Below are 72,089 nucleotides of genomic sequence, written 5' to 3' on the forward strand. Positions count from 1 at the left end.
ACAAGGAAATAAAATAAAAACTAAGAAAAGTCCTAACAAGGATTGAGAATTGGAATTCCTATCCTCATTATCACCATCAATTGTGATGTTAATTGCCTTTAGCTCTCACTTAGTTATCCTCTAACAATGAAGGAAAGTCAAGGAGCAAGATCAACTTAAGTTCACAAGTCCTAATCAAAGATTAGATTTAGTGAAGTCTAAGCTATCTAGCAATTTTCAATCACCAATCAACAAAAGAATTGTGATAACTCAAGAGTCTCTAATTAAGCAATCCAAGTTAAGAATATAAAAATCTAAATTAAAATCCACCTAAGCATTTTATCAAATACTTGGAAGGCACAAAATAAAAGCATAGAAATATAATAAGAGCTATTGGCTTTTTATCTTTTTTTTCTTCTCTTTTTTTTTTGCATTTACCTCTATTTGTTTTTCTTTTATTAGTTTTTACTGCTTTTTTTTGCTTCAAGAATCAATTTTTTGATTTTTCAGATTACCAATAATACTTCACTTTTATCATCATTCTTTTAAGAGCCAACATTCTTTAACTCCAACATCAAATATGCACTATTCATTCATGCATTCAGAAATTAAAAGCAATGCCACCACATCAAATAATTGAACTATTCTTAATATATAACTCAAAATTCATGCATGTTACTTTTCTTTTTCAATTAAAATTTTTCTTTTAATCAAGGTGAGAGATGCACGGAATATTTCATAACTTTAAGACATAAATAAAGATGATCATGCACTAGAAACAGACAATAAAACAAAATACATGGAAAACAGATAAATGACATAGGCAAAGGAAAGTATGGAACGAATCCACCTCAGTAATGGTGGCTACTACTCCTTTTGGATGATCTAATGGAGTGCTTGATTTCTTCTGTGTCATGCCCCTGCCTCTGTTATTCTTCCCTCATAACTCTTTGTTCTTCCCTCATGGCTTTTTGATCTTCTCTTATGTCATGGAGGATAGTGGAATGTTCTTGATGTACCATCTTTAGTTGATCCATGGTGGAGCTTAATTCTCATAGAGAAGTATACAATTAGTCCCAATAGCCTTGGGGAGGAAAATGCATCCCATGAGGCATCTCAGGGATTTCTTGTTGAGGCAGCTCCACATGCTCTTGCTGTGGTCCATATGATGACTCTCTAGTTTGCTCCATCCTTCTTTTAGTGATGGGCTTATCCTCTTCAATGGAAATGTCTCCTTCTATGGCAATTCCAGCTGAATTGTACAGATGACAGATAAGGTGGGGGAATGCCAACCTTTCTAAGGTGAAAGGCTTTTCAGCTTTCTTGTACAACTCTTGAGGTATTACCTCATGTACCTCCACTTCACTCCCAATCATGATGCAATAAATCATGATGGCCCTGTCAATGGTCACTTCTAACCGATTGCTAGTAGGGATGATAGAGCGTTGGATGAATTCCAACGATCCTCTAGCTACGGGCTTGAGGTCAAACCTTCTCAATTGGATAGGCTTGCCTTGAGCATCCTTTTTCCACTGGGCTCCTTCCACACAAATGTTTGAAAGGACTTGGTCCAGCTTTTGATCAAAATTAACTCTTCTAGTGTAAGGATGTGGGTCTCCTTGCATCAGTGGCAAATGGAGTGCCAACCTTACACTTTCTGAGCTGAAATCCAATAGTCGTCCTCGGACCATGGTGCTCCAATTTATGGGATGTGGGTTCACACTAGTGTCATGGTTCTTAGTGACCCATGCATTGGCATAGAACTCTTGCACCATCAAGATTCCAACTTCCGGAATAGGATTGGTTAGGACTTCCCAACCTCTCCTCTAGATTTCTCTTCGGATCTCCGGGTACTCATTCTTAAGGACTTCTTTGCCCCTACTTCATAGAAGTGGTATTGATGAGCTTTGGTGATGAATCTCTCTATCTCCCAAGATTTGGAGGTGGAAGCAACTACTTTTCCTTTCCTCTTTCTAGAGGATTCTCTGACTTTGGGTGCCATAAGTGTGAATGGAAAGTAAAAAGTAAGGCTTTTCCAACACGAAACTTAAAAGTTTTGCTCGTCCTCGAACAAAATAAGAAGAAAAGAGTAGAAGAAGAAGAGGATAGAGTGAAAAAATAGGGAAAAAGGGTTCAACCATGGGGGCTTAAGTGTATGAATGGTATGTGTATGAAGGGTAGAAAGAAGAGGTATTTATAGGGGTGGGATTCGATAGGGTTTGAATGAATGGGTGGAAATTTGGTGGGAAATTTTGAATTTGAAGTGGGTGGGGGTTGGTGAGAGTTATAATGGTTTTGGGAAGAGATATGGATGTGATTGGGTTAGGCTTTATAGGGAAGAGTATGTGGATAAGAGTGAGAGTAAGAGAGAGAAGAAGGTGGGGTAAGTGGAGATTCTATAGGACCCACTAATCCTGAGGGGCTAGGAAATTTGAGTTCCCTACCCACTTGTGGGTGTTGAATGCCCAGCTCCTGCTCCTGGCATTGCTGGCATTGAACGCAAGTAATGTGCCTCTCATGGGGCTTTAAACGCCCATTGGGGTGTTCCTACCTAGCGATCAATGCCAGGTTTCTGCCTCCTAGCTATCGTTCAAAGCCAGGTATGTGTTCCCTAGCTGGCATTCAACGCCAACCTCATGCTCCCTGGCTAGCATTTAATGCCAGCAATATTGCTCCTTATGGGCGTTAAACGCCCACTCTGGCCTCCCTTGCTGGCGTTCAACACTAGCAAGGTACCTGCTCCATGGTGTTCTGTTTCCTGCTCTGATTGTTTCTGTTTCTGTTCTAACTACTGCACATGATCACAAACTTAAAGAAAACATAAAAATTAAACTGTTAAAACCTAAATAAACTTAATGAAAAACAGAAATAACTTTAAATATGGTTGTGTTGCCTCCCAACAAGCGCTTTTTTAACGTGACTCGCTTGACGGTAAGCTCCTTACGGAGATGGATAGGGGTTTAGAATTTCGCCCCTTACAGTGAACTTTTTTCCTGTGCTCTCATGGATAAGTTCCACATGTTCTAGAGACAGGATCTTGTTCACAGTATATGAAATGACTGGATTGTCAGTGAAGATAACACTCATGCCAGTTGAGAGGCCTTCAGTGGGGATCTTCTTGTCCCTCCAGCCTTTAGGTACTTTCTTCTTAGTACCAGTGTTTTTAGTTCTTGATAATGGCTACCCAACACCAAACTTAGACTTAGTGTCAGGGACCTCTTTATAGCTCTGCCCTGAGAGAGAGGGTTGGAACACCATGTGTTACACAACTGTCTCTTTTTTGTCAGGGGAAGAGTTAGGGTTAGGCATCTTGAACAAGATATGGTCCTCCCATAACTGTAGAATCAGTTCTCCATTTGCTACATCAATGATGGCATTGGCAGTGGCTAAGAAGGGTCTTCCAAGGATGATGGATTCATTCTTTTCCTCCCTAGTGTCCATGATTATAAAATCTGCAGGAATGTAAAGGTTCTCAACCTTTACTAAGACATCCTCTACCAGACGATGTGCATTCTACATTAACTTGTCTGGCATTTCTAGTGAGATTCTTGCAGCTTGTACCTCAAAGATTCCCAGTCTCTCCATTACAAATAGTGGCATGAGGTTTATGCTTGACCTTAGGTCACATAGAGCCTTATCAATGGTAATGGTGCCTATGGTGCAAAGAATCAGGAAGAGTCCGGGATCCGGCAGCTTTTGAGGTAGTTTCTGCTGAACCAAGGTATTGAGTTCCTTGGTAAGCACTGGAGGTTTTTCCTCTAATGGTTCTGTGCCATACAACTTGGAATTCAGTTTCATTAGAATTCCTTGGTACCGAACAATTTGCTCCTCCCTAGTTTCCTCTTCCTTATCAGAGGAAGAAATCTCTTCAGATTCTATGATCTTCAACCAAGCATCCAAGGGAACTTTAATGGGCTCCTCATGAACCTTGGGTGTTATCAGTTCTTCAATAAGGGAGTTCCTAGTGGGTTTAGGGTTGCCAACTACCCCTATTGTAGTATTCAATACCAGGACTTGTGTTTCTTTGGGCGTTGAATGCCCAGCTTCTACAGTGATGGCTGATGACTTGCATTATCAACCTCTTTCTCTCATAAAAAAGGGGCCATAAAAAAAGTATAATCTCATTCAATTAATGCAATTTCAAGAATTAAATGGTGAATATTATGGTACATTGCTTTGAAATGAGTTTTGTTGAATTTCAGGTGAAAAGATCAACAGAAGAAAGAGGAAACAAGGAAAAAAAGCTTAGCGTGTGAGCTGGGCGTGCCACTTGGTGCAAACGCCCACGATTGGAATGGGCGTGGCACGCCAGCTAAGGGGCGTGGCACTCCAGCTAAGGGGCGTGGCACGCCAGCTAAGGGGCGTGGCACTCCAGCTAAGGGGCGTGGCACGCCAGTTAACAACTCCAAAGAAGCAAAGGGAAAGAATTACAGTGGGCGTGCCACTTGAGATCGAAGGCGTGGCACGCCAGTAATCAAATCCAGAGAAGAAGTCCATGGAGCATTCAATGGGCTTGGCACACCAATTATAAATTACAGAGAAGGGACAATGCGCTTTACTATGGGCGTGGCACACCAAGGCCAGGCATGGCACGCCACTATACTTTTGAGAGAGCACTTTTGAAGACCACAAGGGGGGCGTGGCACGCTAGGCTGGGCGAGGCATGCCAACTCCATTATGAACAATGGGCGTACAACTTGGACTCAAAGGTGTGGCACGCCAGTTTATTGGTCCAGAGAAGAAAGTTGAAGGTTCAACACTGGGCGTGCCACTTGGGTTTGAAGGCGTGGCAAGCCAGCCTTGCTCGTACCTGGGGCGTGCCACTTGAGTTCTAGGCGTGGAACGCCAGCCTTGAAGAGTTCAAATACAAACACTGTGCATGCCACTTGAGCTCGAAGGCGTCGCATGCCAGCACAAGCTCACAAGGAAGAAGAAGACTGGGCGTGCCACTTGGGATTTTAGGCGTGGTACGCCAAGACAAAATAACTATGAGCATTCCATTTGAACACTAGGCGTGGCACACAAGAGGGACTTAGTCATGCATCATCATGGGCGCGGCACGCCACCTACTAGGCATGGCATGTAACAGCCCAGACCACCCGCTAGCACGATGTTGTCCGCTTTGGCACACAAGGCCTCACGATTTTTCCTTTGACGATAGGGATGATAGCCGAAGCCCCCCACACTCACCCGTCAAAATGCATCGTGCTAGGGAGAGGTATCCACACCCTTATAAGGCATGCTTTGTTCCCCTCCCCAACAGATGTGGGACTTTACAATCCACCCCCCTAAGGGAGCCCAGCGCCCTCGCTGTCACATCGATCCGTGCACCGACTCAAATACCATCTGTTACAGCCCAGACCACCCGCTAGCATGATATTGTCCGCTTTGGCACACAAGGCCTCACGGTTTTGCCTTTGACGATAGGGATGATAGGCGCAGCCCCCCACACTCACTTGTCAAAACACGTCATGCTAAGGAGAGGTATTGATAAACCCCTATTTCATGGTTTATCTTGTGCTCAATTGAGTGGTTTTTATCAAGTCCTTGCCCACTTATTCATGTAAATTGCATGGTTTTACTTTCCCTTCCTTATTATGTGATATATGTGAAATACATGTTTCCTATGCTTTAAAAATAATTATTTTAATTACCCTTTTTTACCATTCGATGCCGTGATTTGTGTGTTGAGTAGTTGCAGAACTTCTAAGACAGGAATGACTTAAAGGATGGAAAGGAAACATACCAAAATGGAAGGAAAGCACAAAATGGAGTTTTCGAAGAAACTGGCAGCGACGCGAATGCATGGACGACGCGGTTGCATGCCCAGCGCGACAAGGGAGCGACGCGAACGCGTGACTGACGTGGCCACGCGCCTTAAGCAGAACACAGATGACGCAGATGCATGATCGAAGCAAACGCGTGACAAGCAAAACTCCAGAGGATGCGACCGCGTGACCCACGCGGACGCGTGACAAACGCCACGCACCAGAAATTACAGAAAATGCTCCCAGCGATTTCTGAAGCCCTTTTTGGCCCAGATCCAAGTCCAAGAGGCACAGATTAGAGGTTATGAAGTGGGAGAATGCATCCATTGAGGGGGATCGCCAGTTATTCACTTTTCACAATTTAGATGTAGTTTTAGAGAGAGAGAGAGAGGTTCTCTCCTCTCTCTTAGGATTTAGGATTAGGATTCCTCTTAAAGGATTTAGGATTTCTTCTTCACTTCCAGGTTTAATGTTCTTTTTATTTATTTTTCCAATTTGATTTATGAACTTTCCATGTTGGATTGATTTTCTTTTATTAATACAATTAAAGGTATTTCAGAATTATGATTACTTTTCCTTATTTATACTTTAGATTATTTACTATTGGCTTTGGTTGATTAATTGGTGACTCTTGAGTTGTCAAACTCATCGTGATTGATAATTATTATTCTTGCTGATTAATTTAGATTCCTATAACTCTAGTCTTTCCTTAAGGAGTTGACTAGGACTTTAGGCATTAAATTAATTTGTCCACTTAACTGACCTTCATAGTTAGAGGTTGACTTAGTGGGAGCAAAAGTATAATTTTCATCACCATTGATAAGGATAACTAGGATAGGACTTCCAGTTTTCATACCTTGCCAAGAGCTTTATTAGTTATTATTTTAATGACTTGTTATTTTAGATTGCTTGTTGATGAGCGGATAATTTGTACGCTTTTTGGCATTGTTTTTAGTATGTTTTTAGTATGTTTTAGTTAGTTTTTAGTATATTTTTATTAGTTTTTAGTTAAAATTCACTTTTCTGGACTTTACTACGAGTTTGTGTGTTTTTCTGTGATTTCAGGTATTTTCTGGCTGAAATTGAGGGACCTGAGCAAAAATCTGATTCAGAGACAGAAAAGGACTGCAGATGCTGTTGGATTCTGACCTCCCTGCACTCGAAGTGGATTTTCTGTAGCTACAGAAGCCCAATTGGTGCGCTCTTAGCGGCGTTGGAAAGTAGACATCCTGGGCTTTTCAGCAATGTATAATAGTCCAAACTTTTCCCGAGATTTGATGGCCCAAACCGGCGTTCTAAATCAGCTTAAGAATGCCCGGCGTTAAACGCCGGAACTGGCACAAGAATGGGAGTTAAACGCCCAAACTGGCACAAAAGCTGGCGTTTAACTCCAAGAAGAGTCTCTACACGAAAATGCTTCAATGCTCAGCCCAAGCACACACCAAGTGGGCCCGGAAGTGGATTTTTCTGTCATTTACTCATCTTTGTAAACCTTAGGCTACTAGTTCTTTATAAATAAGACCTTTTGCTATTGTATTTTCATCTTGGGATCTTAGATCATCTTTAGATCTTTGAATCTTTGGATCCTTGATCATTTGAAGTCTTTTGATCATGTATTGGGAGGCTGGCCATTCGGCCATGCCTAGACCTTGTTCTTATGTATTTTCAACGGTGGAGTTTCTACACACCATAGATTAAGGTGTGGAGCTCTGCTGTACCTCGAGTATTAATGCAATTACTATTGTTCTTCTATTCAATTCGGCTTGTTCTTATTCTAAGATATTCATTCGCACCCAAGAACATGATGAATGTGATGATTATGTGACGCTCATCACCATTCTCACTTATGAACGAGTGCCTGACAACCACTTCTGTTCTATAAGCAAACAAGGCTTGAATGTTTATCTCTTGGATTCTTTAATCAGAATCTTTGTGGTATAAGATAGAATTGATGGTGGCATTCAAGAAAATTTGGAAGGTCTAAACCTTGTCTGTGGTATTCTGAGTAGGATTCAATGATTGAATGACTGTGACGAGCTTCAAACTCCTGAAGGCTGGGCGTTAGTGACAGACGCAAAAGAATCAATGGATTTTACTCCAACCTGATTGAGAACCGACAGATGAATAGCCATGCCGTGACAGGGTGCGTTGAACATTTTCACTGAGAGTACGGGACTGTAGCCACTGACAACGGTGATGCCCAACATACAGCTTGCCATGGAAAGGAGTAAGAAGGATTAGATGAAGACAGTAGGAAAGCAGAGAGACGGAAGGAACAAAGCATCTCCGTTCACTTATCTAAAATTCTCACCAATAAATTACATAAGTATCTCTATCTTTATGTTTTATTCATAAAACATTCATAACCATTTGAATCTGCGTGACTAGGATTTACAAGATGACCATAGCTTGCTTCATACCAACAATCTCCGTGGGATCGACCCTTATTCGCGTAAGGTTTATTACTTGGACGACCCAGTGCACTTGCTGGTTAGTTGTGCGAAGTTGTGATAAAGAGTTGAGATTGCAATTGAGCGTACCATGTTGATGGCGCCATTGATGATCACAATTTCGTGCACCAAGTTTTTGGCGCCATTGCCGGGGATTGTTGAGTTTGGACAACTAACGGTTCATCTTGTTGCTTAGCTTAGGTATTTTTCTTCAGAGTTCTTAAGAATGAATTCTAGTGTTTCAAGGTGATGTTCTTATCATCACCAAAGCTGATTGATTCTCATCAATTTAGCTCTTGAATGCAATGTCCTGCTGAAGCTTAGCTAGCCATGTCTAATTTCTTTAGACTGAAGCTTTAGACTAACATTGCATGATTCCTGGAATTCTCATTAAGAATTTTGATACCTTTATTTTCTTTTACACCTAATTTTCAAAAAATCCAAAAAAATTACAAAATCATAAAAACCAAAATATTGTATGTTTCTTGTTGAGTCTAGTGTCTCATGTTAAGTTTGGTGTCAATTGCATGTTTCTGTTCTTCTTGCATTCATTCATGTGTCTTAAGTGATCTTCAAGATGTTCTTGATGATTTCCTTGCTCTGATCTTTAAATTCTCTTGTCTTGAGTATTTTTGTTGTTTCTCATATGCATTCTCATTTTGTTAGTGCCAGTAGTATACAAACTGCTAAGTTTGGTGTCTTGCATGCATTGTTATTTGATTTTAGTTGCATTTTGATTATTCCTCATCATTAAAAATCCAAAAAAAATTTAATTTGTGTCTTTTCAAGTCAATAATACAGAGAATTGAAGATTCAGAACATACAGTAGAGGAATTATACAGAAAAAGCTGGACGTTCAAAACGCCCAGTGAAGAAGGAAAACTAGCGTTTAAACGCCAGCCAGGGTGCCTAGCTGGGCGTTTAACGCCCAAAAGGGTAGTGTCTTGGGCGTTAAACGCCAGAATGTGCACTATTCTGGGCGTTTAACGCCAGGATGGCACAAGAGGGAAGATTCTGTTTTCAATTCAAATTTTTTTCAAGTTTTCAAAATTTTTTCAAAATCAAATCTTTTTCAAATCATATCTTTTCAATCAAATCTTTTTCAAAATCAATTTCTTTCCATTTTCCAAAATACTTGCTATCAATTAATGATTTGATTGAACATTTCAAGTATGTTGCCTATTCTGTTGAGAAAGGTTTAATGTTTGAATCATATCTTTTCTTGTTAGGCAAGTCATTAATTTTTAAAATCAAATCTTTTTAAATTGTTTTTCAAATCATATCTTTTTAATCACATCTTTTTCAAAAATAGTTTTCAATCATATCTTTTTGATTTCTAATTTCAAAATCTTTTTCGAAAATCACTTGATTTTTTTTCCATCTTAGTTTTCGAAAATCAATTAAAGTTTTTCACAATGTTTTTTATTTATTTTCGAAAATTTCTTCCCCTCTTCTCACATCCTTCTATTTATGGACTAACACTATTCCTCAATGCACAATTCGAACTCCATCTTTTTTAATAAGTTCGACTTCTCTACTTCTTCCTTCTATTTTTCTTTTCCTCTGACACCTCAAGGAATCTCTATACTGTGACATAGAGGATTCCATACTTTCTTGTTCTCTTCTCTTTCATATGAGCAGGAGCAAAGACAAAAGCATTCTTATTGAGGCTGACCCTGAACCTGAAAGGACCTTGAAGCGAAAGCTAAGAGAAGCTAAGGCACAACTCTCTGTAGAGGACCTAACAGAAATCTTCAAAGAAGAAGAACCCATGGCAGCCAAAAACAACAACAATGCCAACAATGCAAGGAAGGTGCTGGGTGACTTTACTGCACCTACTCCCGACTTCTATGGGAGAAGCATCTCTATCCCTGCCATTGGAGCAAACAACTTTGAGCTTAAGCCTCAATTAGTTTCTTTAATGCAACAGAATTGCAAGTTCCATGGACTTCCATTGGAAGATCCTCATCAGTTTTTAGCTGAATTCTTGCAAATCTATGACACTATCAGGACTAATGGGGTTGACCCTGAAGTCTACAGACTTATGCTATTCCCATTTGCTGTAAGAGACAGAGCTAGGATATGGTTGGACTCACAACCTAAAGAAAGCCTGAATTCTTGGGAAAAGCTAGTCAATGCCTTTTTGGCAAAGTTCTTTCCACCTCAAAAATTGAGTAAGCTTAGAGTGGAAGTCTAAACCTTCAGACAGAAGGAAGGTGAATCCCTCTATGAAGCTTGGGAAAGATACAAACAATTGATCAGAAAGTGTCCCTCTGACATGCTTTCTGAATGGAGCATCATAGGTATTTTCTATGATGGTCTGTCTGAACTGTCCAAGATGTCTTTGGATAGCTCTGCTGGAGGATCTCTTCATCTGAAGAAGACGCCTACAGAAGCTCAAGAACTAATTGAAATGGTTGCAAATAACCAATTCATGTACACTTCTGAAAAGAATCCTGTGAACAATGGGACGAATCAGAAGAAAGGAGTTCTTGAGATTGATACTCTGAATGCCATATTGGCTCAGAACAAAATATTGACTCAGCAAGTCAATTTGATTTCTCAAAGTCTGTCTGGAATGCAAGCTGCACCAGGCAGTACTAAGGATGCTTCATCTGAAGAAGAAGCTTATGATCCTGAGAACCCTTCAATGGAAGAGGTGAATTACATGGGAGAACCCTATGGAAACACCTATAATTCTTCATGGAGAAATCATCCAAATCTCTCATGGAAGGATCAACAGAGACCTCAACAAGGTTTCAACAACAATAATGGTGGAAGAAACAGGTTTAGCAATGGCAAGCCTTTTCCATCATCTTCTCAGTAACAGACAGAGAATTCTAAACAGAACAACTCTGACTTAGCAACCATGGTCTCTGATCTAATCAAAACCACTCAAAGTTTCATGACTGAAACAAGGTCCTCCATTAGAAACTTGGAGGCACAAGTGGGACAGCTGAGCAAGAAAATTACTGAACTCCCTCCTAGTACTCTTCCAAGCAATACAGAAGAAAATCCAAAAAGAGAGTACAAGGCCATCAACATGGCCAAATTTGGAGAGGAGGAAGAGGCAGTAAACGCCACTAAGGAAGACCTCAATGGACATCCATTGGCCTCCAATGAGTTCCCTAATGAGGAACCACGGGAATCTGAGGCTCACACTGAGACCATAGAGATTCCAATGGATTTACTTCTGCCATTCATGAGCTCTGATGAGTATTCTTCCTCTGAAGAGGATGAATATGTCACTGAAGAGCAAGTTGCTAAATACCTTGGAGCAATCATGAAGCTAAATGACAAGTTATTTGGTAATGAGACTTGGGAGGATGAACCCCCTTTGCTCACCGAAGAACTGGATGACTTGTCTAGGCAAAAATTACCTTAAAAGAGACAAGATCCTGGGAAGTTTTTAATACCTTGCACCATAGGCACCATGACCTTTAAGAAAGCTCTGTGTGACTTAGGGTCAAGTGTAAACCTCATGCCTCTCTCTGTAATGGAGAAGCTAGGGATCTTTGAGGTGCAAGCTGCAAGAATCTCACTAGAGATGGCAGACAATTCAAGAAAACAAGCTTATGGACTTGTAGAGGATGTTTTGGTAAAGATTGAAGACCATTACATCCCTGCTGATTTCATAGTCCTAGAGACTGGGAAGTGCATGAATGAATCCATCATCCTTGGCAGACCCTTCCTAGCCACAGCAAAGGCTATGATTGATGTAGACAGAGGAGAATTGATCATTCAAGTGAATGAAGAATCCTTTGAGTTTAAGGCTCAAAGATACCCCTCTGTCACCATGGAGAGGAAGCATGAAGAGCTTCTCTCAAAACAGAGTCAAACAGAGCCCCCACAGTCAAACTCTAAGTTTGGTGTTGGGAGGCCACAACCAAATTCTAAGGTTGGTGTTGAACCCCCACATTCAAACTCTAAGTTTGGTGTTGGGAGGTTCTAACATTGCTCTGAGTATCTGTGAGGCTCCATGAGAGCCCTCTGTCAAGCTACTGACATTAAAGAAGCGCTTGTTGGGAGGCAACCCAATGTTATATTTTATCTATTTTCCTTTGTTATTTTATGTTTTCTGTAGGTTGATGATCATGAGAAGTCACAAAATCAATTGAAAAAGCAAAAAAAGAATGAAAACTAGGAAGAAAAACAGCACACCCTAGAGGAAGAACCTGTTGGCGTTTAAACGCCAGTAAGGGCAGCGAATGGGCGTTTAACGCCCAGTCTGGCACCATTCTGGGTGTTTAACGCCAGAAAGGGGCACCAGACTGGCGTTAAACGCCAGGAAAGGGCAAGAAGTTAGCATTAAACGCCAGAAATGGGCACCAGCCCGGCGTTTAACGCCAGAATTGGCACAGAGAGCAATTTTGCTCGCCACTTGGTGCAGGGATGACTTTTCCTAGACACCTCAGGATCTATGGACCCCACAGGATCCCCACCTACCCCACCACCCTCTCTCTTCTTCTTCACCCATTCACCAATCACCTCAACCACTCTTCCCCAAAAACCCTTCACCTATCAAATCCCATCTTTCTCTTCACCACTCACATCCATCCTTCATAGAACCCCACCTATTTCACCATTCAAATTCAAACCACTTTCCCTCCCATAACCGAACCCTACCCATCTCTCCACCCCTATATAAACCCATCTTCATTCTTTCATTTTCACACACCCTAAACACTACTTCTCCCCCTTTGGCCGAACCACAAAGCCACCTCCATCTCCTCTATTTCTTCTTCTTCTACTCTCTTCTTTCTTCTTTTGCTCGAGGACGAGCAAACCTTTTAAGTTTGGTGTGGTAAAAGCATTGCTTTTTGTTTTTCCATAACCATTTATGGCATCCAAGGCCGGAGAAACCTCTAGAAAGAGGAAAGGAAAGGAAAAAGCTTTCACCTCTGAGTCATGGGAGATGGAGAGATTCATCTCAAGGGTGCATCAAAACCACTTCTATGAAGTTGTGGCCTTGAAGAAGGTGATCCCCGAGGTCCCTTTCAAACTCAAAAAAGAGTGAATACCCGGAGATCCGACATGAGATTCGAAGAAGAGGTTGGGAAGTTCTTACCAACCCTATTCAACAAGTCGGAATCTTAATGGTTCAAGAGTTCTATGCCAATGCATGGATCACCAAGAACCATGATCAAAGTGTGAACCCGAACCCAAAGAATTGGCTTACAATGGTTCGAGGGAAATACTTAGATTTTAGTCCGGAAAATGTAAGGTTGGAATTCAACTTGCCCATGATGCAAGGAGATGAACACCCTTACACTAGAAGGGTCAACTTTGATCAAAGGTTGGACCAAGTCCTCACAGTCATTTGTGAAGAGGGCGCCCAATAGAAGAGAGATTCAAGAGGGAAGCCGGTTCAACTGAGAAGGCATGACCTCAAGCCCGTGGCTAGGGGATGGTTGGAGTTTATCCAACGCTCAATCATTCCCACTAGCAACCGGTCTGAAGTTACTATAGACTGGGCCATCATGATTCATAGCATCATGATTGGAGAGGAAGTAGAAGTTCATGAGGTTATAGCCCAAGAACTTTATAAGGTGGCAGACAAGTCCTCTACCTTGGCAATGTTAGCCTTTCCTCATCTCATTTGTCACCTCTGTTATTCAGTTGGAGTTGACATAGAGGGAGACATCCCTATTGATGAGGACAAGCCCATCACTAAGAAAAGGATGGAGCAAACAAGAGATCCCACTCATCATGAAATCCATGAGATACCTCAAGGGATGCACTTTTCTCCACAAAACTATCGGGAGCGAATCAACACCTCCCTAGGAGAATTGAGTTCCAACATGGGACAACTAAGGGTGGAGCACCAAGAACATTTAATCCTCCTCCATGAAATTAGAGAAGATCAAAGAATCATGAGAGAGGAGCAACAAAGGCAAGGAAGAGACATTGAGGAGCTCAAGCACTCCATAAGATCTTCAAGAGGAAGAACAAGCCGCCATCACTAAGGTGGACCCGTTCTTTAATTTCTTTGTTCCTTATTTTTCTATTTTTCGAATTTGAATGCTTATTGATGTGTGGAAAACGATCCAATACAAAACTCACCGGCAAGTGTACCGGGTCGCATCAAGTAATAAAACTCACGGGAGTGAGGTCGATCCAACAGGGATTGAGGGATTGAGCAATTTTAGTTCGGTGGTTGATTTAGTCAAGCGAATCAAGTATTGGTTGAGTGATTTTGTATCCAACAGTAAGTAAATGACAGAAAATGTAAAGGGGGAGGGAAGAATTGCAGAAATTAAAGAGAACTGAAAGTAAAAGAGCTGAATCTTAAAGAACAAGAAATTAAATGACTGAAACTTAAAGTGCAAGAAATGTAAATTGCAGTAACTTAAAGTGCAAGAAATATAAATTGCTTGAATGGAAAAGGGATTTGAGGACTCGGATTTTAGAATTCAAGCAAGGGAAATTAAATTGCAACAATTATCAAAGCAAGAAATGATTTGAGTTCTGTTAGATCTCAAACAGAAAGGGGAATTAAATTGCAGCAGGGGTTCACAGAAGAACCAAAAGGAAAATAGGATCTCAGGACTCCAGAGACTAGATAGCAAAGTCTAGATCTCAATTGCCTTCCCAGATCCAAATTCACAAAGCAATTAACAAGAAATTAAAGAGGAAGCAGTAAAGGAAATTGGGATTCAAATCAATTATGCAGTAGAGAAATCAAAGAGATCTTAAATGGAGATTGAGACAGAAATTCCTCAATTCTTCACACCCAGGACTCAAACAAGAAAAGTAAAAATGCTCAAGCAAGAACAAGGAAGAAGAGAGATCAATTCTCCTTCCTAATTCTCTCAAATCTCAGTTCAAAGCTCTCAGAGAAGATGAAGTTTCAAAATGTCAACATTCAAAAATCAAAAGAAGGTCCTAATTACATCAAACTATCTCCTATTTATACACTTTCTATTCTTGGATTTTGGAATTTGGATGGGCTTTTGATTTGGTGAAGAAATGAATTAAATTGGATTTTTAATCCAATTTTCAGCCCATGAGAAAGTAGCTTCCAGGAGGCTGCCCTGCCCTTGTGGAGGGCAGAGCAGGAAATTGTGTGATGAAGCCTCATTGCGTACTCGTGCTGTGTGTGATGCTGCAGGATGCTGCCCTGCCCTTGTGGAGGGCAGGGCAAAGTTGCCATGGTGCGCCAAGTGCTGCCCGTGCGTGCATGCTGCTGGCCGAGTGCTCAAGTCCTGGCCGTGCCATGATGTTGCACCATGCACCAAGAAATGCTGCCCTGCCCTTGTGGAGGGCAAGGCAATGTGCCAATGGTGAAGTCCCACGTTCGAAACTCGGTGGAGGCACATGCTGCTCCTTTTTCCTTGGTTTTCTTGGCACCAAAGTAACGCTTAGTTCCTTGCTTCCTCATGGTTCCGTGTTCGATTCTTGGAGATTGAAAGCAAGCCAATTTTTGCTTGTTTTCCTTGTGTTTGAGCGCTACTCCTTTCCTCCTTGTTCTTGGGTTCGAAACCCATAGGAAACACTAGGAAGCAATTTCCTTTGATTTTTTCTTGCATGGAGCCCGATATTGCTCTTGAGGAGGGCAGGACAGAGTTTTTGCTTCCTTTGGTCCTTAGCATCAAATTGTGCTCCGCCCTTGTTGTGGGCAGGGCAGTGATGCTTTTTGATGAGCGGATAATTTATACGCTTTTTGGCATTGTTTTTAGGTAGTTTTTAGTAAGTTCAAGCTACTTTTAGGGATGTTTTCACTAGTTTTTATGTTAAATTCACATTTCTGGACTTTACTATGAGTTTGTGTGTTTTTCTGTGATTTCAGGTAATTTCTGACTGAAATTGAGGGATTTGAGCAAAACTCTAAAAAAGGCTTACAAAAGGACTGCTGATGCTATTGGATTCTGACCTCCCTGCACTCGAAATGGATTTTCTGGAGCTACAGAACTCCAAATGGTGCGCTCTCAACGGCGTTGGAAAGTAGACTTCCAGGGCTTTCCAGCAATAAATAATAGTCCATACTTCATTCGGAAATTGACGACGTAACTTGGCGTTGAACGCCAAGTTCATGCTGCTGTCTGGAGTTAAACGCCAGAAAAACGTCATGATCCGGAGTTGAACGCCCAAAACACGTCATAACTCGGAGTTCAACTCCAAGAGAAGCCTCAGCTCGTGGATTGATCAAGCTCAGCCCAATCATACACCATGTGGGCCCCGGAAGTGGATTTATGCATCAATTACTCACTCATGTAAACCCTAGGAGCTAGTTTATTATAAATAGAACTTTTTACTATCATAATCTCATCCTGGATTGTAATTTGAATCCTGTGATCACGTTTTAGGGGGCTGGCCATTCGGCCATGCCTGAACCTTTTACTTATGTATTTTCAACGGTGGAGTTTCTGCACACCATAGATTAAGGGTGTGGAGCTCTGCTGTACCTCAAGTATTAATGCAATTCTATTTTCTTTTATTCAATTCTCTTTTATTCTTATTCCAAGATATTAATTCGCACCCAAGAACATGATGAATGTGATGATTAGATAACCCTCATTATCATTCCCACTTATGAACGCACGTGATTGACAACCACTTCAGTTCTACATGCAACAGAGCTTGAATGCGTATCTCTTAGATTCTCCAACAGAATCTTCGTGGTATAAGTTAGATAGATGGCGGCATTCATGAGGATCCGGAAAGTCTAAACCTTGTCTATGGTATTCCGAGTAGGATTCTGGGATTGAATGACTGTGACGAGCTTCAAACTCCTGAAGGCTGGGCATGATGACAAGCGCAAAAGAATCAATGGATTCTATTCCAACCTGATTGAGAACCGACAGATGATTAGCCATGCGAGTGACAGCCGCAGAGGACCATTTTTACTGAGAGGATGGGATGTAGCCACTGACAACGGTGATGCCCTACATACAGCTTGCCATGGAAAGGAGTAAGAAGAGTTGAGTTGAAGCAATAGGAGAGCAGGCGTCCTTGAGCCATACAGTATCTCCATATGCTTATCTGAAATTCCCACCAATGAATCTACATAAGTGTTCTATCCCTTTTATTATTTCATCTATTTTCTTATTATTAATTTCCGAAACCATAAACAATTTTTATCTGCCTAACTGAGATTTACAAGGTGACCATAGCTTGCTTCATACCAACAATCTTTGTGGGATCGACCCTTACTCACGTAAGGTTTATTACTTGGACGACCCAGTACACTTGCTGGTTAGTTGAACGGAGTTGTGAATTCAACCAGTGCCATAATAATGATTTCTCTCAAAATAGTTAGAACATTGATCACAATTTCGTCCACCAAGTTTTTGGCGCCGTTGCCGGAGATTGTTCGAGTATGGACAACTGACGGTTCATCTTGTTGCTCAGATTAGGTAATTTTCTTTTCAAAAATCTTTTTCAAAATTTTTTCTTTTTATTTTTCGTTTTTCCAAACTATATTTTCGAAAAAAATTAATAAAAATACAAAAAAAATTAGAAAATCATAAAAATAAAAAATATTTTGTGTTTCTTGTTTGAGTCTTGTGTCATGTTTTAAGTTTAGTGTCAATTCATGCTTTAAAAATTGTTTTTGCATTTTTTCAAAAATTTCATGCATTCATAGTGTTCTTCGTGATCTTCAAGTTGTTCTTGATAAGTCTTCTTGTTTGATCTTGATGTTTTCATGTTTTGTGTTGTTTGTTGTTTTTCATATGCATTTTTCGTTTGTTAGAGTCCATGCATTAAAGATTTCTAAGTTTGGTGTCTTGCATGTTTTTTTTGCATCAAAAAGTTTTCAAAATTATGTCCTTGATGTTCATCATGATCTTCAAAGTGTTCTTGGTGTTCATCTTGACATTCATAGTGTTCTTGCATGCATCTTGTGTTTTGATCCAAAATTTTCATGTTTTGGGTCATTTTTGTGTTTTTCTCTCTCATAATTAAAAAAATTCAAAAATAAAAAAAAATTATCTTTTCCTTATTTTTCTCATAATTTTCGAAAATTTGAGTTGACTTAGTCAAAAATTTTCAAAATTAGTTGTTTCTTACAAGTCAAGTCAAATTTTCAATTTTAAAAATCTTATCTTTTCAAAATCTTTTTCAAAAATCATATTGTTCCGAGGGTTACCTGAAACTGTAGGTCGATCTCGGACGAGATCTTCTATGTTGTGTCCGACTTGATGATGGTGGCTGGGGCCGCCGTGTCTGACTTGTTGGACTTGGTGATGGTGCTGATCCTTCGTCCCCGGAGGGTGGGGGGTACCTGCAAGGGACTCCGATGCTTAAGTTAGCATGGGTATTAAACAGGTTTTATGTAGAATCAGAGTCTGAGTTATACCTGGGTGCTCCAGTGTATTTATAATGGTGAGATGTGGCCTCCTGTGGATAAGATAAGTTAGTTATCTTATATCTTTATCTTATCTTTAAGTGAGGTCATCTTATCTTCAAGGGAACCGCCTTTATCTTTCTGGGCTTTGGCAGCCTTTAGATTGGGCTTGTGTTCCTTCGTTTTGGGCCTGCTTTGGGCTCCTTTGGTGAGTTGGCCGAGCTCTTTGAGAAGAGGTCGGGCATTTGGCCGAGCTCTTTGAGAAGAGGTCGGGCATTTGGCCTGACGAGGTCGGGCATTTGGCCTGACGAGGTCGGGCATTTGGCCTGACGAGGTCGGTCAGCTTGTCACTAAACATCCCGGGTCGGACAGCTTGACCCAGGGTATGAACAGTGCCCCTGCTTGAGTTCGATCTTTCCGTGAGATCGTGCTCTCTTTTGGGGAAGTCGTACTCAAGCATCCTGACTTTGGTCGATCTTGAGTAGTTTTATCTTTGTGCGAGTTTGGCTTTTGCCTTTTTTAGTTTGTTGAGAGGTCTTTTCAGCCTTCTTCCGACTTTGTTTGTCTTCACTGTTCGGGCTTTTTAGTCATAATCCAACAACTTTTTAGGTATAGTTCCTGATGGGAAACCTTTTATAGTCTGTTTGGATGACTTTTTAGCGCCGTTTTGATTTGTGCTTTTGCTTTTTAAGTAGTGTCTTTTTTCAAGACTTCGTACCTTTTAGCATTCCTGGCATTCCTCTGGCCGTTGCGAGATGTCTTTGTTCCCTTTGTGGATCTTTGTAGAGTGTCGGTATTTTGTTGTCCGACCTCTTTTGATCACTGCCGGTTTTGTCCACTTTCTGCTTGGTTGAGGTGGTCGTTGGGGCTAACTTGTCCGACGACTTTTTAGTGTTCTTTGGTAGAACCTTTTTAGTTGGTCTGAACAATTTTGGTAGCCTTGTCATGGAGCTGTGGCTTTTTGGGCAAAGCTATGTCCCTTTTAGCGCACGCTTTTCGTTGGTCCAATTTCTCGTGTCGACGAGCTGTCGCTTTCGTTGGTCCGACTTCTTGTCGGTCCAAGCTGTGGTTTTGGGCCGACTTCTTCATGTCGGTCGCTTCTAAGTTATTTCTAGTAATCCTCTTTATTGGACCTCTGTCAGGTCTCTTTCAGGGATTACTTTTTATAACTTTTTGTTTATGGGACGACTTCTTTACGTCAGTCCCTTCTCCAAGTTATTTTTGCAATCTCTTTTTATTTGGCTTTTTTGAGCCTTTTCAGAGTTGCTTTATAACTTCTCACATTAATTTGAACCTCGTCGCTTTATCTTTGCCGACCTTGTGTGGTCTCTTGGCAAATGATTTTTTGTGTTTTGCCGAGCATAAATTAATGCGCCTTGGTATAGTAGTGAATTTTGTTTTCGCTTTGTCGAAATCGAATGATGAATTCGGTTTTCATCGTGGTCGGGCGGTGAAGTTGGTTTTCACCTTGCCGACTTGTCGCTTTGTAATCGGACGATGAGTTTGGTTTTCATCTTGCCGACTTTGTCGTGATCGGGCGATGATTTTGGTGTTTCGCCTTGCCGACTTTGTCGTGATCGGGCGATGATTTGGTGTTTCACCTTGCCGACCTTGTCGTGATCGGGCGATGATTTTGGTGTTTCACCTTGCCGACCTGCCGTAGTCGGGCGTCTTGGTAGGAAACTTTTTAGGGAATCTGCAATCTTTTAAACAATAATATAAAGATAAGAGTGTGTACATGTTAGTACTTACCTTTCTAGGTCGGGCAATCTTTTTGGATCTCGGCCTGGCGCCCTTTTTAGATTGCAGGTATGCCATGACCTTGGTAGCTCTTGCCCTTCAAGTTCGGGCAGTCTGTAGCAACCTTTCCCCAGTTCTTCTAAACAACTTGGTATGGTCCTTTCCAGTTGGGTGCTAGCTTTCCTTCTCCAGGTCGAGTTTGTTCCGATATCATTTCGGATTAGGATAAGGTTGTTGTTGGCAAAGCTTCGCTGTACTACCTTCTGATTGTATCTTGAGGCCTTTTGACGTTTTAACGCCTTTTCCTTGATCGGAGCTCTCTCTCGGACTTTTGGAAGTAGGTCGAGTTCTTTCCTTTGTATTTTGGATTTTTACTCTGTTTGTTGCCTCCAAAGGGTGCCCCTGGACTTTTGTGTGAATCCTGGGGTTTCCCTTTTACTGCCACGTCTGTCACTTGATGTTTTGCTGTTAGTGTCCGAGTTGTTTCCTTATTTGCCCGAGTTGTTTGGTAGTAACCCCATAGTTGACCTATGTCTTTGAGATATATACTAAGATCCCGGACGGCATTCCTGATTGGCTGGATGACCCTGAGTACATCCCTTATACCGCCTTCAAGATTGACTTGTTGTGGTCTTGTGATGTAGCCTGGATGAGGCTTCTGTTATTGCCCCTTGTTTGGCTAGTTTTGAAAATGCATCAGCTCGGGCATTCTGCTCTCAAGGTATGTGTCGGACCTCATATCCCCGAATTGTCCGAGTTGTTGGTGTTGGCTGCATTAGCTCGGGCATTCTATGTGTCGGACTTTCTTTTTTTTTTTTTTTTCTCCGATTTGTCCGAGCTATTTTCTGTTTTTGTCCAGAGTCCCTCGAATTGTCCGAGATGTTCTCTGGTTTTGTCCAAGGTCTCCCGAATTATCCGAGCTGTCCTCTGTAGGATTCTTCCAGCTAAGTTTGTTTTCTGCAGGATGCCCTTTATTGGCTGGTTGGTTGGAACTCTGATAGTGTGGGCTTGTGAGGTGAGTATGAGGGTGTAGGCGGACTTTTTCTATCTGTTGATAGGTTAGTTCGGCCCCTTGTAAAGCTTTGCTGATGAGGTAGACGGGTTGTTTCCCTTTTTCGTCTTCTCTGACTAGTGCTGAGGCTATTGCCTGACTTCCCACTGTGAGGTATAATGAGTTCTTCACTTTCCCGTGGTCTGGAAAGGATGGGTGGTTGCCCCAAGAATTTTGAAATCTCGGAAGGCTTGTTCGTACTCCGTTGTCCTTTTCGACTCGTCCGACCTCCTTGGTGTGAGGTGGACCTTCAACTCGCCCGACCTCTTCGGTGTGAGGTGGACCTTCAACTTGTCCGACCTCTTTGGTGTGAGGTGGACCTTCAATTCGCCCGACATCTTTGGTGTGAGGTGGACCTTCAACTTGCCCGACCTCTTTGGTGTGAGGTGGAGCTTAAACTTGCCCGACCTCTTTGGTGTGAGGTGGACCTTCAACTTGCCCGACCTCTTTGGTGTGAGGTGGAGCTTAAACTCGTCCGACCTCCTGGTTGTGAGGTGGACCTTCAACTTGTCCGACCTCTTTGGTGTGAGGTGGACCTTCAACTTGCCCGACCTCTTTGGTGTGAGGTGGAGCTTAAACTCGTCCGACCTCTTTGGTGTGAGGTGGAGCTTAAACTCGTCCGACCTCCTGGTTGTGAGGTGGACCTTCAACTTGTCCGACCTCTTTGGTGTGAGGTGGACCTTCAACTTGCCCGACCTCTTTGGTGTGAGGTGGACCTTAACTCGCCCGACCTCTTCCGTGTGAGGTGGACCTTCAATTCGCCCGACATCTTTGGTGTGAGGTGGACCTTCAACTTGCCCGACCTCTTTGGTGTGAGGTGGAGCTTTAAACTTGCCCGACCTCTTTGGTGTGAGGTGGAGCTTAAACTCGTCCGACCTCCTGGTTGTGAGGTGGACCTTCAACTTGTCCGACCTCTTTGGTGTGAGGTGGACCTTCAACTTGTCCGACCTCTTTGGTGTGAGGTGGACCTTCAACTTGTCCGACCTCTTTGTTGTGAGGTGGACCTTAACTCGCCCGACCTCTTCCGTGTGAGGTGGACCTTCAACTCGTCCGACCTTTTTGGTGTGAGGTGGACCTTCAACTCGTCCGACCTCTTTCTCCTTTTTGCTTTTGATTGGGCGAGGTGGTGGGATCTTTTCGGGTTGATCTTCTCTTTTCTTGGACTCTTTATCCTTTTCCCGTGGTGGGTTAGGAGAATTCGGTTTTTGAGGTCTCTCCTAGTCGAGAGTTTTCCTCCATGTTGATGTATTTCTCTGCCCGTTCCTGTATCTCGTTCAGAGATGTTGGGTGCTTCTTGGATATTGAGTGGCTGAAAGGTCCTTCTCTTAGGCCATTGATGAGTTCTATGATGGCCGCTTCTGTTGGAAGACTTTGTATGTCAAGGCATGCTTTGTTGAATCTTTCCATGTAGCTGCGGAGACTTTTCCGATCTCCTTGCTTGATTCCTAATAGACTTGGGGCGTGCTTGGCTTTGTCCTTCTGAATGGAGAATAACAGATTGCATCTGAGGCCTTCGTGAGATACATCCTGCTTCTGAAATTTCTAAGATGATGGCTTGGATCAGAGGTGCCGTCGTACGGAATCATGTCGAGAGTCTTTGAAGTCCTTTGGGACTTTAGCTTTCATGATCTCCTTGGTGAAGGGATCTTTGTCCTTGTGGGAGTCGTCATCGTGACTGGGTTGAATGGTTTTGGCTTTGAGATCAGCCTCAAGCTTTAGGAGCTTGTTCTCTAGCTCTCGACGTCGCCTTACCTCTCTTTGTAGATCCTCTCGGCTTCTTGTTGATGCTCCGCCTCTTTTTCGAGTTGCTTTAAGCGATCTTGAAGTGCCTTCATGGATCCCACAGTTGGTGAATCGTTGTTTTTGTTAGGTTGCGGAGTATCTTTCGGTGTAGTGTCCGCATTCTTGTGCGGCATTCTATCTTCTAGATCTGAATCGTGGTCGTTGTCATGGTTGTCCGCCATGGTGATGGGATGACTTCCAGGTTCCCCGGCAACGGCGCCAATGTTCCGAGGGTTACCTGAAACTGTAGGTCGATCTCGGACGAGATCTTCTATGTTGTGTCCGACTTGATGATGGTGGCTGGGGCCGCCGTGTCTGACTTGTTGGACTTGGTGATGGTGCTGATCCTTCGTCCCCGGAGGGTGGGGGGTACCTGCAAGGGACTCCGATGCTTAAGTTAGCATGGGTATTAAACAGGTTTTATGTAGAATCAGAGTCTGAGTTATACCTGGGTGCTCCAGTGTATTTATAATGGTGAGATGTGGCCTCCTGTGGATAAGATAAGTTAGTTATCTTATATCTTTATCTTATCTTTAAGTGAGGTCATCTTATCTTCAAGGGAACCGCCTTTATCTTTCTGGGCTTTGGCAGCCTTTAGATTGGGCTTGTGTTCCTTCGTTTTGGGCCTGCTTTGGGCTCCTTTGGTGAGTTGGCCGAGCTCTTTGAGAAGAGGTCGGGCATTTGGCCGAGCTCTTTGAGAAGAGGTCGGGCATTTGGCCTGACGAGGTCGGGCATTTGGCCTGACGAGGTCGGTCAGCTTGTCACTAAACATCCCGGGTCGGACAGCTTGACCCAGGGTATGAACACATATCTTTCTCATTTTTTTTATATATTTCTCGAAAATTTCAAAATTATTTTTCAAAATCTTTTTCTTATCTTTCTATCATTTTTTCGAAAATATGCTAACAATTAATGTGATTGATCCAAAAATTTGAAGTTTGTTACTTTCTTGTTAAGAAAGGTTCAATCTTTAATTTCTAGAATCTTATCTTGTAGTTTCTTGTTAGTTAAGTCATTTTAAAAATTAAATCTTTTTCAAAATATCTTTTTATTAAAATTTTTTATCTTATCTTTTTATCATATTTTAAAAAAAAAAAATTTATCTTTTTCAAAATTTGATTTCAAAATATCTTATCTAAACCTCTTACCTTCTTATCTTTTCAATTTTGATTTCAAATCTTTTTCAATCAACTAACTAACTTTTTGTTTGTTTCTTATCTTTTTCAAAACCACCTAACTACTTCTCCCTCTTCTATTTTCGAAAAATATTAAAAAATTCTTTTTAATTAATTAATTGTTTCAAATTTTAATTTCAATTACATTTATCTCTAATTTTCGAAAATCACTAACCCCTTTTTAAAATTATTTTCGAAATTCTCTTTCTTTTTTCTTCTTCTATTTAATTATTTGTTTACTAACACTTCTCTTCACCTCTCTTCATCTAAAAATCCGAATTCTTCTTTATTCTTCTACTCCCTTCTTTTTCTACTAACATAAAGGAATCTCTATACTGTGACATAGATGATTCCTCTTTCTTTTCTTGTTTTCTTCTCTTTCATATGAGCAGGAACAGGGATAAAGGCTTTCCACCTCTGAGTCTTGGGAGATGGAAAGACTAATATAAGCCGTCATAGCTCAGTGGTAGAACATGTGGCTGCAAATCAAGAGATCCCTGAGATACCTCAGGGGATAAGTTGTCCTCCGCACAAATATTGGAAGCAACTAAGGGGAGGAACACCAAAATTACTAGGAATCAAGCAACAAAGGCAAGGAAGGGACATAGAAGAGCTTAAGGACATTGTTGGACCTTCAAGAAGAAGACGCCACTAAAGGTGGATTCATTCCTTGTTCTTTATTTCTTTCTGTTTTTCGGTTTTTAATATTGTGTTTATTTATGTTTTGTGTCTTTATTTCATGATCATTAGTACGTAACCATGCCTTAAAGCTATGAATAAATTCCATTAATCCTTCACCTCTCTTAAAAGAAAAATGTTTTAATTCAAAAGAACAAGAAGTACATGAATTTCGAATTTATTCTTGAATTTAATTTAATTATATTGATGTGGTGACAATACTTTTTGTTTTCTGAATGAATGCTTGAACAGTGCATATGTCTTTTGATCTTGTTGTATATGAATGTTAAAATTGTTGGCTCTTGAAAGAATGATGAACAAAGAGAAATGTTATTGAGGATCTGAAAAATCATGAAATTGATTCTTGAAGCAAGAAAAGGCAGTCAATAGCAAAAGCTTGCAAAAAAAAAAGAGAAAAAAAATGGCGAAAAAAAATTAGAAAAAAAAAAAGAAGGAGCAGTAGAAAAAGCCAATAGCCCTTAAAACCAAAAGGCAAGGGTAAAAAGGATCCAAGGCTTTGAGCATCAATGGATAGGAGGGCCCAAGGAAATGAAATCCAGGCCTAAGTGGCTAAATCAAGCTGTCCCTAACCATGTGCTTGTGTCATGAAGGTCCAAGTGAAAAGCTTGAGACTGAGTGGTTAAAGTTGTGATCCAAAGCAAAAGAGTGTGCTTAAGAGCTCTGGACACCACTAACTGGGGACTCTAGCAAAGCTGAGTCACAATCTGAAAAGGTTCACCCAGTTATGTGTCTGTGGCATTTATGTATCCGGTGGTAATACTGGAAAACAAAATGCTTAGGGCCACGGCCAAGACTCATAAGTAGCTGTGTTCAAGAATCAACATGCTTAACTAGGAAAGTCAATAACATCATCCGAAATTCTAAGTTCCTAGAGAAGCCAATCATTCTAAACTTCAAAGGAAAAAGTGAGATGCCAAAACTATTCAGAAGCAAAAAGCTACAAGTCCCGCTCATCTAATTATAATTAATATTCATTGATATTCTGGAATTTATAGTATATTCTCTTCTTTTTATCCTATTTGATTTTCAGTTGCTTGGGGACAAGCAACAATTTAAGTTTGGTGTTGTGATGAGCGGATAATTTATACGCTTTTTGGCATTGTTTTTAGGTAGTTTTTAGTAAGTTCAAGCTACTTTTAGGGATGTTTTCACTAGTTTTTATGTTAAATTCACATTTCTGGACTTTACTATGAGTTTGTGTGTTTTTCTGTGATTTCAGGTAATTTCTGACTGAAATTGAGGGATTTGAGCAAAACTCTGAAAAAGGCTGACAAAAGGACTGCTGATGCTGTTGGATTCTGACCTCCCTGCACTCGAAATGGATTTTCTGGAGCTACAGAACTCCAAATGGCGCGCTCTCAACGGCGTTGGAATGTAGACTTCCAGGGCTTTCCAGCAATAAATAATAGTCCATACTTCATTCGGAAATTGACGACGTAACTTGGCGTTGAACGCCAAGTTCATGATGCTGTCTGGAGTTAAACGCCAGAAAAACGTCATGATCCGGAGTTGAACGCCCAAAACACGTCATAACTCGGAGTTCAACTCCAAGAGAAGCCTCAGCTCGTGGATTGATCAAGCTCAGCCCAATCATACACCATGTGGGCCCCGGAAGTGGATTTATGCATCAATTACTCACTCATGTAAACCCTAAGAGCTAGTTTATTATAAATAGAACTTTTTACTATCATAATCTCATCCTGGATTGTAATTTGAATCCTGTGATCACGTTTTAGGGGGCTGGCCATTCGGCCATGCCTGAACCTTTTACTTATGTATTTTCAACGGTGGAGTTTCTGCACACCATAGATTAAGGGTGTGGAGCTCTGCTGTACCTCAAGTATTAATGCAATTCTATTTTCTTTTATTCAATTCTCTTTTATTCTTATTCCAAGATATTAATTCGCACCCAAGAACATGATGAATGTGATGATTAGATAACCCTCATTATCATTCCCACTTATGAACGCACGTGATTGACAACCACTTCCGTTCTACATGCAACAGAGCTTGAATGCGTATCTCTTAGATTCCCCAACAGAATCTTCGTGGTATAAGTTAGATAGATGGCGGCATTCATGAGGATCCGGAAAGTCTAAACCTTGTCTATGGTATTCCGAGTAGGATTCTGGGATTGAATGACTGTGACGAGCTTCAAACTCCTGAAGGCTGGGCGTGATGACAAGCGCAAAAGAATCAATGGATTCTATTCCAACCTGATTGAGAACCGACAGATGATTAGCCATGCGAGTGACAGCCGCAGAGGACCATTTTCACTGAGAGGATGGGATGTAGCCACTGACAACGGTGATGCCCTACATACAGCTTGCCATGGAAAGGAGTAAGAAGAGTTGAGTTGAAGCAATAGGAGAGCAGGCGTCCTTGAGCCATACAGTATCTCCATATGCTTATCTGAAATTCCCACCAATGAATCTACATAAGTGTTCTATCCCTTTTATTATTTCATCTATTTTCTTATTATTAATTTTCGAAACCATAAACAATTTTTATCTGCCTAACTGAGATTTACAAGGTGACCATAGCTTGCTTCATACCAACAATCTCTGTGGGATCGACCCTTACTCACGTAAGGTTTATTACTTGGACGACCCAGTACACTTGCTGGTTAGTTGAACGGAGTTGTGAATTCAACCAGTGCCATAATAATGATTTCTCTCAAAATAGTTAGAACATTGATCGCAATTTCGTCCACCACTTTTCAAGGCTTGGTTCTATATGCTGCTCTCCTGGAGGGCAGTGTGCTCTTGTGGAGGGCAGTGTTTGCTTCCTCCTTCTATGTTGCACCACACTTCTCATCTCTTGGTCACACTTCTTAAGCCACGTTTTTCTTCTTTTCTTCCTTTCTTCACCTACAAGAAACCAAAACAACCAATCAAAGTATCTCTAAACTCATAAGGTTTATAATTCATTAAAAATAAATTAATTTTAGCTCAAACCTCATGATTTAGCATCAATTTAATGGTGGTTGTTTGATTTAAAGAAGTTATGCATTTTCATTCCAAATTACTTACTTAGGATACAAGAAAGTGCATAAAGACTAGTAAAACAAGTGAAATTAGCTTGAAAAATGGGTATATGATGACCTGTCATCACAACACCAAACTTAATTCTTGCTTGTCCCCTAGCAAGCGTCAACACTAAGAGAAAATGAAATGAACAAGAAGAGCAAACATATCCTTATTAGGCATATAGCAGAACTTGATTCATGGAGTTTTTATGCAGACAATGATAACTCAAATTATTGTTTGCTGTTACATAATATACATTTTTCCTCAAAGGCTTACTAAACTTTGCTGTTATAAGGTTTACTTTTTACTTGCTCCCTTGCTAACTTTTCTTTTCTCATGTTGTTTAACAAGCTTATTATTCTTTGGAGGCTTGGTGTCTAATGTTGCAGTAGTAGCCTTTGGCTTTATTTTTACTCAACATCTTTCCACCACAGACACATGGCTCACTATTTCTTCCTAGGATCATTGATGCCCAGCATCTCTTTGGATAACTAAATGTTCTGTATCTAGGTTGCTCTTTATTGTGGACTTTCAATTGGCCATCCCAAATCAGTTGATCTAAGTGACTGGGTTTTGAAATACCCCTCAGAATTTACTTATCCAAACATATCCTAGTACAAGAACACCACAGGCATGTGTCCTAGGGTCCAAGCTATTGGTGTCCAGCTTTTATTCTTTGTTTTTCTTGCCACATTGGCTTTTTCTTCTTCCTTTTCTTTCTGTTTTATTTTTTTGGTTCTCAAGGGCTTTTTCTATACTGATAAGAACCTTTATAACAGCAAGCTAGCTCACACTTCAATGAAAATGACATTATGCAGCAATTATTTCATGAGTTATGCATTTAATCAAACACATACACCACCATTAACTTCCATTCTAACTTATGCAACATTGGATATTTACTTTCCAATTCAAACAATTCTCTTTTATTCAAGCATATGGGAGACAAAACAAAATTTAGCTAAGTGATGAATGATAAGCATTATGCAGATTAGCATACTTAATCAAACAACTTCACTTGTAACTAGATAAACACTTTAGCAGGATATATAATGGTTCCCATGTTCAAAACAATTCACAGCAGCAAGGATTAAGTTTAGATACAACCTTTGAAGTTGCAACCCTTTGATTCTTCCTTTTGTTGTGTTTTCTTTGAGTTAAGATGCACAATATCTTCAATTGTTGACTTATGTCCTGCATAATTCTCAAAGTTGCTTGCTTCTCAAGCCCTTAATTGCATGGTTAGTATGCATAAATTGAGTGTGGCTCTTGGATTTATTTTGGTGTTGGAGACACCAAACTTAATTGCTTGCCACTGCCTCTGATGCAGCAAGTTAACCATATATGAAACCTTGTGTTCTTGCTAAAGGTTATGGGATTAAAGCTAGAAAGCAGTTAAATAGTTGGATAATTTGTTTGATTGCTTGGAGCTAGCATTATGCAAGAGGTGAGAAGGTGCTTTTAAATGAGATTTTTGGTGGAACACCAAACTTAGAATCTTTCATTCTTCCTTAAGTTGTTTTGGTGTGCAACACCAAACTTAGCTCCTTGCAATGCATACCAATTATTCAACATTTTTATTGAAAAAGCTATGAAAAGAAAACTTCCTCAGGTTGGGTTGCCTCCCAACAAGCGCTTCTTTATTGTCACTAGCTTGACATCCTCCATTCTGCTGATCATGAAAATTGAAAATCACAGTGCCTTAGCTTGTCTTTCTTCATTGTGAACTTCCTTCCGGTTTCCTCTTTCATGACCTCTATGAATTCCTGTGGAAGGATCTTAGTCACAATGTAGTGATCAGACAACTGTGGGGACACCTTCATGGTTTGAATGTTTATCATTACTCTATCCCCTAGTGAAAATTTTCCAGTGGGGATTTTCTGCTTTTCTTTAATTCTATCCTCTGTCTCTCCTTGTAAGAATTCCTTGTTGTGTTTTTCTTGGCTGGTACTTTCTTTGTCCAAGGTTTTCTAACTTTCCTCTATGATCCTTTTCCATCCTTCCTTCTTTGTAGCATCTTCGTTGTTAGTTGGTTTGTCTTCAGTGGCTCTGGGGAAAGTATTTGCCTTCTTCTCACCCATTTCTGCAAAGTGCTTCGCCAGTTGAGCTATCTGCCCCTCAATTCTTCTGATTGACATCTCTTGGTTCTTTGTTATCTCCTCTTGGTGTTTCATCATTCTCTCTATTAAGATCTCCAAGTTAGTGATCCTCTGAGAGTCTTGTGAGATTGGTCGGTTGTGAGATGTTAAAGGTTGGAAGGGTGGGTGTTGTGGTGGCATGTAGTGGTTGTTGTTACCATAATGGTGTTTTTGCTGGTTTGTGAAGTTGGGGTTGTTGTAATTGAAGTCCCTTGGTTCGTGATTTTGGTACTCGGTCCTTCTCCAGTTGGAATGAGTCTGGAAGTGTATGTTTTGTGAGTATTGGCTTTGATTGGCATTAGTGGATGAGTGATGTTGGTTGTTTGTGGTCATGGATTTTCCCTGGTTGAAACTTCCTTGTTCTTGATGTTGAGACTCCCCCATTCTTAGATAAGAATGGGGCCTCCATGGTGGAAATTGGGCATTCACTGCAGCAGACTGCAGGCAATCAACTTTTCTATCTCTCAGCTCCAGGTGTTGCTGTGTTTGATGGTGCCTTTGTTTGTTCAGGTTCATGAATGCATTCATTCCTTCAAGATTCATCACTTCTTTTTCTGAAATAGCATTCTGTGGTTTCTCGAATGAGTGTTGGTTGTTGACTCCTTTGTCATTGAAATTTGCAATTCCTTGGGCAGTTGTTGTTGCTTTGAGTAGGCCATCTGAGAAGTAGTCCACTGCTTTTCTTGTTTCTGGGGTTAGTCCTTCATAGAAAGCTCGGAAACCCACTTTATCAGTTGCTTTCTTGTATCTTTCCCATGCCTTGAAGAGTGGTTCTTCTTCTCCTTGTGTGAATGGATGTTCCCCCTCTTTCAGCTTGATGATCTGTCGGGATGAGGAGAATTTGGCCAGAAATTTGGTGACCAAATCATCCCAACTAGTGATACTTCCTTGGGGAAAAGTTTCAAACCATTGTGCAGCTTCACCCCTTAATGAGAAAAGGAATAACAGGATCTTATAAGTGTCATGATTTAGACCATCAGTTTTGACAGCATCACAAGTCCTCAGAAAAGTGGATATGTGCTGTTGAGGATCTTCCAATGGATTTCCGTCATAAGAACAATTGTTCTTGATTAGTGTAATGAGTGGTGGCTTCATGTCATGATATTCTTCGTCTGTAGAGACTTCTTTTCCAATGATAGTCTTTCCTCTGACTTCTCTTCTTTCCTGTGGCACGCAAACAATCAGGAGGAACAAACAGCAGCACACTTGAGAATTGAGTGCAGTTAGTTGAGACAAACTCTCAAACAGTTAGTGAGTTGATAGAGGCAAATTTTCAAACAGTTAGTGTGTTAGTAAAAAATAAAGAAAAAGTGCTTGATCTAGATCTCCACTTCACTTAATCATTGTCAATCTATTACAATCCCCGGCAACGGCGCCAAAAACTTGATGTGTGGAAAATGATCCAACACAAAACTCACCGGCAAGTGTACCGGGTCGCATCAAGTAATAAAACTCATGGGAGTGAAGTCGATCCCACAGGGATTGAGGGATTGAGCAATTTTAGTTCGGTGGTTGATTTAGTCAAGTGAATCAAGTATTGGTTGAGTGATTTTGTATCCAACAGTAAGTAAATGACAGAAAATGTAAAGGGGAAGGGAAGAATTGCAGTAATTAAAGAGAACTGAAAGTAAAATAGCTGAATCTTAAAGAACAAGAAATTAAATGACTGAAACTTAAAGTGCAAGAAATGTAAATTGTAGTAACTTAAAGTGCAAGAAATATAAATTGCTTGAATGGAAAAGGGATTTGAGGACTGGGATTTCAGAATTCAAGCAAGGAAAATTAAATTGCAACAATTATCAAAGCAAGAAATGATTTGAGTTCTGTTAGATCTCAAACAGAAAGGGGAATTAAATTGCAGCAGGGGTTCACAGAAGAACCAAAAGGAAAATGGGATCTCAGGACTCCAGAGACTAGATAGCAAAGTCTAGATCTCAATTGCCTTCCCAGATCCAAATTCACAAAGCAATTAACAAGAAATTAAAGAGGAAGCAGTAAAGGAAATTGGGATTCAACTTAATTATGCAGTAGAGAAATCAAAGAGATCTTAAATGGAGATTGAGACAGAAATTCCTCAATTCTTCACACCCAAGACTCAAACAAGAAAAGTAAAAATGCTCAAGCAAGAACAAGGAAGAAGAGAGATCAATTCTCCTTCCTAATTCTCTCAAATCTCAGTTCAATGCTCTTAGAGAAGATGAAGTTTCAAAATGTCAAAAATCAAAAATCAAAAGAAGGTCCTAATTACATCAAACTATCTCCTATTTATACACTTTCTATTCTTGGATTTTGGAATTTGGATGGGCTTTTGATTTGGTGAAGAAATAAATTAAATTGGATTTTTAATCCAATTTTCAGCCTATGAGAAAGTAGCTTCCAGGAGGCTGCCCTGCCCTTGTGGAGGGCAGAGCAGGAAATTGTGTGATGAAGCCTCATTGCGTGCTCGTGCTGCGTGTGATGCTGCAGGATTAATTATTTTGATGTGGTGGCAATACTTTTGTTTTCTGAATGTATGCTTAAACAGTGCATATGTCTTTTGAATTTGTTGTTCATGAATGTTGGCTCTTGAAAGAATTATGAAAAAGGAGACATGTTACTGAGGATCTGAAAAATCATAAAAATGATTCTTGAAGCAAGAAAAAGCAGTGAATACAAAAAAAAAGAGAAGCAAAAAAAACCCTGGACACCTCTAATTGGGGACTCTAGCAAAGCTGAGTCACAATCTGAAAAGGTTCACCCAATTATGTGTCTGTGGCATGTATGTATCCGGTGGTAATACTGGAAGACAGAGTGCTTTGGGCCACGCCCAAGACTCATAAAGTAGCTGTGTTCAAGAATCATCATACTTAACTAGGAGAATCAATAACACTATCTGGATTCTGGGTTCCTATAGAAGCCAATCATTCTGAATTTCAAAGGATAGAGTGAGATGCCAAAACTGTTCAGAGGCAAAAAGCTAAAAGCCCCGCTCATCTAATTAATACTGATCTTCATAGATGTTTTTAGAATTCATTGCATATTCTCTTCTTTTTATCTTGTTTGATTTTCAGTTGCTTGGGGACAAGCAACAATTTAAGTTTGGTGTTGTCATGAGCGGATAATTTGTACGCTTTTTGGCATTGTTTTTAGTATGTTTTTAGTATGTTTTAGTTAGTTTTTAGTATATTTTTATTAGTTTTTAGTTAAAATTCACTTTTTTGGACTTTACTATGAGTTTGTGTGTTTTTCTGTGATTTCAGGTATTTTCTGGCTGAAATTGAGGGACCTGAGCAAAAATCTGATTCAGAGACTGAAAAGGACTGCAAATGCTGTTGGATTCTGACCTCCCTGCACTCGAAGTGGATTTTTTGGAGCTACAGAAGCCTAATTGGCGCGCTCTTAACGGAGTTGGAACGTAGACATCCTGGGCTTTCCAGCAATGTATAATAGTCCATACTTTGCCCGAGATTTGATGGCCCAAACCGGCGTTCCAAATCAGCTTAAGAATGCCCGGCGTTAAACGCCGGAACTGGCACAAGAATGGGAGTTAAACGCCCAAACTGGCACAAAAGCTGGCATTTAACTCCAAGAAGAGTCTCTACACGAAAATGCTTCAATGCTCAGCCCAATCATACACCAAGTGGGCCCGGAAGTGGATTTTTCTGTCATTTACTCATCTTTGTAAACCTTAGGCTACTAGTTCTTTATAAATAAGACCTTTTGCTATTGTATTTTCATCTTGGGATCTTAGATCATCTTTAGATCTTTGAATCTTTGGATCCTTGATCATTTGAAGTCTTTTGATCATGTATTGGGAGGTTGGCCATTCGGCCATGCCTAGACCTTGTTCTTATGTATTTTCAACGGTGGAGTTTCTACACACCATAGATTAAGGTGTGGAGCTCTGCTGTACCTCGAGTATTAATGCAATTACTATTGTTCTTCTATTCAATTCAGCTTGTTCTTATTCTAAGATATTCATTCGCACCCAAGAACATGATGAATGTGATGATTATGTGACGCTCATCACCATTCTCACTTATGAACGAGTGCCTAACAACCACTTCTATTCTACAAGCAAACAAGGCTTGAATGTTTATCTCTTGGATTCCTTAATCGGAATCTTCGTGGTATAAGATAGAATTGATGGCGGCATTCAAGAGAATCCGGAAGGTCTAAACCTTGTCTGTGGTATTCTGAGTAGGATTCAATGATTGAATGACTGTGACGAGCTTCAAACTCCTGAAGGCTGGGCGTTAGTGACAAACGCAAAAGAATCAATGGATTCTACTCCAACCTGATTGAAAACCGACAGATGAATAGCCGTGCCGTGACAGGGTGCGTTGAACATTTTCACTGAGAGGACGGGACTATAGCCACTGACAACGGTGATGCCCAACATACATCTTGCCATGGAAAGGAGTAAGAAGGATTGGATGAAGACAGTAGGAAAGCAGAGAGACGGAAGGGACAAAGCATCTCCATTCACTTATCTGAAATTCTCACCAATGAATTACATAAGTATCTCTATCTTTATGTTTTATTCATAAATCATTCATAACCATTTGAATCTGCCTGACTAGGATTTACAAGATGACCATAGCTTGCTTCATACCAACAATCTCCATGGGATCGACCCTTACTCGCGTAAGGTTTATTACTTGGACGACCCAGTGCACTTGCTGGTTAGTTGTGCGAAGTTGTGATAAAGAGTTGAGATTGCAATTGAGCGTATCATGTTGATGGTGCCATTGATGATCACAATTTCGTGCACCACTTGTTTAACCCTTTTTCAAAACCCCGAAATATACCTTTGCATAACCAATAATAATTCATACTTCCCTGCAATTCCTTGAGAAGACGACCCGAGGTTTAAATACTTCGGTTATCAATTTCAAAGGGGTTTGTTACTTGTGACAACCAAAAAGTTTGTATGAAAGGATTTTCTGTTAGTTTAGAAGCTATACTTAGAACACGACTATTTTTATAAAATTATTTACTAGAAAAAATCCTAATGTCAGGTATCCACACCCTTATAAGGCATGCTTCGTTCCCCTCTCCAACTGATTTGGGACCTTACATGGCACGCCAGTATTAACTTCCAGAGGAGAAGGATGAAGTCCCCTTCAAGGGCGCGGCACACCAGCTACTGGGCATGGCATGCCAGTATTAACTTTCAGAGAAGAAGAAGGAAGTCTCCATCAAGGGCGTGGCATGCCAACTACAAGGCATGAAACGCCAGTATTGTTTTCCAGAGAAGAAGGATGAAGTGCTTACTATGGGTGTGGCACGCCAAACGCGGGCGCGCCACGCCAGTTCAAGATTCCAGAGAAGAAGAGGGGAAGAAAGTTCCTTGGGCGTGCCACTTGAGCTCGAAGGCATGGCATGGCAGGCTAGCTGGGCAAAGGAAAGACTCTGGGCGTGCCACTTGAGATCAAAGGCATGGCACGCCAGGTTAGCTGGACAGAGGAGGCGTGCCACTTAGGAGCCAGGCGTGGCACGCCAAGCCATACTGAGGAGCTAGGCATGGCATACCACTTAAACGCCAGTAACACGCTAGGCAGATGGTTCATTTTATGAGTTTTTCCTTTTTCTTTTCAGTTGTAATTTTCCTTCTCTTTGGTACTTTTTAATTCTAGTGATAGGAAGAAGTATATATACCCCCTGAGAGTATTGAAAGGGGGATTGGCAAGTTAGTTTTGGGTTTTTAGTTTTGACTTCACTTCATCTTCTTCCATCTCTTGTACTTTTCTCTAAGCTCTGAGTAGCTAAACTCCCTCTCATTGGGAGAGGAAGCTCTGTTGTACTCGATGGATTAATAATAGTGAATTTCTTTCTCTCTTCATCTTCTCTTTAATTTGCTAGAAGGAATTTCATTCTTTATGTTAGTGTTCAATCTTCTTGGGAAAGAGGTTGAATGCAAAATGGGTTTCATGGGAACCTTGGAAAAGAAAACATGAAGCCATGCTTGAAACCCTTTCTCACACTTCAGTAGATCTGGGTTTTGGGATTGGATATGGTGACATGAAATCCACCCACTATTTGGATTTATGAACATGTGTGGTATAATCAGGGACTAAACATATCCCTCTTCATAAGTAATTAGACAAAGGAATTGGCTGATTATCAAGATTTGAGAGATTGAATCACCAAGGAATTGGGGTTCAATCAATCATGATTGTCAAGAGGTCAATGAGTTACGTGATTCAAGATGAGATGAGCTGAATTTAATCTAAAGAAAGCAACATCTCCTAATCCCAATGAATTTTCCCTATTCTTATCTTCCCTATTCTTTATAGCTTTCTTTAATTTCTGTCATTATCCATTTCCCATTTATTATTCAGTCATTTATGTTTCAGCACTTTACATTCTTGCCATTTACTTTCCTTGCATTTGATTGTTTTTCTTTACTTCTAAGTCATTTACATTTCTGCTAATTTAGAATTCTGCTCCCAACAATCTCTATTGATTAGCTTGACTAATTCACCCATTAATTAAAGTTGCTCAATCGACCAATCTCTGTGGGATTTAACCCTACTCATAGTGGGTTATTACTTGACGATAGTTTGGTGTGCTTGCCAAAGAACGGATTCATAATTTAGTGAGTGAATACCGGTCATCAAGTTTTATGGTGCCGTTGTTGGTGATTGGTTTGAAATTGACAATGACTAAATTGATGGATATTTAGATTAAGCATTTTTATTTACCTTGTTAATCCCTTTAATGTCAATTCTTATTCTTATTCTTTTTCTTTCTTTTAGCATTTGAGTTTCCAGTCGATTTATTATATATATATTTCCAGTTTAATATACTAATCCACTAACTGTTTGATCAATTGCACCAATCAGTCTAACCATAAGTCTTGACAAGAGTGACTCCTTCACTTATCTTCTGCTTATTGTCTGCTGAATGTATGACAGGTAGAAGAGAAGAAACTTCAACCTCTTTTGATAGTGAACCTGAGAAGACCTTTCTTAGACTAAGGAGGGAAGCAAGAGGCAAAGGAATAGTTAGAGAGGTAGTAGTGGAGGAAGATCTGGACGTTACTATGGAGGAGGAAATACATAATCATGTTGGGGAAGGTGCTGGTAACCATGTGGGACAGGAGAGAATAGTTCTAGGCTCTTACATCAACCTAAACCTAGGAAATTGTGGAAGCAGGATTCTAAAACCAACCATTCATGCTAACAATTTCGAGGTAAAGCCTCAACTCATTACCCTTGTTCAAAACAACTGCTCATTTGGAGGAAGTGCACAGGAAGACCCCAACCAACATCTAACCACATTTTTGAGAATCTGTGATATAGTAAAGGCTAATGGTGTCCACCTGGATACCTATAAGCTGCTACTGTTTCTTTTTTTTCTCAGGGATAAGGCATCAAAGTGGTTGGAATCATTTCCTAAAGAAAGTTTGACAACTTGGGAAGAAGTAGTAAACAAGTTCTTGGCAAGATTCTACCCTCCCCAAATAGTTAACAGATTGAGAGCTGTGGTGCAAACCTTTAGACAAAAAGATGGAAAAACTCTCTATGAGGCATGAGAAAGATACAAGGAGTTGACAAGAAAATGCCCTATGGGCATGTTCAATGAATGGGTACAACTGCACATTTTCTATGAAGGATTGTCACAAGAATCAAAGAAGGCTTTAGATCACTCTTCAAGAGGCTCTCTCAACAAGAATAATACAATTGAAGAGGCCATAGCATAATAGAAACTGTGGTCAGCAATGAGTACTTCTATGCCTCTGATAGAAACCCAATAAGGGGAGTAATGGAGCTCAACTCTATGGATGCTTTGCTGGCTCAAAATAAGGTGATCACAGCTCAACTAACAGCTCTAACCAAGCAGATGGAGAAGAATCAAGTCTCAGCTATCCAAGCCCAAGCACCTATTCAAGAAGAAAATACCTTTGAAGTTGAATGTGAATGGGGAAAACGCCTCAAAAGTTGAATGTGAATGGGAGCAAGCCAACTATGTGAACAATTCATCCAGACCACCATATAACCCTAATGGCAAAACATACAACCCAGGTTGGAAGAACCACCCATTTGGATGGGAAAACCAACAAAACCATACTCAAGACCACAAACCGTACCACTCTAACCAGTACAACAACCATCAACCAAGCAAAAATAGACCTTACCACAATTCACAAAATGCACCCTACTACTCCAACCAACAACCATACAATAACCATTCTCAAGATGTATCACCCTCAGCCCCACAACCATGTGATAACAGCAACAACTTTGCAAGATTGGAGGCTACTTGATAAACCCTAATTTTGGGGTTTATCTTGTGCTTAATTTAGGATATTTTATTAACTTTTCCCACATTTATTCAATGAAATAGCATGGTTTTGTAATTCTCCTTAAATTTGTGCTTAAGTGTAAAAACATGCTTTTTAGATCCTAAAATTGCTAATTTTAATTCACTTTAATTCCATTCGATGCCTTGATATGTTTTTTAAGTGATTTCAGGTTTAGAAGGCAAAGATTGGTTTGAGGGAATGACTGGCGGAAAAATACCAGTTAAGAAATATTAATAGAAAATGCATTATGAGTACAATCTTAACCGACGAAATTCCCACTATCAATTTAAAAGATGTCACAATTAAGGAATAAATAACTGGGAGTATAATTTCCAGGTCGTTTCCCAAATAGGTGACACAGCAGTGTAAATTATTGGCCAGGAGTTTTCTGAGAGATTTATGAGGTTTGAAAACAGAAATTAAATAACTAAAAATTAAAGCAGTGAATGATAACAAGAGATGTTGTGTATTTAAAAAGCCTTTGCTAGAAAAAGATTAATTGGAGTGTCTATTCTCGTTGAATCTCTCAAGTGTTCTAGTAAAAGTTATTGTTCCAATTAGTTATCCTCTTGCAGTTGCAAAGGAAGGTCAATTGGGTACACTAACTCTGACTCACAAGTCCTAGCCCCTTTCCCAGGGAGGGACTAGAGTTAGTGAAAATAGAGTTAGACAATAATTTCAAAGTTCAAATTAACACTTGAGTTTTCCAACTCAACGGATTCCAATTAATCAACTCCAAAGCCAAGTTGAGAGCTCTATTCCATTAACATGGATGCCATTTTCACAAACATGAAAAGGGAGTAGAGGGGAGACATAATAATTAAAATTAAATTAATAAAAGCAAAATTGGAACTGAAAATTGATTAAACGAAATTAAACATAGAAATGGTTCATTATATTGATAGATTTAAAATTAAGAAAATCTAAACATGAATTGACGTAAATAAATAGAAAAATAAAGGAGTAGAGCAACAGAAAAGCAAACTATAATGACGGAGGCTTCAACTGAAGGTAGTAGCAACTCTCTCAAGATCCAATCCAAGCAAAACCAAGAAAAAAAGCTAACAACCCTATGAGAGCTAGTGTTTTCTCTAGATATCCTCAAATCTAAAACTAAACTAAGTGAGAATGAAATGTGTTTAGGTCTCAGCTATACCACTGCCTCTAATCTGGACTTTCGGGACTGAAACTAGGTGAAAAAGGGGCCCAGAAATTGCTCCCTTCGAATTCTGATATCTGCAGCACGTGGTGCGTACGCGTCGATGCGAATTCTTCTAGTCACGCGTATGTGTGCTACACGCGTGCGCGTCGCTGCATTTTCTCCTGACCACGCGTACGCGTCGCTTCACGCGTGCGCATCGCTGCGTGCCAATAAAATCTTTAGTTCCTTGTGTTCCTTCCTCTTTTGTATGCTTCTTTTCCATCCTCTAAGTCATTCGTGCCCTATAATCCCTGAAAACACTTAACACACATATCATGGCATTGAATGGAAATAAGAGTGGATTAAAAATAATGAATTTAAGGCCAAATAAGCATGTTTTCAATCAAAGCATCAATTTGGGAAGGAAAATGAAAAAATATGCATTTCATATGAATAAGTGTATAAAAGATTGATAAGATCCACTCTACTTAGCACAAGATAAACCATAAAATAGTGGTTTATCAGGAAATGAAGAAAAAGCATGTAAAAAATGGAGAACTCACGAAGAAATGAAGGAATCGCAAAGCAGTCAATCCTGACATCTTTGCATTTAATCAATCATAACTTGGGCTACAAAGGCCCAAATGAGGCGGTTTTAGTTGCATCGGAAACCTACCATCTGAGGCTTCAAAATGATATAAAATTTGCCATAGTTGCCTGGCGTTAAGGGATGCGTATGCATTGTTCCATGCGCACACATCGCAGGATCAGCGTGGCTCACTAAAGGCAACTCGTGGCCAGCGATTTCTGAAGCATTTTGGGCCCAATCCAACCCATTTATGATGCTATTGAACCCAACGGTTGAAGGGGGATGAACCAAGTAGTCATAGTTTGAGTTTTCATCATGGTTTAGGTTAGAATTCTAGAAAGAGAAGCTCTCCCTTCTCTCTAGAATTTAGGGTAGTTTAAGTCAAATTCTCTTAGATCAACTTTCAATTCTTATTTTGATTTAGTTCTCCGTTTTAATTTCTTGTTGTTACATCTTTACTCTTCTAGTTTTACTTGTCAATTCCTTTATTTAGCTCTCTTTTATGTTGATGAACCATTGTTGGATCTTGATTTCATTTAATGCAATTTTATGTTTCCATGCCCTCTTTGATGTTTATCTTCATTATTATTGTTGATTTCTTGCTTATGTTAGTTATGGGTTTCATTAATTCTTGAATTTTGTGATGTTTACTTTTCTTGCACTCTAGGTGTTTGATAAAATGTTTTCACTAGTTTTTGAGTAGTTTTCTTACTCTTGTCATAGGCTAAGGAAATTGAGTGACCTTGAGTCCTTAGGTCTTATTGAATTGGTGATTTGAGAATCCTTAGTGGTCAATTTGATAACCGCTGACTCTAGCCTAGTACTAAGTTAATTAGTAGCTAGGTTATGACTTATAGATTGATGTTGATCAAGCCTATTTGACGTACTTAATGCGTTGAGGTAGACATTATACTTACTTCAACCATAAGAGTAGACTTAATGGGTTGGTCCCTCATAATTTTCAATATATGGTTTGTAGACAAGGATGGTGATCTCAATTACCTATGTCTAGCCAAGAGTTCTTTTCCTTTATTTTATTAGTTCTTATCATTTACTTCCTTGTTTTTAAATTTTCTTGCCACTTATAAAATCAAACCCCCTTATTCTTCACAGCCAATAATTGATCACTATATTGCAATTCCTTGTGAGACGTCCCGAGATTTGAATACTTTGGTTAATTTTCATTAGGGTTTGTACTTGTGACAACCAAAACTTATTTAAATTTGATTTGACTATTGTTAGTTGGGTGGGAACTATACTACCAACGGAATTATTTTGTGTAAAATTCTTAACCATACGAAAATACTCTTTCAAACTTTTGGCGCCGTTGCCGGGGAATTGCAATGGTGTTATATTATTGGCTATTATGAATATGTGAATATGTTTGCCTTTTGTTTATTTGTTTGTTTTTGTTAGGTTTATGACTTGTTGCTTATTTTTGTTAGCCTTTGTTTTTATTTGCCACCATAAATTCTCACCCTTTTAGCTATGAGGTTGGTTGCAACTATGTTGTAGGGAATGCAAGCTTCAATGACAATGCATCAAGGATGGAACAATCAATGATGGGAGGAGCCTCAAAGAATTGATCAACCTTCTTGGCAACAACCTGCACCGATTACTTATGGGTACAATCCAACTCCTAATGCATACCAATCTAATGTATGTTGTGACCCTCATTGTTGATGGTGTTTTTGTGGAAAAATGAACTTCCAAACACATAGACCTAACCGGCAAGTGTACCGGGTCGCATCAAGTAGTAATAACTCACTTAGAGTGAGGTCGATCCCACAGGGATTGATAGATCATGCAACTTTAGTGGATGATTAGTTTAGTCAAGCTAACATTGAGTGAATTGTGTGAAATTGTAGCCAACAAAAAGGAAATAGCAAGAATTTAAAAGATACAGAAAGTAAAATTGCAAGTACCTTAAAGAACAAGAATGTAAAATAGCTGAAACTTAAATTGCAAGAAATGTAAATTGTATCAAAAGTAAAGGGGGTTGGGTGCTGGAAATTAAAGAAAGCAATAGATTAAGCAACTAGAAATTTAAATTGCAGAAAATGTAAATGTGCAGGAAATTAAATCAAGCTCAATGTGAACAGAAATGTGAAAGTGCAGAATGCAGGAAAGGAAATTGCAGAAAAGTAAACGTAGCATCAGAGGAAACCAGCAAGAAGACTTAGATCATGCATGAAATTCCAGAAGAAGAATCAACAATTTCAATGAAACAGTAAAAACAGAAGAGTAGCCAAGAGCTCAACTCAATTGCAAAATAAAATTGAAGATCTCAGGGAATCAAAGAGACTAGAAAACAAGTCTAGATCTCAATTCCTTCCTTGATCAAAGTAGAAAGCAGATTGAAGAAGAAAGAAAGATGAAAGTAGTAAGAGAGTTTTGATTCAAATCCTTAATTTCCTGAATTATGCAGAAGAACAAAGCAGAGATGTTGCAGATGGAGAATGAAAACAGAATTCCTTTCAATATCAATCCAAAATTCAAACAGAAAGGAAAATTAAAAGAGAGAGCTCTCTACTACTAATCCTAATGCTCCCTAGTGGAGCTAACCTCCTTAGTGAGATGGAATTGATGCCTTTATATAGGATTTACAAAGTGAAAATGAAAATGAAATTAAAATAAATTACGATTAAAATGAAAATCCTAATCTAATTGATCCATGTGCCTTTGAGTGATGATGTGGGCTTTGCTTGCTTTGGATTTGAGGGAGAATGGGTCTTGGATGGCCTTGGCTCAATTGGTGAAGAATTGAGTTCAAAAGGAATTTTAATTGAATTTTTGGCCCATGGGTGTTGCTCCTAGGAGGCTGCTCTGCTCTTGTGGAGAGCAGAGCAGTGAAGCCTTGCATGGGGATCCAATTAGCGCGCCAAGTGTGGGAGGGGCACCAGGGGATTGCCCTACCCTTGTGGAGAGCGGGGCAGTGGAGCCTTGCATGTGTATCCTGCGCACCAAGTTCTCCTTGCCCATGTTGTGTTGCGCGCCTCATGTCCCTGGCCGCGTCATGCTCATGCTTGTGTGCGCCATGGGGAGTTCCCAAGTTCAAAACCCTTGCGAAAGCATTTGGGAAAAAAATTTTCCTTGAATTTTTTTGAAGAGAGCATGACATTGCTCTCACCAAGAGGGCAGAGCAGAATAATGAGAGCTACTTCGCTTTGGAGTGAGGCTCCAGCTTCGAATCTTGGTGGAAGCACTTTGGTTTATTTTTGCTTATTTTTAGCCCTTAAAGATCCCTTTCACTCATGCCTGAATTGTACGCCAAATATGAATTGCTATATATCGTTGGAAAGCTCTGAATGTCAGCTTTCCAACGCAACTAGAAGCACATCAATTGGACGTCTGTAACTCAAGTTATAGCCCTTTGAAGTAGGCATGGTCATGCTGTGAGTGCCCAGATTTTAACTTAGCAAAAATTTGCTTCCAACCTCACTTTGTTTCATCAAGATATTGCCCTGCTCTTGGCAAGGGCAGAGCAATGTGCGTGCTGGTTGCTTCCTTCTTTGATTTGGTCATGTGCCATGCTTTTAAAAGCGTGGCCTAAGGCTCCAAAGTGTGCTCCAACTTCAAAGTGTGCCCCAAAGCACTTTTTTTCTCCTTTTTAGCTTATTTTGTGCTTCTTTGCTTCTTTTTCTTCTTATTTCCTACAAGATTTATAAATTTAAAAGATCAAGGAAAATATTCTAATTAAGCACAAAAGAATGCAATATTTAAGCACTAATCATCAATTTCTTGTATGAAAAAGCATTGAAAAATAGGTATATGATGACTTGTCATCACAACACCAAACTTAAACCTTGCTTGTCCCCAAGCAAGAAAAGAATCATGCAATAAAGATTGACAATCCAAGGTAAGAAGAATAGCAACTTAATGTTCATGGTTAGCTAGTTTTCTATGCATGCTACAATCACAAAAGAAATGTAAATGATTGATGCTTCTATCTAGCTCATTTTATGAAATCTTTTCCTTATATTTCTTCCTTGAAACAAGCTTTTGATTTTTTTTTTAGCTTCTCCTTTTGGGTGCTTTGCCCCATGAGTTAATAACAAAGCTACGACTTCTAAATGCTTTGTTTTCAAGTATTACCACTTGATACATAAGCACCACAAGCATTTAATTAGAGGACTTCATTAAGCTCATTTGTTTCTTTTCTTAACTCTCTAATCATTGATGCTCAGAGCCTTGAGCTTTGAGGGAGTGCTTTTGCACTTGAGCCTAGCCTTGACTTCTAAGTGTTTTGTTTTCAAGCATTTGGCTTGATACATAAACACCACAAGCACTTAGCAAATAAATTGCCATTGGTACTCAGAGCCTTCAGCTTTCTCATTCTTTCCCTTTTTCTTTTCTTGCTTTAATTGTATTTTCTTCTTCAAGGTTTTCATGAATTCAAAAGATTTCACAAAATGTCCTAGATAAAAACTTCAATTAAATAGAATCAAATGCAATTGAGCAACAATTAATCATACTAGCTTTCCAATACTTGTATGCACTTGCTAAAATCTTCTTTAATTCCTTGTTTGTTTATGATCATGATACTTTTTTGCTTTTGAATTCACAAAACTCAAGTTGGTAGTCATAATGTCACAACAACATGTTTCAAATCAAATTCAAGCTATGCTTAGTCATACCACACATGCATAAAGAGAATATAAAGACAATCATACAATTTAAAGTGCTGGAAATAAATGAGAGGAAAAGGAACTTTACAACCTTGCAATTCATCTTCTCTATTGTTGTCATTTTCCTCCCATTCTTCTCCTTCCCATACCAACTCAGAATGCTTGCTCATCCTCAAGCAACAATTAGAACAATGGCTATGGGGCTAAAATGGATCATGAATGTCTTACACAATGATATGTTAGTAGCACATGTGTTTTAAGCAAGCAAAATTAAAGATAACAATCAAGGCATAAGAGACAGAGACATTTTGATTGCATAAATAAGAAGGTGTGCACAATACATTGCATAAAAGATAAGTGGCACACCAAACTTAGTGTGACACTTTCACTTGGAACTGATGCAAGTATCTAGTAGATATGGGAACCAAATTTTTGTTGCATAGCAACACCAAAGTTAGAATGCAATCATATGTCAATTTATTTGAATACTAAGCAAATGAAACTGTTATATGTTAAGTACAATCACCATGCCAAGAATCTGTCATGAATAAAGCTCTCTTGGTAATGTATTAACAAACACAGTAAATAAGCAAACTAAAATGAAAGCATTTAAAAACAGAAAAATGACTAAAGAAAGTAGAATGAAAAAGTGTCAAATTAAAAGAAAAAATAAAAATGCAGAGCCATTATGATTATGCAGACAAGTAGTGTTGCTTGAATAAATTGCATAGAAAATAAGTGGCACACCAAACTTAGAATCTTGGTGTGTCACTTTCATTTTTTATTTGATGCAATCATCCAAAAATATTGAAAATAGTTGCAAGGCAACACCAAACTTAGAATGTAATCATATGCCAATTTATTGAAATTTAAACAAAGCATGGAGAAGAAATGTACCTACTGTCTACCTGTTCTTCACTTTCTTCCTCTTCTTCCAGTTTGTTAAGAGGAATGACTTCAAGGGAGGAGAAGTTTCAGCTATTGTCCCCTATTTTGGTCTCCTTTTAGCAAGCTTTCTTTTGAAATTGGCTTGATTGAGCTTGCTTGCTTGATCAGGGGGAGGATTGTTTGCAGTTGACCTTTTCTTGAATGTTGTCCTTGGTATCTTGGTCACAATCCTCTTCTTGGTGCTTTTGTCAATTGCCTTCACTTCTTTGGATTCAAGACTTGGTTGCTGTGTGATTATTGGAGTTTTGTATTCATCCAGAACCTTTTGAATTGGTGGTTCTATGAGCTTTTCCTCTATGTACTTCTCTGCTTCACTTGAGGGTGACTTCTCTTGAGTGTCTTCCTCCCTTTCTTGCTCCTCCACTCCTTCCCTTGTCACCTCAAGTGCAGTTTCATTTTCAACCACCTCATTCTTCATTGAAAGTTCACTTGATGCAGTGGCCTCCTTATCTTGCTCTTCCACTTTCTCCTTCACATCCATCAATTGGCCTTCATTTTCCTTGCTCAGTGGTTCTAAGCTCCTCCTTATTTTCTCTAAATCTCCATTTATATTTTTAAAGAGAGCTTCTTGCCTTTTCCAAGATTGTTCTTGTCTTTCAAAAAATCCTCTGAACTTTTGAAGGAGATCCTCTGAATCACAATTTAAAGAATTGTTGAACTCATCACAATATGGATTGCTAAGATTTCTTTGATTTTGACTTTCCTAGTCACAATATGAGTAGTTGTTAGACTCATCAAATTCTGGATCATATTGTGTCTCTGGGAAGTGTCCTGATGACAAGTCATCATATACCCATTTCTCAAGCTAATTTCACTTGTTTCACTAGTTTTTATGCACTTTCTTGCACCATAAGTAAGCAATTTAGAGTGGAATTGCATGTTTTTTTTTTGAATCAATCAACCACCACTTAATTGATGCTAAATCATGAGGTTTAAGCTAAATTTAATTGATTTTTAATTGATTTATAAACCTTGTGAATTTTTTGATACTTTGATTGGTTGTTTTGATTATTTGAAGGTGAAGAAAAGAAGAAAAGAGTGAAGTGTGGCTTAAGAAAGCGTGGCCCAAGGAAGAAAAGAGTGTAGCGCATGGAAGGAAGGAAGCCACATTGCCCTCCACGAGAGCACACTGCCCTCCAAGGGAGCACAACAATGAACCAAGCATTCAAGGCTTTACTGCCCTGCCCTCCTTGAGGGAAGAGCACAATTATAGGCCAAGAAACGAGAGAAGGAAAATCTCTGCCCTACCCTCCTCAAGAGCAGTTTCGGGATCCTCATGGAAAAATTCAAGAAAATTGTTCTTCAAAGTTCCATCCATGAGTTTCGAACCAAGCTCAAAAGGAAAACAAGCCAAAATTAGGTTGTTTTCAACCTCCAAGGATCGAACACAGTACCTTGAGGAAGCAAAGAACTAGGCGCTACTTTGGTACCAAGAAAACCAAAAAAAAAAGGCAACAAAAGCCATCCAGCAAGTTTCGAACTTGGGACCTCACCCAAGAACAAGGAAAGCCTACGCTCTACACGGGCAGGAAGGCAAGGCCGCACCATGATAACATTGCCCTGTCCTCCCCAAGGGCAAGGCAGCATCCTGATGCCCTTCCCAATTTGGCACGCTAGTTGGATCCACATGCAAGGCTTCTCTGCTCTGCCCTCCACAAGAGCATAGCAGCCTCCTGGGAGCAAGATGGGCTAAATTTCACTAAAAAATGCAACTTAATTCATTTCTTCACAAAATCAAAAAGCCCACTCAAAATTCTTAGATCCAAAATAGAAAGTGTATAAATAGGTGTTAGTTAGGATTAGAAAGAGAGAGTTTTTTTTTTTTTAGAGAGCTTACTTTCATTTTAATTTTGATCCTTAGTCAACTTGAGAGCTCACTTTCCATTTTTCTATTTTCTGCGATTGGAGGAGAGAATTCATTTCTTCTACCTCTGATCTTTTGTTTTCTTTACTGGGTTTTGTTTGAGTCTTGAGTGTGAAGAATTGCGAAACTTCTGTCTTAATCTCCATTTAAGATCTCTTTGATTTTCCTTCTGCATATTGAGTTGAATTTCATTTCCTTTACTGCTGCAATCTTTAATTTCTCTTTAATTGCTTTGTGAACTTGGATCTAGGAAGGCAATTGAGATCTAGAATCTGCTATCTAGTCTCTGGAGTCCTGAGATCTGATTTTATCTTTTTGGTTCTTCTACTGAACCACTGCTGCAATCATATTTTCCATTTCTGTTTGAGATCTTGTAGAATTCAAATAATCTCTTGCTTTGATAATTGTTGCAATTTAATTTCCCTTGCTTAAATTCTAAAATCCCAGTCCTCAGATCCCTTTTCCATTCAAGCAATTTATATTTCTTGCACTTTAAGTTACTGCAATTTACATTTCTTGCACTTTAAGTTTCAGTCATTTAATTTCTTGTTCTTTAAGATTCAGCTCTTTTACTTTCAGTTCTCTTTAATTTTTGCAATTCATCCCTCTCCCTTTACATTTCCTGCTATTTACTTACTGTTGGATACAAAATAACTCAACAAATACTTGATTCGCTTGACTAAATCAACCACTAAACTAAAATTGCTCAACCCTTCAATCCCTGTGGGATCGACCTCACTCCCGTGAGTTTTATTACTTGATGCGACCCGGTACACTTGCCGGTGAGTTTTGTGTTGGATCGTTTTCCACACATCAAGTTTTTGGCGCCGTTGCCAGGAATTGAATTAGATTGACAATGATTAAGTGAGGTGGTGGTCTAGATTAAGCTTTTTTTTTAACTAAGCACATTAACTGTTTGACACATTGTGTCACCTAACACTCTAACCACATTCTAGCATTAGAATGTCCATGTTTCATTTGGTTTGCTTGTGATTCTTTCAAGTCATGGAGGCTGAGGTGGGTGAAGAGGGAGTGAGCAACAATACCCAGCTGATGCAGGTGGAAATTGTCTCTCAACAAATTTCCTTCGGCAAGTGTACCGAATTTGTCGTCAAGTAAAAACTCACAATAGAGTGAGGTCGAATCCCACAGAGATTGATTGATCAAGCAACTTTAATTGGAAGAATGTTCTAGTTGAGCTAATTCAAAATTTGGGTTGAGAGTTGCAGAAAATAAAATGCGGGAATGTAAATGACGGAAAAGTAAATGCTAGAATTAAAGAATTGGAAGTAAATGACTGAAATTAAATTGCTGAATTATAAATGGGAATGGGGTGTTTGCTCATGAAAATAAACGCAGAAATTAAAGAGAATGGGTGAGATCAGAATTGGGGAGTTCATTGGGCATAGGAGATGTTGCAATTCTCCGGATCAAGTTCATTTTCATCTCTTCCTCAATCAATGCACTCATTGATCTCCTTGGCAATCTTAATTGATTGAATTACAATTTCTTGCAATTCAATCTCTCAAATCTTGATCAATAGCCAATTCCTTGGTCAATTGCTCATGAGAAGAGATGAAGTGTGGTCACTGATTATACCACATGCATTTCCCAAATCAAGTTTTGAGAGGATTATAGTCACATATCCATCCAAACTCAATTTGGTCCAGCATGAGAAAGCATTTCTAGCTTGATCTCTTCATTCCTCTTTCAAGGTTCAGAAGGGATCCAAGTTTGAATAGTTTCTTTTCCAAGATAACTACCCAATGGGATGAAGATCGAAAGCTTTCAAGTAAAATCAAGAGAAAAGATAGAAGAAGAATGAAGAAAACTAATATTGATCCATCAAATTACAACAGAGCTCCCTACCCAATGAAATGGGTTTAGTTGTTCATAGCTCTAAAAAATGAAAACAAAGATGGAGAATACATTCTGGACTAAAGGAGCAGAGAAAGTAAAATAGAGAGTAATGCTTTCCCTTCAGAACTCTTTCCAACTCCAAAAACTCCCTAAATTATTCAAAGCTACTTCTATATATACTACTCTTCTATTCTTCTAGTTGATTCTTCAAGTCTTGGGCCTTTGGATCTTCAGTTTGGAGCAGTTCTCTTCTTCACTTGGGCTTGGTTTTTCTTGCAGAGAGAAAATGTGAAGTGGGCAGAGACTTTAGCTCAAGACGTTAGAAGTGTTAATATTAAGTGAGAAAATGGGTTCGAAAACGTTAGTGTCATTCAACTTTTTCACTAACGTTTCTTACCCAAGTAAAGGCCATGTTAACTCCAACATTAGTGGCACAAACGTTGCCACTAACGTTGCCTCTTTATCCTTCGCACACGTTATTGGGACTCAACTTTCCCAATAACGTTAAGAGCCTCCCCCTTTCCCACGTTAGAGTCCACGTTAACTTAGTTAACGTGGCTCTTTTAACGTAGGCATGCCAATCTTCGAGAACGTTAGTGACACTCAACATTGTCACTAACGTTCCAATATGCCCCTATTCACGTTAGAGTCCACGTTAACTAGGTTAACGTGGCTTCTAACGTGGCTTTGCAAACCATTTCCAACGTTAGTGACAATGTTGAGTGTCACTAACATTGGCTTATCTTTCACTCATTGCCGTTAGCTTCCACGTTAACTAAGTTAACGTAGAAGTTAACGTGGCTCCTTGGGGTTTTGTGGTTGCTTCCAACGTTAGTGACAATGTTGGGTGTCACTAACGTTGTCGACCATTCTTGCCTCTTACGTTAGCTTCCACGTTATCCAAGTTAACGTGGAAGTTAACGTGGTACATTGCACCTTAGGCCAACGTTAGTGACAATGTTGAATGTCACTAACGTTGGCTTCCTTTCCCTTATTGTCGTTAGAGGCCACGTTAACCAAGTTAACGTGGACTCTAACGTGGCCACTTATGATCATTGGCCAACGTTAATGATAATGTTAAGTGTCACTAATGTTGGCTCAAAATCCTTCCTTCACGTTAGAGCTCACGTTAACTTAGTTAACGTGACTCTTAACGTGGGCAATGATGGCTTCGAGAGCGTTATTGGCAATCACTTTTCTCATAAACTTTGCAGGTTACCTCCCATTCCACGTTAGTGGCCACGTTGATTAGATTAACGTAACTGCTAAGTGGTTCCTCCTTGCTTCCTTTGGTCCTAAAATCAAGCAATAGAGTGCATCAAAGTTCTAGTCCAAGTCATGGGTAATGCAACATACAATTTGTCACTAAATTCAAGCAAAATCCTCATGAAATCATGTAAAATGCACAATGTATGCTTGAATCAAGGTGTAAGTGAATATCTACCCAAAACTAGCTTATTTCCTAAGGAAATGCATGAAACTACCCTAAAAACAGTAAAGAAAAGGTCAGTGAAACTGGCCAAGATGCCCTTGCATCACAACACCAAACTTAAAGCTTGCTTGTCCCTAAGCAAGTACTGGAACAAGAGAATGATGAATGGAATGCCAAGAGAAATGAGTCATTCTTGTGGAGGTCATGTTACTGATTTTATGGTGGTTTCATGCATAGCAACTTAGGTTCATTCCATTACTGGCTTTCAGACCTTTATCATGCTCTAAAACACTGGTTTTGCTTACATACCATGAGACTTTTATTGATCTTTTTTGTTGTCATTTCAGGGTTTATTTGTGTTCTTCAGGCTAGGTGTTCTGTAAGGGGGCAACTCTTTAAATTAAGCTTTCAGCCAACACTCCCGAACCAGTTGGTTCAAGGTGCTAGGTGTTGAAACACCCCTACGGACTTACTTCCTCAAGTCTCTCCCCCATACATACACACCACAGGCATATGGTTTATTTATTTTCTTTTCTTGAGACCTTGGTGTCCAGCACCTCTTTGGGTTACTAAATGCTCTGTAGTGAGGGTTACTCTTGATAGTGGACTTTCAGCTGATAATCCCGAGTTAGTTAACCCAAGTTACCAAGTGATAAGGCACCCCTAATAGCTTATTCATCCAAGTAGATCCCTCACACAGGAACACCACAGACACATGCCTCAAGATTAAAACCATTGGTGCCTAGCCTCATTGCTTACTCTTTTTCTTTTTTTGTATTTCACTTTAAGTGTTCTTTCCCTTTCTCTTATTAGGATATTGCTATTTACTTAGTCTCATGGGATGTGTTCAAAGCATAGTATTCAGGACAGATAGTTGTCTTCCCACCTTATGGTTGAACCAACTTAGCTAACTTATGATCACACCAAAGATTCAGAAAATTACTCCATATTATGAACTCCACTATAGTCTTTTAGAACACAATCATTCTCTTTTTCATTTGATTCAAAGGACAAACATACAATTAAGTAAAGTAGTGGTGCAGTGACATAAAGAACCAGCAAACATAGACCTAAGCAATAAAACTTAAAATGCAGAGTTGAACTAGGTTCCAATCAACGCATGACTATTAATTAACAGTGCATTCAGACTTCCAATTTTTAACAAGATGAGTAGATGGAATTAAGTAGCAATACAACCTTTGAGAGATGGTTTGCTCTGCCAATCCAGTTGCCTTCTTGTTGTCATTGTCATAGTTCTTGATGCCTTACTTTCTTAGTTGAAGGTGCACCATCTCCTCATAAGCTTCCTGCAAGGTAATTGGAAGTTGCTTGTTGATGAGTGGATAATTTATACGCTTTTTGGCATTGTTTTTAGTATGTTTTTAGTATATTTTAGTTAGTTTTTATTATATTTTTATTAGTTTTTAGTTAAAATTCACTTTTCTGGACTCTACTATGAGTTTGTGTGTTTTTCTGTGATTTCAGGTATTTTCTGGCTGAAATTGAGGGTCCTAAGCAAAAATCTGATTCAGAGACTGAAAAGGACTGCAGATGCTGTTGGATTCTGACCTCCCTGCACTCGAAATGGATTTTCTGGAGTTACAGAAAGCCAATTGGCTCGTTCTCAACGGCGTTGGAAAGTATACATCTTGGGCTTTCCAGCAATGTATAATACTCTATACTTTGCCTGAGATTTGATGGCCCAAACCGGCGTTGCAAATCAGCTCCAGAATTCCCGGCGTTTAACGCCGGAACTGGCACAAATATTGGAGTTAAACGCCCAAACTGGCATAAAAGCTGGCGTTTAACTCCAGAAAAAGTCTCTACACATGAAAGCTTCAATGCTCAGCCCAAGCACACACCAAGTGGACCCCGGAAGTGGATTTTTACGTCATTTACTCATTTCTGTATACCCTAGGTTACTAGTTCACTATTAATAGGACCTTTTGATATTGTATCTCTACCTCATGACACTTTACACATTTCTCATTGTATCTTCTACGGCATGAGTCTCTAAACCCCATGGTTGGGGTTGAGGAGCTCTGCTGTGTCTTGATGGATTAATGCAATTACTACTATTTTTCATTCAATCATGCTTGCTTCCATTCTAAGATATCACTTGTTCCTAAACCTGTTGAATGTGATGATCCGTGACACTCATCATCATTCTCAACTATGAACGTGTGCCTGACAACCACCTCTGTTCAACCTTAGATTGAGTAGATATCTCTTGGATTCCTTAATCAGAATCTTCGTGGTATAAGCTAGAATTGATGGCGGCATTCAAGAGAATCCGGAAGGTCTAAACCTTGTCTGTGGTATTCTGAGTAGGATTCAAGGATTGAATGACTGTGACGAGCTTCAAACTCCTGAGGGCTGGGCATTAGTGACAGACGCAAAAGAATCACTAGATTCTATTCCAACCCGATTGAGAACCGATAGATGATTAGCCGTGCTATGACAGAGCGCGTTGAACATGTTCACTGAGAGGATGGGAGGTAGCCATTGACAATGGTGAAACCCTACATACAGCTTGCCATGGAAGGAGCCTTGCGTGCTTGAAGAAGAAGACAGTAGGAAAGTAGAAGTTCAGAAGATAGAGCATCTCCAAAACCTCAACCTGTTCCCCATTACTGCAAAACAAGTACTTATTTCATGTTCTTTTGCTTTTTACAATCAACCCTGATAATTATTGATATCCTGACTAAGAGTTATAAGATAACCATAGCTTGCTTCAAGCCGACAATCTCCGTGGGATCGACCCTTACTCACGTAAGGTATTACTTGGACGACCCAGTGCACTTGCTGGTTAGTTGTGCGTGATTGCAAAAATGTGATTGCAATTTCGTGCACCACTTGTTTCCCAAGCACTTGAGGAATAGTCAGCTCGCATGTATGCTTATGATTTCTGAACTTATTTTCGGTGTGTGAACACCAAACTTAGTTCCTTGCTTACTACAAAACCTTGCATGCATGCGTAGATCCTAGTATCTTGCTGTTAGTAACCAATTAACTAAAGACTAATCTATATCCAAGTGGTTCCCTTAATTGGTTAGAGCTAGCAATGTGCTTTGAGAGTATAGTGTGATTCTAACTAGCATCCTCTGGTGGGACACCAAACTTAGAATCGCACTTTCACTCTTGAATTGTTTTGGTGTGGAACACCAAACTTAGCTCCTTGCAATGCAGGAGAAACAACTTGTGATCTTTATTGAAATATAGTTGAAAAAGTAGTTACCTAAGGTTGGGTTGCCTCCCAACAAAGTACTTCTTTATCGTCACTAGCTTTACGATTCCTCCTCTACTTGAGATGATAGTTTACTCTGGGGTTTTCCCCCATGTTGCCCAGATAATGCTTGAGTCTTTGTCCATTCACTGTAAAAGTCCTCCCTGACCTTTCATCCATGACTTCGATGTGTCCATATGGTGAGACTTTAGTGACAATGAAAGGCCCTGACCACCTCGATTTGAGTTTTCCTGGGAATAGTCTCAATTTGGAGTTGTAGAAGAGTACTTGCTGCCCCTTTTCAAAATCCCTGGGTGCAAGATGCAGGTCATGTCTCCTCTTTGGCTTCTCCTTATATATATTAGTATTTTCATAGGCTTGTGACCTGAATTCCTCCATCTCTTGCAGTTGCAAGATTCTCTTTGCACCAGCAGCAATGCTGTCAAAGTTCAGTATTTTGATGGCCCAGAGAGCTTTGTGTTCCAATTCTAGTGGTAAATGGCAAGCTTTCCCATAAACCAGTTGATATGGGGACATTCCCAGTGGTGTTTTGAATGCTGTCCTGTATGCCCAAAGAGCATCATCCAGCTTCTTCGCCCAATCTTTTCTTGATGCACCTATAGTTTTCTCCAGAATTCTCTTTAGCTCTCTGTTGGATATCTCCGTTTGTCCACTTGTTTGGGGATGGTAAGGTGTGGCTACCTTGTGTTTCATCCCATATCGTAGGAGAAGAGTCTCTAGTGGTTTATTACAAAAATGGCTCCCTCCATCACTGATGAGGGCTCTTGGGACTCCAAACCGGCTGAAAATATTCTTCCTGAGGAAGTTCGTGACCACTTTATTGTCATTTGTTGGGGTTGCAATGGCCTCTATCCATTTGGACACATAATCCACTGCTACCAAGATGTACTTGTTTGCATATGAGGTTGGGAATGGTCCCATGAAATCTATTCCCCACACATCAAATACTTCCAGTTCCAAAATGAAATTATGTGGCATGGCATTTTTTTTGGGCAAGTTCCCAGATCTTTGGCATTCATTGCAACTCCTTACCAATTCTTTGGCATCCTTGAAAAGGGTGGGCCAAAAGAATCCACTTTGGAACACCTTTGCTGCAGTCCTGTCCCCTCCAAAGTGGCCTCCGTAGCATGAGCCGTGGCAATTCCATAGTACTTCTCGTCCTTCCTCTTCTGAAACACATCTTCTAAGGATTCCATCTGAACACTTCTTGAAGAGATAAGGCTCGTCCCAGACAAAGTATTTTGCATCATTTATGAGCTTCCTCTTTTGATGTTTATTGATTCCTGGAGGTAGAGCCCCAGTTACCTTGAAGTTGGCAATGTCTGCAAACCATGGGGCTTTGTGCACTATCATTAACTACTCATCAGGGAAGAGCTCGTTCACATTCATATCCTGTGTTTCCCCTTCCTCATGAGGAATCCTGGATAGATGATCTGCCACCTTGTTCTCCACTCCCTTCTTGTCTCTGATTTCAATATCAAACTCCTGCAATAATAAGATCCATCTTATTAGTCTTGGTTTTGATTCTTGCTTGGCAAATAAATATTTAAGTGCTGTGTGATCTGTAAAAACAATTACTTTAGAACCAATGAGGTATGATCTAAACTTGTCAAATGCAAAAACTATGGCTAGCAATTCCTTTTCAGTAGTTGTATAATTTCTTTGAGCATCATTGAGGACCTTGCTAGCATAGTATATTACATGGACTAAGTTATTTTTCCTCTGCCCTAACACTGCCCCTACTGCAAAGTCAGATGCATCACACATCAATTCAAAGGGTAAGTTCCAATCAGGTGGGGAGATGATAGGGGCAGAGGACAATCTTTCTTTCAAATGCTCAAATGCCAACATGCAGGTTTCATCGAAGATGAATTGTGTATCTGATACAAGGAGATTACTCAAGGGCTTAGCTATTTTTGAAAAATCTTTAATAAATCTTCTGTAAAAGCCAGCATGCCCTAAAAAACTTCTAATTGCCTTGACATCACTAGGTAGAGGGAGCTTTTCAATAAGTTCTACTTTAGCCCTATCCACTTCGATTCCTTGGTTAGAAATCTTATGGCCAAGAACTATTCCTCCTGTCACCATAAAGTGATATTTCTCCCAGTTCAAGACCAAATTGGTCTCTTGGCATCTTTTCAATACCAAGGTCAGGTGATTCAAGCAACTAGTAAAAGAATCTCCAAATACCGAGAAATCATCCATGAAATCCTCAATGAATTTCTTTATCATATCTGAGAATATAGAAAGCATGCAGCGTTGGAAAGTCGCAGGTGCATTACATAGTCCAAATGGCATGCGCCTGTAGGCAAACACTCCATATGGACAGGTAAATGAAGTTTTCTCTTGGTCTCTAGGATCAACCACTATTTGGTTATATCCTGAATAACCATCAAGAAAACAGTAATAAGCATGTCCTGCAAGTCTTTCCAACATCTGATCCATGAATGGGAGAGTAAAATGATCCTTTTGTGTGGCTTCATTGAGTTTCCGATAGTCGATGCACATCCGCCATTTTGTGACGGTCCTTGTAGGTATTAGTTCGTTCCTCTCATTGGGAACCACAGTGATTCCTCCCTTCTTGGGCACAACATGCACGGGGCTGACCCAAGGGCTGTCTGAGATCGGGTATATTACTCCTTCTTGCCAAAGCTTCATAACCTCTTTCTGTACCACTTCCTTCATGATTGGGTTCAGCCTTCTTTGGGATTGAATGGATGGTTTTGCATCATCTTCTAACAGTATTTTATGCATGCATATAGTTGAACTGATTCCCTTCAGGTCAGCAAGGGTCCATCTGATGGCGTCCTTATGCTCCCGCAGCACCTTGAGCAGTTCATCCTCTTGATCTTGGCTGAGGCACGAGCTTATAATCACTGCGTAGTTTTCATTTTCTCCTAGGTATGCATATTTGAGAGTGGGTGGCAATGCTTTAAGTTCAACCTTGGGTGCTTCTGACTTTTCAGTCTCTTCCTTTGGTGCATCTTGAATGTGACTCTCTGCTGTGGCAACCTCCTCACTTGGTATATACTCCTCCTTCATTGATCTCTCGGGCTCTTCATGCTCTTCTTCTTCGAAACACTCCTGCACTTCTTCTTCAAGTGAGTCTATCCTCATGCATTCCCCTAATTATTTTGGTGGGTAACTCATGGCCTTGAACACATTGAATGTCATCTTTTCATTATGTAATCTCAAGGTAAGATCACCTTTTTGGACATCAATGGTAGCTCCAGCAGTAGCCAAGAACGGCCTTCCCCGAATAATGGAGGTTTTGGCTTCCTCCTGCATGTCCAACACTACAAAATCTGCCGGGAATATGAAGTCTCCTGCTTTCACCAACAAATTCTCTACTATGCCATGAGGGAATTTGAACGATCGATCTGCCAGTTGTAAGGCCATTTTTGTTGGTTTAGCCTCCTCGATCTTCATCTTCCTCATCATTGCTACTAACATCAAAGTGATGCTGGCTCCTAAGTCACAAAGGGCCTTCTCTACTGTGATTTCCCCTATAATACAAGGGATCTGAAAGCTCCCAGGATCCTTCAACTTTTGGGGTAGTTTGTGCTGGATGATGGCACTACATTCTTCAGTTAGTATTACAGTCTCATTGTTCTTCCAGCTTCTCTTCTTAGTCATCAGCTCCTTCAGGAACTTGGCATAGAATGGCATTTGTTCTATTGCTTCAGCAAAGGGTATGTTGATTTGTAGTTTCTTAAAGATTTCCAAGAATCTCATGAACTAGTTGTCATCTTCCTTTTTCTTCAACTGCTGAGGATATGGAGCTCTTGAGATGTTTAGTTTTGGCATCCCTTTTCTTTTTGTGGACTTGAAGTGGGAGTTTGAACTCCATCTTGCTCTTCTTCCTTTTCAGTTGAGCCTTTTTCTTGTGGTTTTTGGGAGAGTTCCTTAAGTTCCTTCCCACTCCTAAGTGTTATAGCTTGACACTCCTCCTCTTTGCTTGAATTGTTATTTTTGCAGAAGTTGTGGTTAGAAAGCTGCTTGAATAGATAACCAATTTGTGTCTCCAGTTTCTTGATGGCAGCATTTTGATTCTGCATGTTTGACTGCACTTCCTCTCGAAATACCTTACTATTTCTGACGTTCTTGCATACTCCTTCAAGTAAGGTTTCAAGCTTAGAGAGTCTGTCATCAATTGATGGTAAATTGGGATTAGAGGTGGAAGGAAGAGAGGTGTTGATGTGGGGGTGTTGATATGTCCTCTGTGTGAATTGTTGATGAGCTGCATTGCTGTTGGAGTTGTAACGTCTCTGGTCTTGGCTTTGTTCTTGCTGATTCCCCCACCCAAAGTTTGGGTGGTTCCTCCATTCAGAGTTGTATGTCTTGGAGTATGGATCATGGTTCTGTCTAGGTGAATTCCCAATGTAGTTGGCTTGCTCAAGGTCCTCTTCTTCAACTTCTTCTTGGGTTGTTGATGAGGTGGTGATTGCTGCCACTTGGTTCCTCTCCATCTTCTTGGTGAGGTCAGCTAACTACTTGGTAATGAGCTTGTTCTGAGCCAGCAGAGCACCTACATTGTTTAGCTCCATTACTCCCTTAGTGTTCCCTCTTTCGGAAGCATAGAAGTAGTCATTCTCAGCTACAGTTTCAATGACATCTATGGCTTCTTCAATGGTTTTCTTCTTGTTCAAGGATCCTCCAGAGGAATGATCTACTGCCTTCTTTGATTCATATGACAAGCCTTCATAGAAGATGTGCAGTTGGACCCACTCATTGAACATCTCTGGTGGGCATCTCCTCGTTAGGTCTTTGAACCTTTCCCAAGCTTCATAAAGTGTCTCCCCATCTTGCTGTCTGAATGTATGTACTTCGGTTCTCAGCCTATTGATCCTTTGAGGGGGGTAAAACCTTGCTAAAAACTTATTCATTACCTCTTCCCAATTTGTCAGGCTTTCTTTTGGAAAGGATTCAAGCCATTTGAATGCCTTGTCCCTGAGAGAAAATGGGAACAAGAGCAGCCTATAGACATCCTGGTGGACTCCGTTGGACTTCACTGTGTCACAAATCCTCAGGAAGATGGTCAAGTGTTGATTCGGATCTTCTTGAGCACCTTCTCCAAATGAGCAATTATTCTGCATAAGAGTGATGAGCTGAGGTTTTAGCTCGAAATTGTTGGCATGTATGGTGGGCTTCTGAATGCTGCTCCCACAGTTGCCTGGGTTGGGATTGATATAAGAGCTTAACACTCTTCTATCCTCCCCAACATTATTTGCTCTACCTCCTCCCCCATGGTTATTAGCCTCTTCTTCATGTTGGTTTTCTATGTTGCGTTCCATGTTTAGTTCAAAGTGTTCCTCCTCCTCTACAGCACCAATTGCACGTTTCCCTCTTGCTTCCCTCCTTAATCTAAGGAAGGTCCTCTCTGGTTCAGAATCAAAAGAAGTTGAAGCCCCGCTTCTTCTCCCTGTCATACAACCAACAAGTACAAGCAAGGAAAAACTATGTGCAAAGAGTATTGCTGTCAGAATTACTATTAGTTGTGAGTGATGCAATATATCAAACAGTTAGTGAGTTAGCAAACTGAATTGTAAATAACAAAGAAAAACGAAAGAGTAGAGGGGGGAAGGGAAGAAGTTAACTAAGACAGAAAGTAAATTACTCAAACAGAAAATTAAATCAAAACAAAAATGCTCAATCTAGTAATCTTCCAATTTGATCATTGTTGATGCACAATCGATCCCCGGCAACGGCGCCATAAACTTGATGCAGGTGGAAATTGTCTCTCAATAAATTTCCTTCGACAAGTGTACCGAATTTGTCATCAAGTAAAAACTCACAATAGAGTGAGGTCGAATCCCATAGAGATTGATTGATCAAGCAACTTTAATTGAAAGAATGTTCTAGTTGAGCTAATTCAAAATTTGGGTTGAGAGTTGCAGAAAATAAAATGCGGGAATGTAAATGACGAAAAAGTAAATGCTAGAATTAAAGAACTGGAAGTAAATGACTGAAATTAAATTGCTGAATTATAAATGGGAATGGGATGTTTGCTCATGAAAATAAACGCAGAAATTAAAGAGAATGGGTGAGATCAGAATTGGGGAGTTCATTGGGCTTAGGAGATGTTGCAATTCTCCGGATCAAATTCATTTTCATCTCTTCCTCAATCAATGCACTCATTGATCTCCTTGGCAATCTTAATTGATTGAAAAACAATTTCTTGCAATTCAATCTCTCAAATCTTGATCAATAGCCAATTCCTTGGTCAATTGCTCATGAGAAGAGATGAAGTGTGGTCACTGATTATACCACATGCATTTCCCAAATCAAGTTTTGAGAGGATTATAGTCACATATCCATCCAAACCAAATTTGGTCCAGCATGAGAAAGCATTTTTAGCTTGATCTCTTCATTCCTCTTTCAAGGTTCAGAAGGTATCCAAGTTTGAATAGTTTCTTTTCCAAGATAACTACCCAATGGGATGAAGATCGAAAGCTTTCAAGTAAAATCAAGAGAAAAGATAGAAGAAGAATGAAGAAAACTAATATTGATCCATCAAATTACAACAGAGCTCCCTACCCAATGAAATGGGTTTAGTTGTTCATAGCTCTAAAAAATGAAAACAAAGATGGAGAATACATTTTGGACTAGAAGAGCAGAGAAAGTAAAATAGAGAGTAATGCTTTCCCTTCAGAACTCTTTCCAACTCCAAAAACTCCCTAAATTATTCAAAGCTACTCCTATATATACTACTCTTCTATTCTTCTAGTTGATTCTTCAAGTCTTGGGCCTTTGGATCTTCAGTTTGGAGCAGTTCTCTCCTTCACTTGGGCTTGGTTTTACTTGCAGAGAGAAAATGTGAAGTGGGCAGAGACTTTAGCTCAAGACGTTAGAGGTGTTAACATTCAGTGAGAAAATGGGTTCGAAAACGTTAGTGTCATTCAACTTTTTCACTAACGTTTCTTACCCAAGTTGGCCACGTTAACTCCAACGTTAGTGGCACAAACGTTGCCACTAACGTTGCCTCTTTGTCCTTCGCACACGTTATTGGGACTCAACTTTCCCAATAACGTTGAGAGCCTCCCCCTTTCCCACGTTAGAGTCCACGTTAACTTAGTTAATGTGGCTCTTTTAACGTAGGCACGCCAATCTTCGAGAACGTTAGTGACACTCAACATTGTCACTAACGTTCCAATATGCCCCTATTCACGTTAGAGTCCACGTTAACTAGGTTAACGTGGCTTCTAACGTGGCTTTGCAAACCATTTCCAACGTTAGTGACAATGTTGAGTGTCACTAACGTTGGCTCATCTTTCACTCATTGCCGTTAGCTTCCACGTTAACTAAGTTAACGTAGAAGTTAATGTGGCTCCTTGGGGTTTTGTGGTTGCTTCCAACGTTAGTGACAATGTTGTGTGTCACTAACGTTGTCGACCATTCTTGCCTCTCACGTTAGCTTCCACGTTAACCAAGTTAACGTGGAAGTTAACGTGGTACATTGCACCTTAGGCCAACGTTAGTGACAATGTTGAATGACACTAATGTTGGCTTTCTTCCCCTTGTTGTTGTTAGAGGCCACGTTAACCAAGTTAACGTGGACTCTAACGTGGCCACTTATGATCATTGGCCAATGTTAGTGATAATGTTAAGCGTCACTAACGTTGGCTCAAAATCCTTCCTTCACGTTAGAGCTCACGTTAACTTAGTTAACGTGACTCTTAACGTGGGCAATGATGGCTTCGAGAGCGTTATTGGCAGTCACTTTTCTCATTAACTTTGCAGGTTACCTCCCATTCCACGTTAGTGGCCACGTTGATTAGATTAACATGACTGCTAAGTGGTTCCTCCTTGCTTCCTTTGGTCCTGAAATCAAGCAATAGAGTGCATCAAAGTTCTAGTCCAAGTCATGGGTAATGCAACATACAATTTGTCACTAAATTCAAGCAACATCCTCATGAAATCATGTAAAATGCACAATGTATGCTTGAATCAAGGTGTAAGTGAATATCTACCCAAAACTAGCTTATTTCCTAAGGAAATGCATGAAACTACCCTAAAAACAGTAAAGAAAAGGTCAATGAAACTGGCCAAGATGCCCTTGCATCACAACACCAAACTTAAAGCTTGCTTGTCCCTAAGCAAGTACTGGAACAAGAGAATGATGAATGGAATTCCAAGAGAAATGAGTCATTCTTGTGGAGGTCATGTTACTGATTTTATGGTGGTTTCATGCATAGCAACTTAGGTTCATTCCATTACTGGCTTTCAGACCTTTATCATGCTCTAAAACACTGGTTTTGCTTACATACCATGAGACTTTTATTGATCCTTTTATTGTCGTTTCAGGGTTTATTTGTGTTCTTCTGTAAAGGGGCAACTCTTTAAATTAAGTTTTCAGCCAACACTCTCGAACCAGTTGGTTCAAGGTGTTAGGTGTTGAAACACCCCTACGGACTTACTTCCTCAAGTCTCTCCCCCATACATACACACCACAGGCATATGGTTTATTTATTTTCTTTTCTTGAGACCTTGGTGTCCAGCACCTCTTTGGGTTACTAAATGCTCTGTAGTGAGGGTTACTCTTGATAGTGGACTTTCAGCTGATAATCCCGAGTTAGTTAACCCAAGTTAGCAAGTGATAAGGCACCCCTAAGAGCTTATTCATCCAAGTAGATCCCTCACACAGGAACACCACAGACACATGCCTCATGATTAAAACCATTGGTGCCTAGCCTCATAGAGATAGTGGTAAACAATCAATATTTCTTTGCTCATCAAAGACAACACCAACCAGGCCAGAGAAGGGATGTGCTGGAGCTTGAAGGTGTTGATGTTCTCTTGGAATAAAACAAACAGATGCATCAACAGCTTCAGTAACAAATAGAAATGATGGCCAAGAAAATTGATGGACTGCAAGGTGTTGCAGTAAACACACAACGCCAATCTCAAACCTCGCATGGGTGGAATCAATCTGAAGAAAGTTTTGGGACATTCAATTATGAGCAACAAAGCTCTGAGCAGGTGCAATGCATGAATAACACTTCAAGTTCATTACAACACAATTTTCATGGTGATGCACACAAGACATCCTGGAAGACTCATTCTAATTCAAGGTGGGGTGAGCACCAGAACCAAGGACAAAGTGACTTCAACTATAGCAGCATTAGCAACACAAGCAACCATAACCATTCATCCAATAATACTAACCAATTCAAAAATTCACAAAACACATATCACCAACCCCATAATAACTCACAAAACACCAGAATAACTTTTCCACATCCACATCCCACCCACAAAGTACCCCCACAATTAATTCAAACAACTTCCAACAACAACCATCTCATTTCACACAACCACAACCAAATCCAGACTCTCAAAGAATCTCAAGTCTAGAGAAAATGATGGAGAAACTCATGAAAAATCAAGAGATGGCAAGACAAGATCAGGAAGCTGCAAAGAAAGATCAGACCCTGGCATTCAAAAACCAAGAGACCTTAATCAAAAACCTTGAGAGACACATGGGGCAAATGGCTAAGCAAATTTTAGAAATAGATGAGAAGAGAGCAAATGCCTTCCCCAATGTCACTGAAGAACACCCAAGGGACAAAGGAAAAGCCACAAAATGGGAGGAGTGCAAAGTAATCACAGTGGGAAGTGAGAAGACTATGAAGAAGGAAGCCATCAATCAGGACAAACACAACAAAGAAGTTCCACTAGAAGAGACAGAGGGGAAAAGTAAAGAGGATCAAGAAACCAAAAATGTACAAACTTCAAAGGGATACAAGAACACCCTTGAATCACAACTACAAGAGAAGAGGGAAGGAGTGAATCCTTATGTCCCCAAACTTCCATACCCTTAGAAGTTTAAAAAAGAAAATGAGGATAAGCAATACTCAAAATTTCTGGACAAATTCAAGACACTCAGCATCAATATTCCTTTCTTGGAAGCACTTGAACAGATGCCACTATATGCCAAATTCATGAAGGAAGTACTGACAAAGAAAAGATCCCTGAAGGAAGGACAGATTGTTGAGATGACAAAGGAATGTAGTGCTATCCTCCAAAGAGAGTTGCCAGAGAAGAAAGATGATCCTGGGAGTTTTTACATACCTTGCACCATAGGAAACATAACAATTGAGAAGTCATTCTGTGACCTCGGTGCAAGCATAAACTTGATGCCTTTGTCTCTAATGAGGAAACTTAAAATTTCTGAGCTGAAGTCCACATGAATAGTTCTCCAAATGGCTGACAAATCCACTAAGCAAGCACTGGGAGTTGTGGAGAATGTGTTGGTAAAAGTGGGAAAATTCTTTCTCCCTGCTGACTTTGTTATCTCAGATATAGAAGAGGACCCTGACAATCCCATCATCTTGGGAAGGCCTTTCCTAGCTACGGGCAGAGCATTGATAGATGTGGAAAAAGGGGAATTGTTGCTGAGAGTGCATGATGAGCATCTAGCATTCCATGTTTTTAAAACCTTGCATGAACCCATTCAAGAAGAAGATTTTATGAAGGATAAGGCCAGAGATCAAAGTTTGAAGGAGGCAGTCAATGAGTTAACTCCAAGACTTCTAAATCCATGCTTGAAAGCAGTAAAAATGGTCCAACAAACCAAAGAAGTCAAGGAGGAACTAGATCCAAAATCCCCAGATGAAAAATTCAGCATCCCAGATAAAGAACCACCAAGGCAGGGAGTATCTCTTGAGAAAGAAAAGAAGAAGAGGCCAAGAGGGTGGAGAAATAAGAAGATCCCTACTGAAGGCATTTCACCAGGGGATAAAGTAGTGTTAAACACCCAACCAATGAAGGTGTCTCCACAATTATCTAAATACTACATTATGAACCGGGTCCTTTCACTTGAACACCTAGAGATCATCAAAGAGGAGACTGGAAGGAAGTTCACAATAAGAGGTGAAAAGCTGAGGCACTATGATTTTCAGCCTCCATGATCAAAGAATGGAGGATCTCAAGCTAATGACAATAAAGAAGTGCTTGTTGGGAGGCAACCCAACCTGAGGTAGTTTCCTTTTTCTAGTTTATTTCAATAAGAAGGTTGAATAATTGGTCTGTAATGCAAGGAGCTAAGTTTGGTGTTGCACACCAAAACAATTTAAGGGAGAATGAAGGATTCTAAGTTTGGTGTTCCACCAAAATTCATCTAAAAGAACACTCTCACTTTCTGCATAATGCTAGCTCCAAGCAATCAGATAAATTATTCAACTACTTAACTGCTTTTTAGCTTTAATTCCATCACCTTTAGCAAGGACACAAGGTTTCACATATGGTTAAGTTGATGCATGAAAAAGAGTGGCAAGGAACTGAGTTTGGTGTTCACACACCAAAGTAAGTTCAAAAAGCCATAATCATTTTTAGACTAACCAATTGCACAAAGGCTTGTGAAGCAAGCAACTTTTGAGAATTATGCAGGACATTAGTCAACCATTGAAGATATTGTGCATCTTAACTCAAAGAAAACACAACAGAAGGAAGAATCAAAAGGCTGCAACTTCAAAGGTTGTATCTAAACTTAATCCTTGCTGCTGTAAATTGTTTTGAATATGGGAACCCTTATATATCTTGCTAAAGTGTTTATCTAGTTGCAAGTGGAATTGTTTGTTAAAGTATGCTGATCTCCATAATGCTTGTCATCCATCACTTAACTTTGAATTTTGTTTTGTTTCCCATATGCTTGAATAAAAGAAAAATGTTTGAATTAGAAAGTAAATATCCGATGTTGCATAAATTAGAATGGAAGTTAATGGTGGTATATGTGTTTGATTAAATGCATAACTCATGAAATAATTGCTGCATAATGTCATTTTCATTGAAGTGTGAGCTAGCTTGCTGTCATAAAGGTTCCTATCAGTAAAGAAAAAAAAAAGAAAATCCCTTGAGAACAAAAATAAAACAGAAAGAAAAGGAGGAAGAAAAAGCCAATGTGGCAAGAAAAATAAAGAATAAAGGCTGGACACCAATAGCTTGGACCCTAGGACACATGCCTGTGGTGTTCTTGTACTATGATATGCTTGGATAAGTAAATTCTAAGGGGTATTTCAAAACTTGGCCACTTAGATCAACTGATTTGGGATGGCCAATTGAAAGTCCACAATAAAGAGCAACCTAGCCACAAAACATTTAGTTATCCAAAGAGGTGTTGGGCATCAATGATCCTAGGAGGCTACTGCAACATTTGACACCAAGCCTTCAAAGAATAATAAGCTTGTTAAGTAAAATAAGAAAAGAAAAGTTAGCAAGGGAGCAAGTAAAGAGTAAACCTTATAACAGCAAGCTTAGTAAGCCTTTGAGGAAAAGTGTATATTATGTAATAGCAACCAATAACTGAGTTATCATTTTCTGCATAAAAACTCCATGAACCAAGTTCTACTATATGCCTAATAAGGATATGTATGCTTTTCTTTTTTTCATTTCATTTCCTCTTAATTTTGACGCTTGCTTGGGGACAAGCAAGATTTAAGTTTGGTGTTGTGATGACAAGTCATCATATACCCATTTCTCAAGCTAATTTCACTTGTTTCATTAGTTTTTATGCACTTTCTTGCACCATAAGTAAGCAATTTAGAGTGGAATTGCATGTTTTTTTTTGAATCAATCAACCACCACTTAATTGATGCTAAATCATGAGGTTTAAGCTAAATTTAATTGATTTTTAATTGATTTATAAACCTTGTGAATTTAGTGATACTTTGATTGGTTGTTTTGATTATTTGAAGGTGAAGAAAAGAAGAAAAGAGTGAAGTGTGGCTTAAGAAAGCGTGGCCCAAGGAAGAAAAGAGTGTAGCGCATGGAAGAAAGGAAGCCACATTGCCCTCCACGAGAGCACACTGCCCTCCAAGGGAGCACAACAATGAACCAAGCATTCAAGGCTTCACTGCCCTGCCCTCCTTGAGGGCGGAGCACAATTCTAGGCCAAGAAATGAGAGAAGGAAAATCTCTGCTATGCCCTCCTCAAGAGCAGTTTCGGGCTCCTCATGGAAAAATTCAAGAAAATTGTTCTTCAAAGTGCCATCCATGGGTTTCAAACCAAGCTCAAGAGGGAAGAAAGTAGCGTTCAAAAGGAAGGAAAACAAGCCAAAATTAGCTTGTTTTCAACCTCCAAGGATCGAACACAGTACCTTGAGGAAGCAAAGAACTAGGCGCTACTTTGGAACCAAGAAAACCAAGAAAAAAAGGCAACAAAAGCCATCCAGCAAGTTTCGAACTTGGGACCTCACCCAAGAACAAGGAAAGCCTGCGTTGCCCTACCCTTGTGGAGGGCAGGGCAGCATTTCTTGGTGCATGGCACGCACAATTTGGCACGGGCAGGAAGGCAAGACCACACCATGACAATATTGCCCTGCCCTCCACAAGGGCAGGGCAGCATCCTGATGCCCCTCCCAATTTGGCACGCTAGTTGGATCCACATGCAAGGCTTCTCTGCTCTGCCCTCCACAAGAGCAGAACAGCCTCCTGGGAGCAAAATGGGCTGAATTTCACTCAAAAATGCAACTTAATTCATTTCTTCACAAAATCAAAAAGCCCACTCAAAATTCTTAGATCCAAAATAGAAAGTGTATAAATAGGTGATAGTTAGGATTAGAAAGAGAGAGTTTTTTTTTGAGAGAGCTTACTTTCATTTTAATTTTGATCCTTAGTCAACTTGAGAGCTCACTTTCCATTTTTCTGTTTTCTGCGATTGGAGGAGAGAATTTATTTCTTCTATCTCTGATCTTTTGTTTTCTTTACTGGGTTTTGTTTGAGTCTTGAGTGTGAAGAATTGAGGAACTTCTATCTCAATCTCCATTTAAGATCTCTTTGATTTTCCTTCTGCATAATTGAGTTGAATTTCATTTCCTTTACTGCTGCAATCTTTAATTTCTCTTTAATTGCTTTGTGAACTTGGATCTAGGAAGGCAATTGAGATCTAGAATCTGCTATCTAGTCTCTGGAGTCCTGAGATCTGATTTTATCTTTTTGGTTCTTCTGCTGAATCACTGCTGCAATCATATTTTCCATTTCTGTTTGAGATCTAGTAGAATTCAAATCATCTCTTGCTTTGATAATTGTTGCAATTTAATTTCCCTTGCTTAAATTCTTAAATCTCAGTCCTCAAATCCCTTTTCCATTCAAGTAATTTATATTTCTTGCACTTTAAGTTACTGCAATTTACATTTCTTGCACTTTAAGTTTCAGTCATTTAATTTCTTGTTCTTTAAGATTTAGCTCTTTTACTTTCAGTTCTCTTTAATTTTTGCAATTCATCCCTCTCCCTTTACATTTCCTGCTATTTACTTACTGTTGGATACAAAATCACTCAACCAATACTTGATTCGCTTGACTAAATCAACCACTAAACTAAAATTGCTCAATCCTTCAATCCCTATGGGATCGACCTCACTCCCGTGAGTTTTATTACTTGATGCGACCCGGTACACTTGCCGGTGAGTTTTGTGATGGATCGTTTTCCACACATCATGTCCCATATGATTCTCTTGCTCATCTTGTGTCTCTAAAGCAATTCTCCATGGATTGGAGTGCTCAGAATCTGTTAATTCTTGGTGATATTCCCAGCCACCGTTAGAGGTTGGTGATGGTGGGTGATATCCTGAAAAATTTTGTTTGATTGCAAGATGAGTTGAACTCCATTTGTATTTTGCAAAACACATCACCATTGAAAATTGAAATTCATGTCACAAAGACAGAATTTCTTAGTGAGGCAAAGACACAAACACCTTGGTTTCAGTTTAAAACAGAGAACAAAAACAAAAAAAATGCTTGATCTAGACTTTTCACCCACTTAATCATTGTTGATCTAATCAATCCCCGGCAACGGCGCCAAAAACTTGGTGTTTTGTGGAAAAATGAATTTCCAAACACATAGATCTAACCGGCAAGTATACCGGGTCGCATCAAGTAGTAATAACTCACTTAGAGTGAGGTCGATCCCACAGGGATTGATGGATCAAGCAACTTTAGTGGGTGATTAGTTTAGTCAAGCTAACATTGAGTGAATTGTGTGAAATTGTAGCCAACAAAAAGGAAATAGCAAGAATTTAAAAGATGCAGAAAGTAAAATTGCAAGTACCTTAAAGAACAAGAAAGTAAAATAGCTGAAACTTAAATTGCAAGAAATGTAAATTGCATCAAAAGTAAAGGGGGTTGGGTGCTGGAAATTAAAGAAAGCAATAGATTAAGCAACTAGAAATTTAAATTGCAGAAAATGTAAATGTGCAGGAAATTAAATCAAGCTCAATGTGAATAGAAATGTGAAAGTGCAGAATGCAGGAAAGGAAATTGCAGAAAAGTAAACGTAGTAGAAGAGGAAACCAGCAAGAAGACTTAGATCATGCATGAAATTCCAGAAGAAGAATCAACAATTTTAATGAAACAGTAAAAACAGAAGAGTAGCCAAGAGCTCAACTCAATTGCAAAATAAAATTGAAGATCTCAGGGAATCAAAGAGACTAGAAAACAAGTCTAGATCTCAATTTCTTCCTTGATCAAAGTAGAAAGAAAGATGAAAGCAGTAAGAGAGTTTTGATTCAAATCCTTAATTTCCTGAATTATGCAGAAGAACAAAGTAGAGATGTTGCAGATGGAGAATGAAAACAGAATTCCTTTCAATCTCAATCCAAAATTCAAACAGAAAGGAAAATTAAAAGAGAGAGCTCTCTACTACTAATCCTAATGCTCCCTAGTGGAGCTAGCCTCCTTAGTGAGATGGAAATGATGCCTTTATATAGGCTTTACAAAGTGAAAATAAAAATGAAATTAAAACAAATTACAATTAAAATGAAAATCCTACTCTAATTTATCCATGTGCCTTTGAGTGATGACGTGCGCTTTGCTTGCTTTGGATTTGAGGGAGAATGGGTCTTGGATGGCCTTGGTTCAATTGGTGAAGAATTGAGTTCAAACGGAATTTTAATTGAATTTTTGGCCCATGGGTGTTGCTCCCAAGAGGCTGCTCTGCTCTTGTGGAGAGCAGAGCAGTGAAGCCTTGCATGGGGATCCAATTAGTGCGCCAAGTGTGGGAGGGGCACCAGGGGATTGCCCTGCCCTTGTGGAGAGCGGGGCAGTGGAGCCTTGCATGTGTATCCTGTGCACCAAGTCCTCCTTGCCCATGTTGTGTTGCGCGCCTCATGTCCCTGGCCATGTCATGCTCATGCTTGTGTGTGCCAAGGGGAGTTCCCAAGTTCAAACCCTTGTGAAAGCATTTGGGGAAACAATTTTCCTTGAATTTTTACGAAGAGAGCACGACATTGCTCTCACCAAGAGGGCAGAGCAGAATAATGAGCGCTACTTTGCTACAAATATGGATTCCTATATATCGTTGGAAAGCTCTGAATGTCAGCTTTCCAACGCAACTAGAAGCACATCAATTGAACGTTTGTAACTCAAGTTATAGCCCTTTGAAGTAGGCATGGTCATGCTATGAGCGCCCAGATTTTAACTTAGCAAAAATTTGCTTCCAACCTCACTTTGTTTCATCAAGATATTGCCCTGCTTTTGGCAAGGGCAGAGCAATGTGCGTGCTGGTTGCTTCCTTCTTTGATTTGGTCATGGGCCACGCTTTTAAAAGCGTGGCCTAAGGCTCCAAAGTGTGCTCCAACTTCAAAGTGTGCCCCAAAGCTCTTTTTTTCTCCTTTTTAGCTTATTTTGTGCTTCTTTGCTTCTTTTTCTTCTTATTTCCTACAAGATTTATAAATTTAAAAGGTCAAGGAAAATATTCTAATTAAGCACAAAAGAATGCAATATTTAAGCACTAATCATCAATTTCTTGTATGAAAAAGCATTGAAAAATAGGTATATGATGACTTGTCATCAATTGTGATTGTCAACCACAACCACCACATACATATGACCCCTTCCCTCAACATAGCCCTCAACAACCTTACTCACAAGCCCCATACCACCAAACACCTCCATATGACACTAATCCTTATCCACCATACCAACCACCTTATGAGCCATATGAACCATACATAGAGCCACAATAATTCCGAAATAACTACTCCCAAGAATCACCCCAATTCCATCACCAATACCCTCAAGAACCAGCACCTCACTATTCTTACCAAGATGAATCACCTCCCATGTATGATAACTTTCAACCACAAAATGAATTCCCCTTCCCACCACAACCGCCCATGGAAGAATACCCATATTCATTGGTCCTAGAGCAATATGATCATACTTATGTTAGTCAAATAGAACAAGAGCCAATGGATCGCTTCAAGGAAGCAATGGACCAGCCTCAAGAAATCATCCGTCAAAAGGAGCAAGAGGAAGCCCAAAAGATGTGTGAAGATATCATAGCTAAACTTGCCAAAATTAAAGCCACCTTGGAATCATGGGACTCATGCAACAAGCAAAGTACCTCCACGAATGAATGTGAGAAATCAACCGAAAAGTGGAGTACGAAAGAGATTTTAGAATCCCAACATGAGGACAAGGAGAGGGGGTATGTCTTGCAACAAGTGGAGGAGGAAGAGATTGTTGATGAGGAAGAACTGGTTGAAAGCCTAGGCAAAGTTGAACAAGAGGTGGATTTCAAGCTTGAAAACACTTCCACACCAAGTGATGTTATTGAAGATTCTGTGGAAGTTGTTGAACCTTCTTCCTTTGAACTTGAAATTGATGTTGATGAGGATAATGCACAACCTCCAAGGCATAGTATGAGTGATGAAAGATTGGAAGAGGTTGATCAAGAAATAAATTCAATCATTGAGAATTTCTTATCTACAATTGAATTATCTCCCATTGGGCTTGAAATTGAGATCAAAGAAGAAGATTCACAACCTCCCAAGACCTTGGTAAGCAAAGAAGAAGAGATTGAATTGGAAGGAAGCTACCAAGAGGAAGAGGTTGAAATTGAAGAAGCTTGTGAAGTGATAAATCCCATTTTTAGGGTTTATCTTGTGTTGAATTTAGAGTATTTTGTTAACCTTTTCTCACATTTAGCCAATGAATTAGCATGATTTTGTGATCTCTCCCGTATTTGTGCTTGATGTAAAAACATGCTTTTTAAGC

The 72,089-nt window shown here is 39.8% G+C and overlaps 2 protein-coding genes and 1 non-coding gene across 3 annotated transcripts; all 3 read right to left on the minus strand.

Annotated features, from left to right (window-relative positions):
• Positions 1-3,492: 3,492 nt before the first annotated feature.
• LOC130949665 (uncharacterized) lies at positions 3,493-23,192 on the minus strand. The gene is made up of 2 exons (XM_057878323.1): positions 23,029-23,192; positions 3,493-3,940 (listed from the first exon to the last, which is right to left on the minus strand). Exons 1-2 carry the CDS (start codon positions 23,190-23,192, stop codon positions 3,493-3,495), a joined length of 612 nt encoding a protein of 203 aa, XP_057734306.1.
• On the minus strand, positions 10,374-10,481 carry LOC130952144 (small nucleolar RNA R71). The gene has a single exon (XR_009074325.1). It is a non-coding gene; the product is annotated as a small nucleolar RNA R71 (small nucleolar RNA).
• Positions 23,193-57,227: 34,035 nt separating the features above from the next.
• LOC130949667 (uncharacterized) lies at positions 57,228-57,833 on the minus strand. The gene has a single exon (XM_057878324.1). It carries the CDS (start codon positions 57,831-57,833, stop codon positions 57,228-57,230), a length of 606 nt encoding a protein of 201 aa, XP_057734307.1.
• Between the last annotated feature and the right edge of the window lie 14,256 nt (positions 57,834-72,089).

The sequence above is a fragment of the Arachis stenosperma genome, chromosome 9, assembly GCF_014773155.1.
Source record: "Arachis stenosperma cultivar V10309 chromosome 9, arast.V10309.gnm1.PFL2, whole genome shotgun sequence".
Classification (NCBI taxonomy): domain Eukaryota; kingdom Viridiplantae; phylum Streptophyta; class Magnoliopsida; order Fabales; family Fabaceae; genus Arachis; species Arachis stenosperma.

Excerpts from the sequence above, each read along its gene's own strand:
- LOC130949667 (XM_057878324.1), bottom strand. The coding sequence starts at position 57,833 with ATGAGATTCTTGGAAATCTTTAAGAAACTACAAATCAACATACCCTTT.
- LOC130949665 (XM_057878323.1), bottom strand. The coding sequence starts at position 23,192 with ATGCCGCACAAGAATGCGGACACTACACCGAAAGATACTCCGCAACCT. Across the intron at positions 3,941-23,028 it reads GAGAGGATCTACAAAGAGAG|GAACTCCCTTATTGAAGAAC; the intron begins GTAAGGCGACGT and ends TAAACCCACTAG.